At 50.0% G+C, this 72,089-nt stretch overlaps 2 long non-coding RNA genes and 2 pseudogenes across 2 annotated transcripts; 3 read left to right on the forward strand and 1 right to left on the reverse strand.

The window, feature by feature from the left end:
• Positions 1 to 8,370: 8,370 nt before the first annotated feature.
• On the forward strand, positions 8,371 to 9,854 carry LOC125100402 (cytochrome b-like; annotated as a pseudogene).
• A 5,757-nt stretch (positions 9,855 to 15,611) lies between these two features.
• On the reverse strand, positions 15,612 to 22,229 carry LOC125100413 (uncharacterized). Its single transcript, XR_007127541.1, has 3 exons — positions 22,198 to 22,229; positions 21,993 to 21,998; positions 15,612 to 15,759 (listed from the first exon to the last, which is right to left on the reverse strand). It is a non-coding gene; the product is annotated as an uncharacterized LOC125100413 (long non-coding RNA).
• LOC125100416 (uncharacterized) lies at positions 15,665 to 33,926 on the forward strand. Its single transcript, XR_007127544.1, has 3 exons — positions 15,665 to 15,773; positions 30,989 to 30,993; positions 33,916 to 33,926. It is a non-coding gene; the product is annotated as an uncharacterized LOC125100416 (long non-coding RNA).
• On the forward strand, positions 16,389 to 17,183 carry LOC125100407 (cytochrome c oxidase subunit 1-like; annotated as a pseudogene).
• Positions 33,927 to 72,089: the final 38,163 nt, after the last annotated feature.

Consider the following 72,089-nt stretch of genomic DNA (forward strand, 5'->3'; position numbering starts at 1 on the left):
ATGACGGCCAAAGGCCAATGCAGTTCCGATCTGCTGGATATGCGGCCAGCTATCTGGGTGTCTGAGCACAGGTCTGGGCTCAAGCTGTGTCATACAAAACATTAGTGCTCAGGGCTGCCTATGAAATTCTGGTGTGGTAGGCTATGTAAGGTTCATCCTCATTTGGGATTTCTGGGCAGACCCAAAGGGCACTTTTTTATTCTGGTGCAGAGGCAGAGTGCTGCGTTCTGTCTCCAGAATTCCCAGTCTGGAGAGCTTGTGTTCCAGGATTCTGGTGACGGAAGTCTGACCCAAGCAACATTTATGGTTCAGTCCAATGCGTGAATCACTGATCTGCAGATGCTGAGGTGAGGTCCTGGATTTGAAGTTAGGTCTAATGTTAGGGATTTGCTCAGACAACCATTTGGTTCCCCTAGGGCCTTCCTGTGCGTGCTTCGCCTCCTGGGGCCAGGAGAACTGCTTGGGGATTTAACAAAGCTCCAAATAATTTGTTTTCAATTTGGGGGAGTTGAGTACTGTATATGGCTCTAGGGTACTCCATGGATGGATTCTACAGCAGGCGCCTTGGTATGTATACCTGAAACTCAACCTGGGGTTTGTGGTAGGGCCTGGGTGCATGAAAAGTCTGAAATATTCCCACTGGCACCAGCTACTAGTTGGCTGACTGGAGGTCAGTGCTATCGTTGAGGGTAGAATGTGTATTATTGTCCAAGGCAGGCTGCTGTCATTGGGATAGCTTTGGTGATTCATGCAGCTCTCTTGTAATATTTGTATGGGGGTTGCATGCTGCTCAATAAGGCACATTTTCCTTCTGGAGGGCAGGCACAGTCCAGTGATGTGGCTCATCTTTCCCTATCAGGAGGGCTTGTGGAGCAGGACTTCGAGGATGGAAGTCTGAGAACCACAGCTAGGCCTAGGGTTAGGGGCTAGGGCATGGTAGGCCCAATCTATAGATGCTGAGGCAAGTTCCATGGGATCTGAGGTGAAGGCAAGTGTTAGAATGTTGCACAGGCTCAGTTTGTGTCCATGAGTCCCGCTGAACTCATTAGTTGCCTCATGGTGACATGGAGTTTCCTCCCACTCTGGGGATTTTGCTGTTCCAAATAACTTGGTTTATTCCTGGCTGTTGGTGGTGTCTTGTTTTATGTCTCAGGGTTCACCCATATTGAAGCACTTAAGAGCAGCAATCTGGGTATTGATACATGAAAACCAAACTAAGGGTTATGATTAGGTCCTAGTGGCGCCACAAGCCTTATACCCTAGGTCTGGGCCATGGTACCCATGGGGCTATGTTAAAAAATGGGGCTCAGGATTAGGGTCACAATGGGTTATTGTATCCATGGCGGCATGTAAATGTGGACGTGGCCTCAGGGGCAAAGCACATTTTTTTCATCCTAGGATTTTGCATAGCTCCAAAAAGCAAGGTTTCCCTCTCGGGGTCAGGGGAGATTTATTTTATAGATCAGGGGCCCCCCATGTAGAGGGATTCCCGAGAAGGGCTCTGTGTATAGATGTCTGAAAACCCAAACTAGGGTTAGGATTTCAGCCTAGCGTCATCGAAGGTCCGATCAGCTGCCTCTGTGTCGAGCTGCATTGATGGCTGATCGGTGTTTGGGAGTCAGGTTGTACCCTTCTGTGCATTAGGATCCAGGGTAGTATTCAAGTGAGCAGGTGGTATTCAAAAGAGCGGTGGTATTGGGGCACTGCATGTTTGCCCTAATCTAGGGGTTTTGTGTAGCTCCATAGGGCACGGTTTAATCTGGAGTGCAGGGATCATCCAGTGGTTAGGCTCTTGAGTCCCCAATCTGGAGGACTTGTGTTCCAGGAATCTGGGGACCGATATCTGAAAACCCAAGCTAGGTTAATGTGTATGGTCTAGGCCGTGGATCTCTGATCTATAGATGCTGAGGCAAGGTCACTGGATTCTGAATTGAAGGAGAGTGTCAGGCATTCCCTCACACTAGAATTGGTGTCCTAGGGATGCCGGAGTTGTGGGTTTCCTGTAGGGACATGGAGGTTTCTCCTGCTCAGGGGACTTTGCACAGTTCCAAATACTATGGTTTCAATCTGGAGGACAGATGGAGTCCTGTTGTATGGCTCTAGAGTCCTCCAAATGAAGGGATTCCAGAACAGCGCTCTGGTTATGGATTCCTGAAAACTGAATCTAGGGTTTGGCTTAAGGCATGGGTATTGGAAGTCCGATCTGTTGACTGGTGCCAGCTACTAGGGTGGCTGACTGGAAGTCGGTGCTCAGCTTGAGGGACAGAATGTGTATTAGTGTCGAAGGTCAGCTTCTGCAAATGTGGGTGGCTTAGGGGTATCATGAAGCTTTCTCCTAATCTGGGGTTTGCATGCAGCTCCATAGGACAGGTTTTGCATCCAGAGGGCAGGAAGAGTCTTATGGTGTGGCTCCGGGGTTCCCTAGCTGGAGGGATTATAGACCACGACTCTGAGGACGGAAGTCTGTAAAGCCAATCTAGGAGTATGTTTAGGGCCTAAGGCATGACAGGACGAATCTGCAGTCACTGAGGCAAGCTCCCCAGGATCTGAGTTTAAGGCAAGTGTGAAGAGTTCGCTCAGGTTGGAGTTTGTGTCCATGAGATCCTTCGAAAATGGGAGGGGCATCATGGGGACATGGAGTTTTCTCCCACTCTGGAAATTTTGCATAGTTAAAAAATAGCTTGGTCTATTCTGGGGAAAAGAATCTGTCCTGCTTTATGGCTCAGGGGTCCCCATATGGAGGGATTCAGTGCAGGGCTTCTGGGTATGGATGCCTGAAAACCCAAACTAGGTTTAGGATTAGGTCCTAGTGGCATCATAGGCCTTAGGTTCTGGCTCTGGACAAAGCTACCCATGGGGTTGTATTGAAAATGGGGCTCAGGTTAAGCGGCCAGCATTAATGGGTGTGTCCTCAAGGGCAATGCAGATTTCGCCCACCTCTGGGGGATATACATATCTCCAGAAAGCTTCTGGGGGACAAAAGGAGTTCTGTTTTGTGACTCAGGTGTCCCACATGTGGACGGATTTGAGAGGAGGGGACGGGGGATCGATGCCTGAAAACCCAACTTACTGTTATGATTCCTGCCTAGGGGAATGGCCACTTTGATTTGCTGACTCTAATGCCAGCTATGTAGGTCGCTGTCTGGAGGTGGGCTCAAGTGAGGGATAGAATGTGTTTAGTGTCCAGGGCCAGCTTCCATAAATGAAGGTGGCTTTGTGGGTTCGTGCAGCTTTCTACAAATCAGTGGGTTGCGTGCAGCTCCATAAGGCATGTTTTCCTTCTGGAGTGTCATAACTCTAGGCTCTAATCTGAACCCTAGCTTAGGTTTTCAGGCATCATTCCCCAGTGGCCTGATTTCCAATACCAGCATATGGTGCATCCCTAAGGCACACAACAGAACACACACTGTCCCCAGAAGGGAACCTTGCTATTTGTAGCTATGTAAAACCTTCAGGTCAGTAGAATCCTGAATGGCCCCTGAGCCACCACCACATTCCAAGGTCTCCCTGGACACAAACTGGCATTGTGATGCATCAGCATGAGACTCCATTTCAACACGTTCCCATGGTTTTGCACAGCTCCAAATAGCATGGTGTCATTGTGGGGGAAAGTAGGAATCCTGTTTTCTGATTCAGAGGTCCCCATAAGGAGGGCTTTGAAAGCAGGGCTCTGGGTATTAAGGACTGGAAACCCAACCTTGGGTTAGGATTTTGGCCTAGGGATGCCACAGGTCTCATATGGTCCTGCCAGACACCCAGGTACATGGTGCCAGAGAGAGAAGATTGAAGTTGACATACCTCTAGGCTCTAATCTGAACCCTAGCTTAGATTTTCAGTCATCGTTCCCCAGAGGCCTGATTTCCAATACCAGCATATGGTGCATTTCTGAGGCACACAGCAGAACACACACTGTCCCCAGAACCTTGCTATTTGTGACTATGTAAAACCTTCAGGGGAGTAGAATCTTGCATGGCACCTGAGCCACCACCACATTCCAAGTTCTCCCTGGACATGAACTGGCATTGTGATGCATCAGCATGAGACTCCATTTCAATATGTTCCCTTGGATAGATCGCCCCAGAGCCTGTAGATTGTACCTGCCTTGTTCCTAGGGGCAAAAGGTAACAGGAAGTAGGGTTTCCAAGCATCCATACATAGAGCCCTCCTCTTGAATCTTTCCCTATGAGAGAGCCATGAGCCATCAAACAAGCCTAGCCCTGTCCCAAAGATGGAAACATTGGTGTTTCGAGCAGCTCACAACACCCAGAGTGGGAAAACTTCCATGGCCTCATGAGGCCACACCTCAATTTGACAGCCAACATGGACACAAACTCCAGCCTGGGCGAATATCTGACACTTGCCCATACTTCAGATGCTGGAGATCTCGATTCAGCCTTGGCATATTGGCCTCCCATGGCCTAGGACCTAAACCTAACCGTAGCTCTGTTTTCAGACTTCTGTCCTCACACTCCTGGCCCACAAGCCCTCCGGATTGGGAATTCTGGAGCCACAATCCAGAATTCTGCCTCCCCACCAGAAGGAAAACGTGCTCTATGGGGCTTCCCAAAGACCACAAATGAGGGTCAAACTGCGGCCTTCGATGGCACCCCAATTTCATAGGCTGTCCTGTGCTCTAAGGCTCTGTCTAACACAGCCTAAGCCCAGACCTCCTATCAGATACCCAGACAGCTGGCTGCAAATCCAGCGATCGGATATGCCATGGACATAGGCCATCATCCCTACCCAACCTGGGTCCTCGGGCATCTGTCCCCAGAAGTTATCTGAAATCCCTGCACATGGGGGAACCTGATGCACAAACAGAACTCTGTCCCCATGGCAGGAAACCTTGTTTTTGGATTGGGTGTCACTCAGTGTAGGAGAAACTTGCATTGCCCATGAAACCACACCTACTTGAGTGACACCTTGGACACAAACATGCATTGTTCCCCTCAGCCTGAGCCGCATTTTTAAATAAGGCCCCTCGGTAGCTGCACCATGAGCATCCCAATTACATAGGCCACCCTGTGCAATACTGCTCTGTCTGGCAAAGCCTGAGCCCAGACCTCCCATTAGCCACCCAGACAGCTGGCCGCATATCCAGTAGTTGGGACCTACCATGGATCTAGTAATCATCTCTACCCAACCTGGGTTTTAGCCATCTATCCCCAGACCTTATCTCAAATTCCTGCATATGGGAGACCTGATGCACAAAACAAGACTCCTTATTCCCCATGGCAGGAAACCTTGCTGTTGAAATGGGTTTCAAACCCTCAGAGTAGGAGAAAAGGGTTGTCCCATTAGGCCGAACCCACTCTTGAGGACCAACTTGGTCAGAAACATGCATTGTGACCCACAGCCTGAGTCCGTTTTCAAATAAGCCCCCTTGGTAGCTGAACCAGGTGCCCGCATGTCAGGCCTGCCATCCCCCTAGGCCCAAATCCCAAACTACAGGGGGTTTTCCAGGTGCCCTACCCAAAGCCTGTCTCTGGAATCCCTGTTTTGGGGGGACCCCTGACTCAGAGAACAGGACTCTTCCCTTCCCCCAGAATGACACCATATTATTGGGAGTCGGGCAGATTCCCCAGAGAGGGAGTACTTCCATGGCCACCTGGGCCAACCCTGCCCACCAGAAGGACAAAATGCCCTATGTGGCTGCCCAAAAGCCCCAAATGAGGATAAACCTGCACAGCCCTTCATAGCACCTCAATTTCATAGGCCATCCTGTGCACTAATGCTGTCTGACATAGCCTGAGCCTAGACATCCTGTCAGCTCAGGGAGCTAGCTAGACATCCTGTCATACCCAGGGAGCTAGCTGCATATCCAGCCATGGCCATGGACCTGCATCTCTACCCAACCTTGGTTTTCTGGCATCCGTCCCCAGACCTTATCTCAAATTCCTGCATATGCGGGAACCTGATGCACAAAAGAGAACCCTTTTTCTCCATGGCAGGAAACCTTGTTGTTTGGAAGGGTGTCAAAACCTCAGAGTTGGAGAAACCTGCAGGGCCTATGAGGCCATGCACACTCTTGAGGACCTGGGCACAAACATGCATTTTGACCCTCAGCCTTAGCCCTTTTCAAATAAGGCCCCTCGGTAGCTGGACAAGGAGCACGCATATCAGGCTTGCTATGCCACTAGCACAAATCCCAAGGTGATGTTTTGCAGTTGCCCATACCTAGAGCCCTGCTCTGGAATTCCTCTTTTTGGGGGACCCCTGAGACAGAAAACATGACTCCTCCCTTCCCCCAGTATTACACCAAACTATTTGGACCTGGGCAAAATCCCCGGACAGGGAGAATCTTCCATGGCCCCATGGGGTCCCCATACATTCTGCAGCCAACTTAAACTCACAATCCATAGACAAAAGCCTGAGCTACCGCCTCACAGTCACCCTAATTTCAGATTCTGAGGAGCTCCTTTCACGGTGTGCAGATCAGGCATGCCAAATCCTCGGCCCTAAGTCTAACCCAAGTTTGTGTTTTTAGATTTCTGTCCCCAGAGCCCTGTCCCACACACCCTCCAGGCTCTACCCTCCAGAGCCACACTGCAAGACTGTGCCTGCCCTCCTACTGGAAACTGTGCCCTTCAAATTTTCCCAAACCCTCCAGATTAGGAGAAACCTGCAAGGCCTCCGAGGCCACTCCAATTTAATAGGCCACCCTGTACAAAAATGTGCAGTCTGACACACCCTGACAAATGACCTCCAGTCAGACACCCAGGTAGATGGCCCCAGAGACAGAAGATTGAACCTGACGTACACCTATGCCATAATCTGAACCCTAGCTGAGGTTTACAGGCATCTGTCCCCACACCTTATATCAAATACCTGCATATGGGGGAACCTGATGCATAAAACAGAACTCTTCCTTCTCCATGGCTGGATATCTTACTGTTGGGATGGGTGTCAAACCCTCTGAATTGGTGAATCCTACAGGTTCCATGAGGCCACACCCACAATTGAGGGCCGCCTTGGGCACAAAAAACGTATTGTGAGCCTCAGCCTGAACCCCATTTTCAAATAAGGCCCCTTGGTTCCTAGACCAAGAGCCTGAAAATTGGGTTTGCCATGCCCATAAGCTCAAATATGAACCCAAGGAAGGGTTTTCCAGGCGCCTGTTCACAGAGACATGATCTGGAATCCCTCTTTTTGGGGGACCCCTGAGACAGAAACAGGACTCCTCCCTTCCCCCATGATGACACCAAACTATTGGAGGCACGCAAAATCCCCAGAGAGGGAGAACCTTCCATGCCGGTTGAGTTCACCCTTACATTCCATGGCCATCCTAGACACAAAATCCAGAGGCAAAAGCCTGAGCTACCGCCTCCCAATCACCCTAATTTCAGATCCCAAGGAGCTCCCTCGGGGTCTGCAGACCAGGAAAGCCATACCCTCAGCCCTAACCGTAACCCATTTTATCATTTCAGACTTCTGTTCCCAGAGCCCTGACCCGCACACCCTCAAGGCTGGAGCATGTGGAGACAAACTGTAGGACTGTGCCTGCCCTCCCAATGTAAACTGTGCTCTTTAAAGTTGCCAAATACCTCCATATTAGGAGAAACGTGCAAGGCCCCCAAGCCACCCATTTTCTAGGCCGCCCTGGATAATAATAAGCAGTCAGACACACCCTATGCATGGACCTGCAGTCAGCACCCAGGTAGATGGCCCCATAGACAGAAGATTGAACCTGACATGCCCCTGGGCCCTAATCTGAACACTAGCTGTGGTTTTCAGGCATCTGTACCCAGAGCCCTGGTCTCAAATACCAACATGTGGGCGGGGATCCTGAGGCCCAAAACAGAAAACCTCCTGTCCCATAAGGAAACCTTGCTATTTGGAGCTGTGTCTAAGCCTAAAGGCAATAGAATCCTGCATGGCCCCTGAGCCACCACCACATTCCAACGTCTACCCGGATGCAAAACCAGATTGTGACCCATCAGTGTGAGACTCCATTTCCACTCAGTCCCCTGTGTACCTATCACCAGAGCCAGCAGATCGAGCCTCCCATGTCCATAGGATCCAAAGGTAACCCTAGGTGGGGTTCCCAGGCATCCATACTAGAGCCCTGCTCTTGAATCTTCTATATTCAAGACCTATGAGCCATCAAGCAGATGCCTCTTGTCCTGCAGAAGGAAACTTTGATGTTTGGAGCTGTGCTCAACCCCCAGCTTGGGAAAACCTCCATGGCATTATGATACCACCGCTGCACTAGGCAGCCATAAAGGACACACACTTGAGCCTGAGCAAACATCTGACCCTTGCCCTAACTTCAGATGATGGGACTCTCACCTCAGCCTCTGCATTTTGGGCCTGCCATGCCCTAGGCCCTAAAAATTACACGAGCTTTTGTTTTCAGACTTCTGTCCTCACACTAACTACAAAAATAACACTTAGAATGAATACAATGTATGTCATCATTATTCCTACATGGAATCTAACCATGACTAGTGACATGAAAAATCACCGTTGTATTTCAACTACAGAACATTAATGACCAACATTCGCAAAAACTCACCCATTAGCCAAAATCATCAACAACTCGCTCATCGATCTGCCCGCGCCATCGAATATTTCAGCATGATGAAATTTTGGATCCCTGCTAGGAACCTGCTTAATCCTTCAGATTCTTACAGGTTTATTTTTAGCCATACACTACACATCAGACACAACCACAGCCTTCTCATCAGTCGCACACATTTGCCGAGACGTCAACTACGGCTGGATTATCCGATACATACACGCAAACGGAGCCTCCATATTCTTCATCTGCCTGTTCCTACATGTAGGACGCGGCCTATACTACGGATCTTATATATTCCCTGAAACATGAAACACTGGTATTATTCTACTATTCGCAACCATAGCAACAGCATTCATAGGTTACGTATTACCATGAGGACAAATATCCTTTTGAGGCGCAACCGTAATCACCAACTTACTATCAGCCATCCCATACATCGGAACTAGTCTTGTAGAATGAATCTGAGGAGGATTCTCAGTAGACAAAGCCACCCTGACACGATTCTTCGCTTTCCACTTTATCCTGCCATTCATCATCTTAGCACTAGCAACAATCCACCTGCTGTTTCTCCACGAAACAGGATCCAACAACCCCTCCGGAATTCCATCCAACTCTGACAAAATCCCATTTCACCCCTACTACACCATCAAAGACATCCTAGGAGCCCTACTCCTAGCCCTAATACTTATAATACTAGTACTATTCTCCCCAGACCTGTTAGGAGACCCAGACAACTACACTCCTGCCAACCCGCTCAATACACCACCCCATATCAAACCTGAATGATACTTTCTATTCGCGTACGCAATCCTACGATCCATCCCTAACAAACTTGGAGGAGTATTGGCCCTAGTCCTATCCCTCCTAATCCTAGCTATCGTCCCACTATTACACACCTCAAAACAACGGAGCATAATATTCCGACCACTAAGCCAATGCCTATTCTGACTATTAGTAGCTGACCTTCTTACCCTAACCTGAATCGGCGGTCAACCAGTAGAACATCCATTCATCACCATTGGCCAACTAGCCTCAATCCTTTACTTCACACTCCTCTTAATTCTCATACCAATCGCGAGCATTATCGAGAACAACCTATTAAAATGAAGAGTCTTTGTAGTATATTAATTACCTTGGTCTTGTAAACCAAAAATGGAGAATCCCATCTCCCCAAGACTCAAGGAAGAGGCAAAAAGCCCCACCATCAGCACCCAAAGCTGACATTCTAACTAAACTATTCCCTGATTCTCTCACCCCACATTTCAATTCATATATTCAACAACATTTACTGTGCCTGCCCAGTATGTATTCCGCGCACCGCCCCCTATGTATATCGTGCATTAATGGTTTGCCCCATGCATATAAGCATGTACATACTATGGTTGATTTTACATGTATCCACCTCACCTAGATCACGAGCTTGATCACCATGCCTCGAGAAACCATCAATCCTTGCGCGACGTGTACCTCTTCTCGCTCCGGGCCCATCACATGTGGGGGTTTCTACCGTGAAACTATACCTGGCATCTGGTTCTTACCTCAGGGCCATAACAATCCTCAATCCAATCCTACTAACCTCTCAAATGGGACATCTCGATGGACTAGTGACTAATCAGCCCATGATCACACATAACTGTGGTGTCATGCATTTGGTATCTTTAATTTTTGGGGGGGGAGAAATTGGTATCACTCAACTATGGCCAGGTGTGGCCTCGTAGCAGTCAAATAACTTGTAGCTGGACTTATCCTTCATCATTATCCCCGCCGCGTAGACTCTAAGGTGCTATTCAGTCAATGGTCACAGGACATACACACATAGATCCACCCCCGTGCACGTACGTATACACGCACACTCACGTACGTATACACGCACACCCACGTACGTATACACGCACACCCCGTACGTATACACGCACACCCACGTACGTATACACGCACACCCACGTACTATACACGCACACCCACGTACGTATACACGCACACCCACGTACGCATACACGCACACGCACGTACGCATACACGCACACGCACGTACGCATACACGCACACGCACGTATTCAACAGATATGAAACTAGCTTAATCAAACCCCCCTTACCCCCGTAACTTCAAAAGTATACAAATACCTATATTGTCCTGCCAAACCCCAAAAACAGAACTAGGCACATGCAACGTATAGGAGAAGTCACTTACACTAGCGCCACGCATGCTAATCTCATTCACTGATTCATTAAAATAATTCATTAGAAATTCCTATCCAAAGAAGCTATCTATAGATGTGATTTTATATCTCCTACTACCCCCCGTCAAAAACGCTTCTCTCTCCCACCACTTGTTAATGTAGCTTATTAAATAAAGCAAGGCACTGAAAATGCCTAGAAGAGTCACAAGACTCCATAAACACAAAGGTTGGTCCCGGCCTTCCTATTAGTTATTAACAGGATTACACATGCAAGTCTCCACATCCCGGTGAAAATGCCCCTCTAAATCATCATGTGATTAAAAGGAGCTGGTATCAAGCACACTTATAAGTGGCTCATAACGCCTTGCTCAACCACACCCCCACGGGATACAGCAGTGATAAAAATTAAGCTATGAACGAAAGTTCGACTAAGCCATGTTAGCACCAAGAGTTGGTAAATTTCGTGCCAGCCACCGCGGTCATACGATTAACCCAAATTAATAGGCCCACGGCGTAAAACGTGTTAAGAACTACAACAATACTAAAGTTAAAATTTAACAAGGCCGTAAAAGCTACTGTTAATACAAAATATGCTACGAAAGTGACTTTACTATATCCGACAACACGATAGCTGAGGCCCAAACTGGGATTAGATACCCCACTATGCTCAGCCCTAAACATAGATAGCTTACATAACAAAACTATCTGCCAGAGAACTACTAGCAACAGCTTAAAACTCAAAGGACTGGCGGTGCTTTACATCCCTCTAGAGGAGCCTGTTCTATAATCGATAAACCCCGATATACCTCAACCACTTCTAGCTGAATCAGTCTATATACCGCCATCTTCAGCAAACCCTCAAAAAAGGAAGAAAAGTAAGCACAATAATAATACATAAAAAAGTTAGGTCAAGGTGTAACCCATGAAGTGGGAAGAAATGGGCTACATTTTCTAACCAAGAATATATTCACGAAAGTTTTATGAAAACTAAAAACTAAAGGTGGATTTAGTAGTAAATTAAGAATAGAGAGCTTAATTGAATGGGGCCATGAAGCACGCACACACCGCCCGTCACCCTCCTCAAGCAATATACCTAAACACTACATAATTTATTAGACGAACTAAAGCAAGAGGAGATAAGTCGTAACAAGGTAAGCATACTGGAAAGTGTGCTTGGATAAATCAAAGTGTAGCTTAACCAAAGCACCTGGCTTACACCCAGGAGATTTCACACATTGATGACCACTTTGAACCAAACCTAGCCCAACCAATTACCAATTTAATTATCACGACAATACCAATCAAAACATTTAATCACACCATTACAGTATAGGAGATAGAAATCTTATTTGGAGCTATAGAGAAAGTACCGCAAGGGAACGATGAAAGAAATATTTAAAGTAATGAACAGCAAAGATTACCCCTTATACCTTTTGCATAATGAGCTAGCTAGAACAATTTAGCAAAGAGACCTTAAGCTAAATCCCCCGAAACCAGACGAGCTACTTATGAACAACCCACAGGGGTAAACTCATCTGTGTCGCAAAACCGTGAGAAGATTTATAAGTAGAGGTGAAAAGCCTAACGAGTCTGGTGATAGCTGGTTGCCCCGGGACAGAATCTTAGTTCAACTTTAAATTTACCTAATAACCCTAAAATTGCAATGTAAATTTAAATTATAGTCTAAAAAGGTACAGCTTTTTAGAACAAGGGTACAACCTTACTTAGAGAGTAAAATTAAGCGAAAACCATAGTAGGCTTAAGAGCAGCCCCAATTAAGAAAAGCGTTCAAGCTCAACAATACAAACCACTTAATCCCAAAAACCACAAACAAACTCCTAATATACTACCGGGCTAATCTATTCAACAATAGAAGCAATAATGCTAGTATGAGTAACAAGAAATATTTCTCCTTGCACAAGCTTATAACAGTCAACGAATACTCACTGATAGTTAACAACATGATAAAAATAGACCACTAATAAAACGCATATCAAACCACTTGTTAACCCAACAAGGCGTGCAATAAGGAAGATAAAAGAAGTAAAAGGAACTCGGCAAACACAAACCCCGCCTGTTTACCAAAAACATCACCTCCAGCATATCTAGTATTGGAGGCACTGCCTGCCAGTGACGCTAGTTCAACGGCCGCGGTATCCTGACCGTGCAAAGGTAGCATAATCATTTGTTCTCTAAATAGGGACTTGTATGAATGGCCACACGAGGTTTAACTGTCTCTTACTTCCAATCAGTGAAATTGACCTTCCCGTGAAGAGGCGGGAATACACCAATAAGACGAGAAGACCCTATGGAGCTTTAATTAACTAACCCATAATAACTTACTAAACCACCGATCAGGCCTAACACAATCCTATTAATGGGTTAGCAATTTAGGTTGGGGCGACCTCGGAGAACAAAACAACCTCCGAGTGATTTAATCACAGACAAACCAGTCGAAGCATTCTATCATTCATTGATCCAATAACTTGATCAACGGAACAAGTTACCCTAGGGATAACAGCGCAATCCTATTTGAGAGTCCATATCAACAATAGGGTTTACGACCTCGATGTTGGATCAGGACATCCTAATGGTGCAGCAGCTATTAAGGGTTCGTTGTTCAACGATTAAAGTCCTACGTGATCTGAGTTCAGACCGGAGTAATCCAGGTCGGTTTCTATCTATTAAAACAACCTCTCCCAGTACGAAAGGACAAGAGAAGTAAGGCCCATTGCCACTGGAACGCCTTGGGATTAATAGATGATATAATCTTAATCTAGCCAATCCACTACTCAACTACCTAGACATAGGGTTTGTTAGGGTGGCAGAGCCCAGTAATTGCGTAAAACTTAAACTTTTATCCTCATTTCACTAATCGTACCAATCCTACTCGCCGTGGCTTTTCTGACATTAGTAGAACGAAAAATCCTAGGATACATGCAACTCCGCAAGGGCCCAAACATCGTAGGGCCCTACGGCCTCCTACAACCAATCGCAGACGCCGTAAAAACTATTCACCAAAGAACCTCTACGACCCCTAACGTCATCCATCACTATATTCGTAATAGCCCCAGTTCTAGCCTTAACACTGGCTCTAACCCTATGAATTCCATTACCAATAACTTACCTCTCATCAATATAAACCTAGGAATCCTATTCATACTAGCAATATCAAGCCTAGCTGTTTACTCTATTTTATGGTCTGGATGAGCCTCAAACTCAAAATATGCCCTAATTGGGGCCCTTCGAGCTGTAGCCCAAACAATTTCCTACAAAGTCACACTAGCCATTATCCTCCTATCAGTACTATTAATAAATGGCTCTTTTACCCGATCTACACTTATTACTACACAAGAACACTTATGACTAATCCTCCCCACATGACCCCTAGCTATAATACGATTTATCTCAACCCTAGCAGAAACCAACCACGCCCCATTTGACTTAACAGAAGGAGAATCAGAATTAGTTTCCGGATTCAACATCAAATAGGCAGCTGGACCATTTTTCCTATTTATTCCACCTTATTATTTCCACCCTATTTTTGCTAGCTGAATATGCCAATATATTATAATGAATATCTTCACAACTATCCTGTTTTTTTGGTGCATTCCTCACCCCATACTTACCGGAACTATTCTCCATCAATTTTACCATAAGAACTTCTAATAACAACTTCCTTCTTTTGAGTTAGAGCATCCTATTCACGATTCCGTTATGATCAACTCATACATTTATTATGAAAAAACTTTCTCCCCCTGACACTAGCCCTACGCATATGACATGTATCCTTACCCATTATAAGAGCAAGTATTCCTCCCCAAAAATAAGAAATACATCTGACAAAAGAGTTACTTTGATTATAGAGGTCCAAGCCCTCTTATTTATAGAATTATAGGAATTGAACTTCATCCTAAGAACTCAAAAATCTTTGTGCTACCCAACTTGCATCAAATTCTACAGTAAGGTCAGCTAAATAAGCTATCGGGCCCATATTAAAAAATGTTGGTTTATCCCCTTCCTGTACTAATTAAACTCCCCATCCTTACTATCATGATATCAACTGTCATTTCAGGAAACATTATAGTACTCATAAGCTCTCAGTGACTGACAATCTGAATTGGATTTGAAATAAATATACTAGCTATTATCCCTATTTTAATAAAAAAATTCAATCCATGAGCCAAAGAAGCATCAATAAAATATTTTCTTACCCAAGCCACTGCATCTATACTCTTAATATTAGGAATTATTATTAACCTACTACTGACAGGACAATGAACAATACTAAATACTCCTAACCCAATCTCATCAAACATAATGACAGTAGCTCTGGCAATAAAATTGGGACTATCACCCTTCCACTTCTGAGTACCTGAAGTAACCCAAGGAATCCCACTATGATCCGGAATAATTCTACTAACCTGACAAAAAATCGCCCACTTATCCGTTCTATACCAAATCTCTCCATCTATAAATCCAAACTTATTAGTAGCCATAGCTATTATATCCATTCTAGCAGGAGGCTGAGGAGGTCTTAACCAAACACAACTACGAAAAATCCTAGCATACTCATCAATCGCCCATATAGGACGAATGATTGCTGTAACAACATATAACCCTACCCTAATAATATTAAAATTCATAATCTAGGGACGCCTGGGTGGCTCAGTTGGTTAAGCAGCTGCCTTCGGCTCAGGTCATGATCCCAGCGTCCTGGGATCGAGTCCCACATCGGGCTCCTTGCTCAGTGGGAGCCTGCTTCTCCCTCTGCCTCTGCCTGCCATTCTGTCTGCCTGTGCTCGCTCTCTCTCCCTCTCTCTCTCTGACAAATAAATAAAATCTTAAAAAAAATTTAAAAAAAACATAATCTAAATTAAAATAGCACTTGGAATATTCATACTGTTCACACTCAATTCATCTACAACCACACTATTGCTATCTCATATATGAAACAAACTCCCACTAATTACCTCACTAATCCTAACAATCATACTATCACTAGGAGGCCTACCTCCCCTCTCAGGATTCATCTGTAAATGAATAATCATCCATGAACTCATAAAAAAACAGTGTAATTGTTATATCAACATTTATAGTAATTACAGCCCTACTAAACGTATACTTTTATATGCGGTTATCACACACAACAGCACTAACTATATTCCCCTCAATAAACACCATAAAAATAAAATGGCAATTCGAAAACAGAAAAAAATGTAATTCTTTTATCCCTACTAATTGTAACTTTGACCATATTACTCCCATTAACCCCAATAATACTAACACTGTTCTAAAGTTTAGGTTAAAAGACCAAGGACCTTCAAAGCCCTAAGTAAGTGCCGTTCACTTAACTCCTGAATCTCACCCTAAGGACTACAAGAGTGTATCTCACATCTACTGTTTGATTGATTGAACACAAATCAATCACTTTAATTAAGTTAAGCCCTTTCTAGACTGGTGGGCTATCATCCCACAAAACTTTAGTTAACAGCTAAATACCCTAGTCAACTGGCTTCAATCTACTTCTCCTGCTGTGATGAAAAAAAAAAAAAAAAGGTGGGAGAAGACCCGGCAGGGCTAAAGCTACTTCTTTGAATGTGCAATTCAACGTGATATTTCACCACAGAGCTTGGCAAAAAGAGGACTCAAACCCCCATTCTTCAATTTACAGTCTAATGCCTTTATCGGCGATTTTACCTATGCTCATAAAGCGAAGATTATTCTCCACAAATCATAAAGACCCTTTACCTTTTATTTGGTGCATAAGCTGGAATGGTAGGCACTGCTCTTAACCTATTAATCTGTGCTGAATTGGGCCAACCAAGTGCTCTACTAGGAGATGACCAAATCTATAACGTAATTGTAACTGCCTATGCATTTGTAATTATTTTCTTTATAGTAATGCCAAGTATGATTGGAGGATTCAGAAACTGATTAGTACCCTTAATAATTGGCACACCCTACATAGCATTTCCACAAATAAATAATATAAGCTTTTGACTTCTGTCCCCCTCTTTTCTTCTCCTTCTAGCTTCTTCCATGGTAGAAGCAGGTGCAGGAACAGGATGAACTGTGTACCCTCCTCTAGCTGGAAATTTAACACATGCAGGAGCATCCATAGACATAATAATCTTCTCCCTACACCTGGCAGGTGTCTCATCCATCCTAGGAACCATTAACTTTATTACTATCATTATCAACGTAAACCCCTCTGCAATATCACAATATCAAACTCCTCTATTCATATGATCTGTCCTGATCACGGCTGTACTTCTCCTCTTATGATTACCAGTTCTAGCAGCCGGTATTACCGTAGTACTCACAGACCGAAATCTAAATACTATCTTCTCTGACCCAGCTGGAGGAGGAGACCCTATTCTGTATCAACACCTATTCTGATTTTTCGGACATCCTAAAGTATATAATCTAATTCTACCAGGATTTGGAATTATCTCACATGTTGTAACCTATTACTCAGGAAAAGAAAAAAAAAATAAAAGAAACATTCGGCTACATAGGAATAGCATGAGCACTGATATCTATTGGTTTCTTGGGATTTATTGTATGAGCCCACCACATGTTTATCATAGGACTGGATGTCGGCACATGAGCATACTTCACCTCAGCTACTATAATCATTGCAAGTCCAATGGGAGTAAAAGTATTTAGCTGACTGGCCACTCTACACGGGGGGAATATTAAATGATCGCCAGCTATATTATGAGCACTAGAGTTTATTTTTCTATTCACAGTGTGTGGTTTAACAGGTATTGTATTATCAAACTGGTCATTAGATATTGTTCTTCATGACACATACTACGTGGTCGCACACTTCCATTATGTCCTTTCAATGGGGGCAGTGTTTGCAATCATAGGAGGGTTTGTCCTTTGATTCCCACTATTCACAGGTTACACACTAAGTGATATTTGAGCAAAAATTTACTTTACAATTATATTCGTGGAAGTAAATATAACATTCTTTTCTCAACATTTCCTAGGCCTATCAGGCATACCTCGACGATACTCCAATTATCCAGATGCTTATACAACATGAAATATGGTGTCTTCTATGGGTTCATTTATCTCATTAACGATAGTAATATTTATAATCCTCATAATCCGAGAAGCCTTCACATCCAAACAAGAGATGATAATAGGAGAACTTACTTCAACAAACATTGAATGATTACATGGATACCCTCCTCCATATCACACATTCGAAGAGGCAACCTATGTACTACCAAAACAAGAAAGGAAGGAATCAAATCCCCTAGAATTGGTTTCAAGCCAATATCATAACCAGTATGTCTTTCTTGATAAAGTGATATTAGTAAAAATTACATGACATTGTCAAAGTCACATTATAGGTGGAAGTCCTATATATCTCTATGGCATACCCTTTCCAAATAGGCCTTCAAGATGCAACCTCCCCTATTATAGAAGAATTTTTACATGTCCATGACCATACATCAATAATCATATTCTTAATCAGCTCTCTTGTTCTCTACATCAGTTCATTAATACTAACTACTAAACTAACACATATCAGCACTATAGATGCTCAAGAAGTTGAAATGGTATGAACTATCCTACCTGCTATCATTTTAATTTTAATTGCTTTACCTTCACAATGAATCCTCTAGACAATAGAGGAGATCAATAATCCTTCCTTGACCGCAAAAAACTATGGTCACCAATGATACTGAAGTTACGAGTACACAGATTATGAAGACCTAAACCTTGACTCCTATATAACCCCAACTCAAAAGCTAAAACCTGGAGAACTATGACAATTAGAAGTAGACAATCGAGTAGTCCTCCCAATAGAAATAACAGTCTGTGTACTAATTTTGGAGCCACAACACAGCATGCCTGCTCAGAAGAACAAAAAAATGCCCTATGGGGTTGCCCAAATACCCCAAATGAGGTATTTGCACGGCCTTCAATGACATGCCAATACCATAGGCCACCCTGTGTACTACTGCTGTCTGACACAGACTGAGCCAAGGCCTCCCATCAGCAACCCACAAAGCTGGCCACATATCCAGCAGAACAGACTTGCCATGGCCATAGGCCATCATCTCTACCCAACCTTAGTATTCAGGCATCTGTCCCTAGACCTTATCTCAGATGCCTGCATAGGTAGGAACCTAATGCAGAAAACAGAACTCCTCCTTCCCCATGGCAGGGAACCTTCCTGTTGGGAAGGGTGTAAAACACTCAGAGAGAGGAAACCTGCATGACCCATCAGGCCACGCCCACTCTTGAGGGCCGCCTTGGCACAAACACACATTGTTACCCTCAGGCTGAGCCTCCATTTCAAATAAGGCCCTCAGGAGCCAGAACATGTGCCCGCATATAGGGCTTGCCATTCTCCTAGGCCCAAATCCTAACCCAAGGTGGAGTTTTCCAGGCGCCCATACCCAGAGCCTTGTTTTGGAATCCCTTTTCTTAGGGGACCACCGAGACAGAAAAAAAGGAGACTAACATCCCCCAGAATGACGCCAAACTATTGGGAGCTGGGAGGTGTCTAACCCCAGAGCCAGGAGATCCAACCTGTCTTGTTCCTAGGTGCAAATGGAAATTCAAGGTGGGGTTTCCAGGCATCCAAAAATAGAGTCCTGCTTTCAAATCTTTCCATAAGGGGACACTTGAGCCATCAAACAGGACTCCACCTGTCCCGCAGGAGGAAACCTGTTAGCAACAACAACACCAGATTGGGAAAACCTCCATGACCTCATGAGGCCACCCATGCATTAAGGGGCCATCATGGACACAAACTCCAGCCTGAGCAAACGTCCGGCTCTCACTTCAGATGCTGGAGATCTCACCTCAGCCTCTGCAGATTGGGGCTGCTGAGCCATCTACCCTAAAATAACCCTAGCTGGTGTTTTCAGACTTTGGTCCTCACATCCTGGACCACAAGCCCTCCAGATTGGGAATTCTGGAGCCACAATGCAGCACTCTGCTTGACCACCAGAAGGAAAAGAGTGCCCTATGGGGTTCCACAAAAACCTCAAATGATGATAGGCCACCCTGTGCACTAGTGTTCTGTTTGCCACAGCCTGAGTAACAACCTCCTATCAGCCACCCAGGTAGCTGACCGCCTATCCACCAGATTGGACCTGCCATGCCCCTAGGTCTTTGTGACCCTAGGCCCAAATCCTAACCCAATTTTGGGTTTCCAGACAGACATACATAGAGCCCATCTCCCGAATCCCTCCTTATGGGGACCGCTGAAACAGATACCAGGATTCCTTCTTTCTTCCACAATGACTCCATGCAATTTGGAGTTGTGCAAAACCCCAAAAGAGGGAGGATCTTCCATGGTCCCATGAAGCCACCTCTACATTTCACAGCCATCCTAGACACCAAAACTAGAGGAAAATTGAGCTTCCGCTTCATATTTGCCCTAATGTAACATCCATAAGAACTCGCTGCAGGGTCAGCAGATCGGGTCTGCCATACCTTAGCACTAATCCTAACCTCAGTTGGTGCTTTCATATCTTTCTCCAGACTCCTTTCCCATAAACCCTCCAGGCTGGGTATACCATAGCCACACCACAGAACTGTGCCTGGACTCCAGAGGGAAGCTGGGCCCTATAGAGCTTCAAGAAACCTCACGTTTAGGAGAAAACTGCAGGTCCCTAAGGCCACCCCAATTTTGGAGGATGCTCTGGACAAAAATGCGCAGTCTGACACACCCTGAGCAATAACCTCCTGTCAGACACCCATGCAGATGTCCCAGAGACAGAACATTGAAGTTGATATGCCCCTAACTCTAATCTGAACCCTTGCTTAGGTTTTCAGACACCTGTTCCCAGAGGCCTGGTCTTGAATACCAACATTTGGGAATCCCTGAGCCATAGAACACAACACCTCCAATTCCCAGAAGGAAACATTGCTATTTGGAACTCTATCAAAACCTCAGGGGAGTAGAATCCTGCATGAGGCCAGAGACTACCGCCACATTCGAAGGTCGCCCTGAACACAAACCCGCATTGTACCCTCAGCATCAGACTCCTTTTCAACTGAGTCCCTTGGATAGATCGCTCCAGAGCCAGCAGATAGGACCTGCCATGTCCCTAGGCACCAATGGGAAACCTAGGTGGGATTTTCAGGGATCCATACATAGACTGTGCTCTTGAATCTTTCCACACGGGGGACCCTTGAGCCATCAAACAGCACTCCCCCTGTCCCGAAGAAGGCGACCTTGCTGTTTGGAGCTGTGCCCAACTTCCAGATTGGGAAAACCTCCATGTCTTCATGAGGCACCCTTACATCAGGTGGCCCTCATGGACACAAACTCCAGCCTGAGCAGCTGCCTGACACTCGCCCTTATTTCAGATGTCTGTGATCTCACCTCAGCCTCTGCAGATCGGTCCTGCCGTGCCCTAGGCCCCAACCCTAACCCTAGCTTGTGTTTTCAGTCTGTCTCCAGAGGCCTGGTGCACAAGCCCTCCACACTGGGAATTCTGGAGCCCAACATAGCACACTCCTGATTTCAGAAGGCAAAATTGGTCTATGGATGGCACAAAAAACCCAAATGAGGATCAACCTTCATGGCCCTCAATGGCCTGCAATTTCATCAGCCACCCTGTGCACTAATGATCTGTCTGCCACAGCCTGAGCCCCGACCCCTGTCAGCCACCCAGGTAGCTGGCCATCTATCCACCAGATCAGATAGCCATGCCCCTAGGCCATCATCTCTAGAACCTGGGTTCATAGGCATGTCCACAGAGGCCTAGTCTAAATTCCCTGCATGGGAGGAACATGATCCAGGAAATGAAGTTCTCCCCAGTAGGAAACCTTACTATTGGGATGTGTGTAAAACCCTCAGAGTAAGAAACCTGCATGGCCCATCAGGGCCCCCATGGTTGAGGCCACCCTTGGCAAAACCTGCATTGTGACCCTCAGCCTGAGCCATGTTTTCAACTAAGCCACCTTTGGTAGCTCGAACTAGAGCCAACATCTGAGGCCTTCGTGACCCTAGGCCCAAATCCTAACCCAAGTTTGGTTTCCAGACACCCATACACCCTGCTCTCAAAGCCCTCTAATGGGACGCCTGAGTCAGAAAACAGGATTCCTCCTTCCCCCACAATGACACAATGCTATTTGTAGCTGTGCAAAACCCTCAAAGAGGGAGAATCTCCATGGCCCCATAGGGCACCATACATTACTCGCCATGCTAGACAAAAAAGCAGAGGAAAGCCTAAGTTTCCACTCACGCTCACCCTAATTTCAGATCCTGAGGGGCTCACCTCAGGGTGTGCAGATCAGGTCCATACCTCACCCTAATCCTAAACCAAGTTTGTGTTTTCAGACTTCTGTCCCCAGAGTCCTGCCCCACAAACCCTCCAGCCTGAGTATTCCATAGCCACAGGACTCTGCCTACCCTCCAGAAGAAGCTGGGCCATTTAGAGCTTCAGAAACCTCAAGAATAGGAGAAACTGCAAGCCCTGAGGCCACCCAATTTCATAGGATGCTCTGGACAAAAATGACATCTGACATCCTGAGCAACTACCTCCCATCACACACCCAGATGGATGGCCCCAGAGAGAGAGAAGATTGAACCTGACAGACCCTAGGCTCTAATCTGTACCCTCTCTTAGGTTGTCAGGCACGTGTCCAGAGGCCTTCTCTCGAATACCAACAGTTGGGGCATCCTGAGACACAGAACAAACACTCCTGTCTCCAGAAGGAAATCTTGCTATTTGGAGCTGTGTCACAACCTCAGGGTAGTAGAATCCTGAATGGCCCCTGAGGCCAATGCCACATTCGAAGGTCGCCCTGAACACAAACTGCATTGTGACCCTCAACATGAGACACCTTTTCAACTCAGCCCCCTGGGTAGCACCCCAGAGCCAGCAGATATGACCTACCATGTCTCTCATCTCCAAGGGAACCCTAGGTGGGTTTTTCAGGCATCCATATGTAGACCTGCTCTTGAATCTTTCCATATGGGGGAGCATTGAGCCATCAAACAGCACTCCCCCTGTGAGGAAGGAATCTTGCTGTTTGGAGATCTCCAACCCCGAGACTGGGAAAATTCCATGGCCTCATGAGGCCACCGGTACATTAGCAGCCCGCATGGACAAAAACTCAGCCTAGCATATGACTGACACTCGGCCTTATATTAGATGCCAGTGACTTCACCTCAGCCTCCCCAGGATGGGCCTGCAATGCCCCAGAGTCCTGCTGCATGCCCTCCAGATTGGGAATTCTGGAGCCCCAACACAGCACTCTGCCTGCCTTTCAGAAGGCAGAAGTGGCCTATTGACTGCATAAAATCCGCAAATGAGGATCAACCTGCATGGCCCTCGAGGGCACCTCAATTTCATAGACCGCCCTGTGCTCTAATGTGCTGTTGCACAGCTGAGCCCAGACCCGTCAGACACCCAGAAAGCTGGCACATATCCAGGAGCTAGGACCTGCCATGGCCTAGGCATCATCTCTACCCAATATGGGTTTATAGGCATCTATCCCCCGAGGCCTGGTATCAAATCCTACATACGGGGGACCCTGATCCACAAAACAGAAGTCCTGTTGCCTCTGCAGCAAGAAACCTTGCTATTGGGATGGGTTAAAACCCTCAGAGTATGGGAACACTTCCTGGCTCCTGAGGCCCCACCCACTGTTGAGGGTCGCTCTGGGAACAAACCACATTGTGACCCCCAGCCTGAGCCACGTTTTCAACTAAGCCCCCTCTGTTAGTTGACTTAGAGCCAGCATATGAGGCCTGCTGTGACCCTAGGCCCAAATCCTAACCCAAGGTTGGGTTGCAGGCACCCACACACAGAGTCCTGCTCTCGAATCCCTCCTTATGGCACCCTGAATCAGAAAACAGATTCCTCTTTCCCCCACAATGACACCATGCTTTTTGAGTTAGGATAAATCCCAAAGAGGTAGAATCTTCCATGGACCCATGAGGCCACCCCTACATTCCGTGGCCATCCTAGACACAAAACCAGAGGCAAAAGCCTGAGCTTACACTTCACACTGCCCTAATTTCAGATCTGTGGCTCGCCTCAGTGTCTGCACATCGGGCCTGCCATACGCTCGGCCCTAATCCTAACCCTAGTTGCCATTTTCAGACTTCTGTTCCCAGAGTCCTACCCACAACCCTCCGCCTGGGTATTTCATAGCCACACACAGAACTGTGCGTGCCTTCCAGAAGGAAGCTGGATGCTTTAAAGCTTCAAGAAACCTCAAGAATAGGAGAAACATGCAAGGTCCCTGAGCCACCCTAATTCGTAGGACACCCTGGACAAAAATGCACTGACACACCATGAGCAACTCCTTCCCATCAGACACTGAGGTAGATGGCCCCAGAGAGAAGATTGAACCTGATATGCTCCTAGGTTCTCATCTGTACCCTAGTTTAGGTTTTCAGGTATCTGTCCCCAGAGTCTGGATACAAATACCACAATTGGGGGATCCCTGAGCCAAAGAACCCAACACCTCCTGGCCTCATCAGAACCTTGCTATTTGGAGCTGTGTCAAACCCTCAGGGTAGTAGAATCCTGCATGGGCCCTGAGGCCACCACCACATTCGAAGGTGCTGGACACAAACCCGCATTGTGACCTCAGCATGAGACCTTTCCAAAACAGACCCCTGGGTCGCTTCCCAGAGCCAGCAGGTAGGACCTGCCATGTCCCTCGGCACCAATGGGAACCCTAGTGGGGTTTTCAGGCATCCGTACGTAGACTCTGTTCACGAATCTTTCCATCAAACAGCACTCCCACTGTCCTGGAGAAGGAAACTGCTGTTTAAACCTGCGCCTAACTCCAGATTGGGAAAAATTCCATGTCCTAATGAGGCCACCCCTACATCATGCAGCCCTCATGGACACAAACTCCAGCCTGAGCAAATGTCTGACACCCCCTTATTTCAGATGCTTGTGATCTCGCCTCAGCTTCTACAGATCGGGACTGCCATGCCCTAGGCCCTAACCTAATCCTAGCTTGTGTTTCCAGTCTTCCACCCCCAGAGTCCTGGGGCATAAGCCTCCACACTGGGAATTCTGGAGCCCCAACACAGCACTCTGCTGCTTTCAGAAGGCAAAATTGGCATATGGACTGCACAGAAACCTCAAATGAGGATCAACCTCACTGCCCTCAACGGCACTGAAATTCATAGGTCGCCCTGTGCACTAATGTTCTATCTACCACAGCCTGAGCCCCGACGTCTGTCAGCCACCCAGATAGTTGGCACATATCCAGAAGATGGGACCTGCCATGGCCCAAGGCCGTCATGTCTACCAACCTTAGTATTCAGGCATCTGTCCCCAGACCTTAGTTCAAATCCCTGCCTATGGGGAAACACATGCACAAAAGAGTACTCCTCCTCCTTCCCAATGGCAGGAAACTTTCTGTTGGGATTGGTGTCCAACCCTCTGAGTGGGACCCCTGCATGGCCCATGAGGCCATGACCCTCATGAGGGCCACGCTGGCACAAACACACATTGTAACCCTCAGCCTGAGCCCTTTTCAAACAAGCCCACTCAGTAGCTGGACCAGGAGCCCAAATACTGGGCCATGGTGCCAAACCTCAAGGACCAAAACCTAACCCTCAGTGGGGTTTTCCCAGCTCCGGGCCCAGAGGCTGTCTCTGGAATCCCTGTTTTGGGGGGACCCCTGAGACAGAAAACAGGACTCTTCCCTTCTCCCAGAATGACACCAATCTATTGGGAGACAGGCATAATCCAAAGAGGAGAATCATCCATGGCCCCACGAGGCCACCACACATTACCCAGCCATTATACACACAGTCCAAAGACAAAATCCTGAGCTACCTCCCACTCGGCCTAATTTCTGATCCTATGGAGCTCCCCTCAGGGGCTGCAGATCGGGCCTGCCATCACTCGGCCCTAACCCTAAACCAAATTTGTGTTTGCAGACTTCTGTCCCCAAAGTACTGGCCCACATTCCCTCCAGGATGGGACTCCAGAGTCACACCACAGGACTGTGCCTGCCCTCCTGAAGGAAACTCTGCCCATCTCCATTGTCCAAACCTAAGGATTAGGAGAAACCTGCAAGGCCCCGAGCCAACGCCAATTTCATAGGCCACTCTGGACAAAAATGTGCACTCTGACTCAACATGAGCACCTACCCAGGCAGACACGCAGGTAAATGGCCCAGAGTCAGAGATCGAACTGATATACCCCAGGACCTCATCGGAAACCTAGCTTAGGTTTGCAGCATCTGTCCCCAGAGGCCTGTTCTCAAAACCAACATATGGTCTAACATGTGGTCCCTGAACCACAAAACAGCACACCTCCTTTCCCCAGAAGGAAACCTTGCTCATGGGGCTGTGTCAAACCCTCGGGTAGGAGAATCTGCATGGCCCCTGAGCCACCTCCACATTCTAAGGTCTCCAGGACACAAACCACCATTGTGACCCATCAGCATGAGACTTCATGTAACTCAGCCCCTTGGAACTTCACCCAGAGCCACCAGATCGAACTGCCATGTTCCTCGGCTGCAGTAATAATGTGAGGAGGGCTTGCCAGGCATGATGCAGAGAACTGTGCTATCAAATCTTTCCACATGGGGACCCTGGAGCCATCAAAAAGGACTCCCCCTGTCCCACAGAAGGAAACATTGCCGTTTGGAGCAACACACAGGACCATGGCCTCTTGAGGCCACCCCTCCATTAATCGGCCATCCTGGACACAAACTCTAGCATGAGGAATGGCTGGCACTGCCCTTACCCAGATGCTGGAGATCTCGAATCAGATGCATGTTAGGGCGATTTAATGTTAAAACCTGTTTAAGTATTAGGGCCTGCTTAAGCATATTGCCTAGGTACCGTATTGTTGTTTACATCCACGACTTCATTCACAGAATAAATGCCCCAGTAGTTCCTGGTATTGGTTCTGGGTATCAATTCCGGGGGTAAAAGCCTAACAATAGAAGCCACCTACCTTGAGGTCTGGTAATGCTTTATAAAACCAGCCTGTGAGATCGGGATGGGGTCGCTCTCTTGGGGGGTGGCCCCAGCCGGTCACGTCTGACTAGAAGTATGCTTGGCATAGAATAAAGCTTTGCGTAACTTTCCCATTGTCACAGGATCTACCGATGCTGTTCAGTCTAACTTCTAATGCTTGGCACGAATAAGGCTTTGCTAACTTCAACTTTGTCTCAGTCTTGTTCCTTTGATAATGGACCCATCACTTCACATTGGAACTGCTATGGCCTCAGCGCTGAACCCTAACCCTAGCTTCTGTTTTCAACTTCAGTCCTCACACTCCTGGCCCACAAGCCCTCCATACTGGGAATTCTGGAGCCACACACAGCCTTCTGCCTGCCCACCAGAAAGAAGTATTGCCCTATGGGTCTGCCCAGAAACCCACATGAGGATCAACCTGCATGGCCCTCAGTGGTACTCCAATATCATAGGCCGCCCTGTGCACTAATGCTCTGTCTGACACAGACTGAAACACGACCTTCTGTCAGCCACCCAAATGGCAAGGCCCCATATCCTGCAGGTGGGAACTGCCTTGGCGGAGGCCTTCATCTTAACCCAACCTGCGTATTCAGGCATCTGTCCCCAGACCTTAGCTCAAATCCCTGCCTGTCAGAGAACCTGAAGCACAAAAGAGTACTACCCTTTGCCCATGGAAGGAAACCTGGCTGTTGGGATGGGTGTCCAACCCTCAGAGTGGGAGCCAGCTGCATAGCCCATGAGACCACGCCCACTCATGTGGGCCGACCTGGGCACAAACGGCATTGTGACCCTCAGCCTGAGGACTTTTCCAAACAAGTCCCCTCAGGAGCTGGACCAGGAGCCCGATACTGGGCCTGCAATACACCTAGGTGTAAATCCTATCCCTCCAGGGTGTTTTCCAAGCACCTGGATCCAGAGCCCATCTCTGGAATCCCTGTTTTGGGGGGAACACTGAGAGGGAAAACAGGACTCTTCTTTTCCCACAGAATGACACCAAAATCTTGGGAGCCAGGCATAATCCCAGGAGAGGAAGAATCTTCCATGGCCCCATGAGGCCACACCTACATTCCGAGACCATCTTAGACACACAATCCAGAGACAAAAGCCTTAGCAATCACCTCCCACTCGCCTTATTTCAGATCCGAGCACCTCCCCTCAGGGTCTACAGATCGGCCTGCCATCACTTCGCCCCTAAATGTACCCGAGTTTGTATCTGAACTTTGTTCCCAAAGCCCTGGCCCACATGACCTCTACCATGGACCTGCAGCCACACCGCAGGACTGTGCCTGCCCTCCCAAAGGAAAGTCTGCCTGTCACAGTTGCCCAAACCCTCCAGATTAGGAGAAACCTGCAAGGCCCCTGAGTTCACCCCAATTTCCTAGGCCGCTCTGGACAAAAATACACACTGTGACACAACCTGAGCACCCACCTCCAGGCATACACCCATGTAATTGGGCCTACAGATTTACACTGACATGCCCCTAGGACCTAATCAGAACCGTAGCTTAGGTTTAGACAGGATTAGGCTTAGTCAGACCCTCATCTGTCCCCAGAGGCCTGTTCTCAAATACGAACATATGGTCCAATATGTGCTCCCTGAGCCACAAAAGAGAATACCTGCTCTCCTCAGAAGGAAACCTTGCTCTCAGCAACTGTGTCAAACCTTCAGTGTAGGAGAAGCCTACATGGCCCCTGAGTCACCACCCACACTCCAAGGTCACCCTGGACACAAACCAGCATTGTGACCCATCAGCATGAGACTCCATGTCAAATCAGCCCCCTTGGTACTTCACGCCAGAGCCACCAGATTGAACCTGTCATGTTCCTAGGCTGCAATCATAACGTCAGGTGGGCTTTCCAGGCATTCATGAGGAGAGCTCTGCTCTCCAATCTTTCTATATGGGGGACCCTGGAACCATCAAACATGACTCGGCCTATCCCACAGAAGGAAACCTTGCTGTTTGGAGCAGCTCACAAGCCCTAGCGTGGGAAAACCTCCATGGCATCATGAGGCCACCCCTCCATTAGTGGGCCATCATGGACACAAAGCCTAGCATGAGCGAATGACTGGCACTTGCCCTTACCCAGATGCTGGAGATATCCAATCAGCTGCTGCAAATTGGAACTGCCATGCCCTCAGCCCTGAACCTAACCCTAGCTTGTGTTTTCAGACTTCTGTCATCACACTCCTGGCCCAGAAGGCCTCCAGATTGGGAATTATAGAACCACAAAACAGGATTCCATGTGCTCATCAGAAAGAAGTGGTGCCATATGGGGCTGCCCAGAAACCCCACATGAGGATAAACCTGCAAGGACCTCGACCGCACACCAATTTCTTAGGCTTCCCTGTGCACTAATCCTCAGTCTGACAAAGCCTGAGCCCTTACTTCTGTCAGCCACCCAAATAGCTGGCCGCATATCCAGTAGATGGGACCTGCCATGAACCGAGGATGTCACCTCTACCCGACCTGGATATTCAGGCATCTGTCCCCAGACCTTATCTCAAAACCTGCCTATGGGGGAACGTGATACACAAAAGAGTACTCCTCCTTCCCCATGGCAGGAAACCTTGCTGTTGGGATGGGTGTCAAACTTGCAGAGTAGGAGAATCCTGCATGGCCCCTGAGTCACCGCCACATTCCAAGGACTCCATGGACACAAACCTGCATTATGACCTATTAGCATGGGTGTCTATTTCAAATCAACCAACTGGGGATCTCACCCCAGAGCCAGCAGGTCTAATATGCCTTGTCCCTAGGAGCCAATGGGAATGGGAGGTGGGGTTTCCAGACATCCATCCTTAGAGCCGTGCTCTGGAATCTTTCTGTATGGGGCAGCCTTGAGCCATCCAACAGGAATCGCCTACAGAAGGAAACATTGCTGTTTGGAGCAGCTTACAACCCCCAGAGTGAGAAAAACTCCATGGACTCATGAGGCCACTCCTCCATTCAGGGGCCATAATGGTCACAAACTCCAGCCTGAGCCAACGTCTGATACTCGCCCCTACTTCAGATGCTGAAGATCTCGAGGTAGCCTCTTCAGAGTGGGCCTGTCGTGTCCTCAGCCCAAAACCTTACCCTAGTTTGTATTTTCAGACCTCTGTCCTCACACTCGTGGCCCACAAGCCCTCCAGATTGGGAATTCTGGAGCTACAATGTAGCACTCTGTCTGTGCACCAGAAGAACAAATGTGCTCTATGGAACTGCCTAGAAACCCCATATGAGGATCAATCTGCAGGGCCCTCGACCGCACCCCAATTTCCTTGGCCACCTTGTGCACTAATGCTTTGGCTGACATACCCTGAGCCCAGACCCATCAGACACCCAGACAGCTGGCCTCATATGCAGCAGAACGAACCCGCCGTGGCCCTCGGCTGTTATATCTTCCCAACCTGGGTTTTCAGGCATCTGTCCTTAGACCTTATCTCAAATCCCTGCACATGGGGGAACCTGATGGACAAAACAGATCTCCTCCTCCCCCATGGCAAGAAACCTTGCTCTTGGGATGGGTGTCAAAATCAAACCCTCTGAGTAGGAGAAAACTGCAGTGGCCCATTAGGCCACACACATATGTGAGGGCCGCCTTGGGCACAAACACTCCTTGTGACCTTCAGGATGAGCTGCGACTTCCAATGAGGCCTCTTAGTAGTGGACCAAGTACACGCATATTGGGCTTGCCATGCCACTAGGCCCCAATCCTAACCAAAGTTGGGGTTTACGGTCGCCCGTACCTGTGGTTCTGCTCTGGAATCCCACATTTGGAGGGATCCCTGAGGCAGAAAACAGGACTCATTCCTTCCCACAGAATGACACCAAACTAACGGGAGCCCAGCCAAATCCCCAGATAGGGAGAATCATCCATGGCTCATGAGGCCACCCCTCCATTCCATGGCCATCCTTGATACCAAATCCAGAGACCAAAGCCTGAGCTGCACCTCACACTAGCCCTTATGTCATATCCCGAGGAGCTCCCCTCATGGTCTGTAGAAGGGACTTGCCATACCCTCTGCCCAAAACCTTCCATGAGTTTCTGTTTTCAGAATTCTGTCCCCGCAGCCCTGGCCTACACACCCTCCAGGCTGGGGCCTCTGGAGCCACACTGCAGGGTGATGCCTGCCCTCTTGAAGGAAATTGTGCCCATTACATTGGCCACAACCTTACAGTTTAGGAGAAACCTACAAGGCCCTGAGGACATCCCAATTGTTTAGTGTTCCCTGGACCAAAAGGCACTTTCTGACACAACTTGAGCAACCACCTCCCCTCAGACATGCAGGCAGATGTCCCCAGAGACAGAAGATTGAACAGGACAGGCCCCAGGCCCTAAGCTGAATCCTAGCATAGGTTTGCAGGCATTTCTCCTCAGAGGCCTGGTTTTGAATACCAGCATATGGGGGTTTCCTGAGGCACCAAACAGAAAACCTCTCATCTCCAGATGGGAACCTTACTATGTGGAGCTGTGTCAAACCCTCTGGGTAGGAGAGTCCTGATGGGCCCATGAGCACCACTAAAGGTCTCCATGGACACAAACCCACATTATGGCTTATCGGCATGAGAGTCCATTTCAAATCAGGCCCCAGGGAAGCTCGCACAAGAGCCAGCAGATCGAATCTACCTTGTGCCTAGGAGCTAATTGGAATTCGAGGTGGGTTTTCCAGGCACCCATCCTTAGAGACTTGCTCTCGAATCTTTCTGTATTGGGCAGCCTTGAGCTGTCCTACAAGACTCGCCTGTACTACAGAAGGAAACCTTGCGGTTTGGAGTGGCTTACAACCCAAACAGTGGGAAAACTTCCATGGCCTCATGAGGCCACACCTTCATTCAGGGCCCTTGATAGTCTCAAACTCCAGCGTGAGCCAATGTATGATACTCTGTCCCCAGAGACAGAATATTGATCCAGACTTGCCCCAAGTCACTAATCAGAACCCTAGCTTTGGTTTCCAGTATCACTCCTCAGAGGCATGTTTTTGAATACAAGAATTTGGGGAATACTTCAGACACAAAACAGACCACCTCTCATCTCCACATGGGAAGCTTGCTATTTGGAGCTGTGTAAAACCCTCTGGGTACGAGAATCCTGCAAAGTCCCTGAGCCAAGGCCACTATCTCAGGTCTCTCTGGACACAAACCAGCATTGTAATGCGTCAGAATGAGTCTCCCTCTAAACTCAGTCCCCTTAGCACTTCGCCCCAGAGCCAGGAGATCTAAACAGTCATGTACCTCAGCTTCAATGGTAACACAAGGTGGGCATTCCATGTGGAGAGTTCTGCTATCCAATCCTTGAATATAGGAGACCCTGGAGCCATCTAAGTGGACTCCCTCTGTCCTGCAGAAGGAAACCTTGCTATTTGCACCAGCTCAAAATCCCCAGCGTGGGTAAACCTCCACAGCCTCAAGAGGCCACAAATCCATTCAGTGGTCATCATGGACACAAACTCCAGCGTGAGCGGACATCTGCCCTTCGCCTTCACTCAAGTCCTGGAGATATCGAATCTGTCGCTGCAAATTGGAACAGCTGTGTGCTCAGCACTGAACTTAACCACAGCTTGTGTTTTCAGACTTCCATCCTCACATTCCTGGACAACAAGCCCTCCATATTGGGAATTCTGGAGCCACACACAGCCTTCTGCCTGCCCACCAGAAAGAAGAAGTGCCCTATGGGTCAGCCCAGAAACCCCACATGAGGATCCACCTGCACGGCCCTTGATGGAACCCTAATATCTTAGGCCGCCCTGTGCACTAATGGTCTCTCTGACACAACCTGAGCCCCAACTTCCTGTCAGCCACTCAGATAACGGGTCTCATATCCTGCAATTGGGACCTGCAGTGGCCCGAGGCCGTTATCTGCACCCAAACTGGGTATTCGGGCATCTGTCCCCAGAACTGAGCTCAAATCCCTGCCTATGGGGGAACCTGAAGCACAAAAGAGTACTCGTCCTTCCCAAGGGCAGCAAATATGGCTGTTGGGATGGGTGTCCAAACCTCAGAGTGGGAGCCATTTGCATTTCCCATGAGACCACACCCACTCAGGAGGGCCAAACTGGGCACAAACAGGCATTGTGACCCTCATCCTAGCCCACTTTCAAACAAGCCCCCTCCATAGTTAGCTGGAGCAAGAATTGGCAGAACAGGCCTGCCATGCCCCTAGCCCCAATTCCTAACCCTCGGTGGGGTTCTCCAGGCGCTCGGCCCCAGAACCCGTCTCCGGAATCCCTCTTTGAACGGGACCCCTGAGACAGAAAACAGCACTCTTCCCTTCCCCCAGAAAGAAGCCAAACTCTTCGGAAATGGGCAGAATCCCCAGATAGGAAGAATCTCCTATGGCCCCATGAGGCATCCCTCCATTCCATGGCCATTCTAGACACATAATCCAGACAGAAAAGCCTGCGCTACCGTCTCCAAGCAGCCCCAATTTCAAATCCTGAGGAGCTGCCCTCAGGGTCTATAGAACGGACCTGCCATCACCTCCCCTCTAACCCTAACCCGAATTGGTGTCTGCAGATTTCTGTCCCCAAAGCCCTGACCCACATGCCTTCCAGGATGGGATCTTCAGAGTTACACTGCAGCACTGGACCTACCTACCTGAAGGAAACTCTGCCCAAAACAGTTGCCCAAACCCTCCAAATGAGGAGAAACCTGCAAGTCCCCTGAGCCCACCCCAATTTCGTAGGCCACTCTGGACAAAAATGCGCAGTCAGACACACCCTAAGCATCTACCTCCAGGCAGACACCCAGGTCAATGGCCCTGAGTCATAAGATTGAATGTGACATGCCCCTAGGACCTCATTGGAAACCTAGCTTAGGTTTTCAGGAATCTAGCCCCAGAGGCCTGATTTGGAATACCAATAAATGGTCCAACATGTGTTCCTGGAGCCACACAACAGAACCCCTCCTGTTCCAAGAAGGAAACCTTGCTTTTGGGAGCTGGGTCCAACCCTCAGTGTAGGAGAATACTGCATGGCCTCTGAGCCACTGCCAGCGCACATTCTAAGGTCTCGGACACCAACCAGCATTGTGATGGTCAGCCTGAGAACCCCTGTCAACTTAGCCCCCTTGGAACTATGCCCAAGAGGCAGCAGCTAGAAACTGCTCTGTTTCTCAGCTGCAAAGGTAATGTGAGGTGGGCTTCCCAGCCATCCATGTGGAGAGATAAGCTATTCAATCTTTCCATATGGGGAAACCTCGAGCCCTCTAACCAGACTTCCCCTATCCCACAGAAGGACAGCTTGCTATTTGGAGCATCTCACAAGACCCAGTAAGGGAAAGCCTCCATAGCATCTTGAGGCGACCTCACCATTAGTCTGCCATCATGGACACAAACTTCAGCATGAGCAGACATCAGACACTCGCCCTTACTCAGGTGCTGCAGATCTCGAATCAGCCAGAGCACATTGGAACTGCCTTGTGCTCCACACTAAATTGAATGGCAGCTTGTGTTTTCAATTCTGTCCTCACCCTCCTGGACCCAAACCCTCTTAATTGGGAATTCTGGAGTCACACGCAGCCTTCTGCTTATTCGCCAGGAAGAAGAAGTGCCCTATGGTTCTGTCCAGACCCCACATGAGGATCAAACTGCATGGCCCTCGATGGCACCCCAATATCAGAGGGCACCCTGTGCACTAATGCTTTGTCTGACAGAGCCAGAGCCCGGACCTCCTATCAGCCACCCAGATAGCGAGACCCATACCCTGCAGGTGGGATCTGCCTTGGCCCGAGGCCATCATCTCGAAACAACCTGGGTATTCAGGTATTTGTAACCAGAACTTAGCTCAAATGCCTGCCCATGGGCGAAACTGAAACACAAAATAGTACTCCCCCTGCCCCATGGCAGGAAAACTGGATGTTGAGATGGTTGTCCAATCCTCAGAATGGGAGCCAGCTGCATGGCCCATGAGACCACGCCCACTCAGGAGGGGCAGGTGAGCACAAACAAGCTTTGTGACCCTCATCCTGAGACCCCTATCAAACAAGCCCCCTCAGGAGCTGGACGGAGCCCACAGAGTGGGCCTATCATGGCCCTAGGCACAAATCATAACCCTTGCTGGGGTTATCAAGGCACCCGGGCCCAGAACCTGTCTCAAAATCCCTGTTTGGGCGGGACTCCTGAGCCAGAAAACAGCACTCTTCCCTTCCCACAGAATGACACCAAACTCTTGGGAGCCAGGGAGAATCCCCAGATAGGAAGAATCTCCAAAGGACCCATGAGGCCATCCCTCCATTCCGTGGCCATCCTACACACACCATCCCAACAGAAAAACTTGTGCTACTACCTCCCAGCCACTCAAATTTCAAATCCCGAGGAGCGCCCTCAGGGTCTGCAGATCGGGCCTGCCATCACCTCACCCATAAACCTTTCCTGAGTTTGTGTTTGAAGACTTTGTTCCCAAAGCCCTGACCCACATGCCCTCCAGGATGGGGCCTGCAGAACCACACCCCATCACTGGGCCTGATCTTTCAGGGATACTCTGCCCATCTCAATTGCCCAAACCCTCCTGATTAGGAGAAAACTGCAAGGCCCTGAGACCAGCCCAATTTCATAGGCCAACCTGGAAAAAATGCAGTCTGACACACCCTCAGCACCCACCTCCAGGAGACATGAAGGTCAATGGCCCTGAGTCCGAAGATTGAAACTTACATGCCCCTAGGAACTCATCGGAACCTTGCTTAGGTTTTCAGGCCTCTGTCCCCAAAGGCCTGTTCTAGAAAATCAACATATGGTCCAACATGTGGTCTCTGAGACATACAACAGTACACATCCTGTTGCTAAGAGGAAACCTGGATCTCAGGAACTGTGTCCAACCCTCAGGCTAGGAGAATCCTGCATGGCCCCACAGGCACTGCCACATTCTAAGGTCTCCCTGGACACCAAGAAGCATTGTGACCTGTCAGACTGAGAACCTCCATCAACTGAGATCTCTTGGAACTTTGAACCAGAGCCAGCAGCTCAAGCCTGCCCTGTTCCTTGGCTACAGTGGCAATGCGAGGTGGGCTTTCCAGGCATCCATTCAGAGAGCTCTGCTGTTGAATCTTTCCATATGGGGGACCCAGGAGCCCTCGAACTGGACTTCCCCTGTCTTGCAGAAGGACACCTTGTTGTTTGGAGCAGCTCACAAGCACCAGATTGGGAAAGCCTGCATACCTTTTTCAGGCCACCTAACCATTCGTTGGCCATCATGGATACAAACTCCAACGGGAGCCAAAATCTGACACTCGCCCTTATTCAGGTGCTGGAGTTCTCAAAACAGCTGCTGCCTATTGGAACTGCCATGCATTCGGCACTGAACTTAACCGTAGCTTGTGTTTTTAGAATTATGTCCTCACACTCCTTGCCTGCAAGCCCTCCATATTGGGAATTCTGGTGCCACAATGCAGCCTTCTGCCTGCCCACCAGAAGAAGAAGTGCCCGATGGGTCTGCCAAGAAACCTCACATGAGGATCCACCTGAACGCCCTCAATGGCACCCAAATATCATAGGCTGCCCTGTGAACTAATGCTCTGTCTGACACAACCCGAGCTTGACATCCTGTCAGTCACCCAGAGAACGGGCCCCATATCCTGCAGGTGGGACCTGCCTTGGCCTGAGGCCGTCATCTTGAACAAACCTGGTTATTCAGGTATCTCTCCCCAGAACTCAGCTCATATGCCTGCCCATTGGGGAACCTGAAACACAGAAGAGTAGGAAAACTGGAAAAACTGGAAAACTGGATGTTGAGATGGCTGTCCAACCCTCAGAGTTGGAGTAGCTGCATGGCCCGAGACCATGCCAACTCAGGAGGGGCAGCTGGACACAAACAGGCTTTGTGACCCTCAGCCCAAGAGCCCTTCCAAACAAGCCCCCTGGGGAGCTGGACCAGAAGCCACCAGAGCGGGCCTGTCATGGGCTTTGGCCCAAATCCTAACCCTTGTTGGGGTTATCCAGGCACCCAGATCCAGAACCTGTCTCTGGAACCCTTGTTTGTGTGGGACCCCTGAGACAGAAAACTGCACTCTTCCCTTCCGCCAGATAGGCACCAAACTCTTGGGACCCGGACAGAATCCTTAGATAGGAAGAATCTCCCATGGACCCATGAGGCAACCCGTCCATTCTGTGGCCATCCTAGACAAACAGTTCAGACAGAAAAGCCTGAGCTACTGCCTCCCAGCCGCCCGAATTTCAAATCCCAAAGAGCTGCCCTCAGGGTCTCCATATCGGGCCTGCCATCACATCGCCCTTAAACATTACCCTAGTTTGTGCCTGAAAAATTCGGTCCCAGAGCCCTGACCCACATGCCCTCCAGGATGTGACCTCCAGAACCACGCCCTGTCACTCGGTCTGCTCTCTCGAGGAAACTCTGACCAACTCAGTTGCCCAAACCCTCCAGATGAGGAGAAACCTGCAAGGCCCATGAGACCAGGCCAATTTCATAGGCCGATCTGGAAAAAATTCACAGTCTGACACACACTCAGCACCTACCTCCAGGAAGACATGCAGGTCAATGGCCCTAAGTCCGAAGAATGAACCTGACATGACTCTAGGGCCTCATCGGAACCCTAGCTTATGTTTTCAGGCCCCTGTCCCCAGAGGCCTGTTCTGGAAAACCAACCTATGGTCCAACATGTGTTCCCTGAGCCATACAACAGAACCCCTCCTGTCCGGAGAAGGAAACCTGGCTCTTAGGAACTGGGTCCATCCCTCAGCGTAGGAGAATTCTGAGTGTACCCAGAGCCACCGCCACATTCTAAGATGTCCCTGGACACCAAGAAGCATCATGACCCGTCAGACTGAGAACCTCTTTCAACTGAGATCACTTGGAACTTTGAACCAGAGCCAGCGGAGCAAGCCTGTCCTGTTCCTCAACTATAATAGTAATGTGAGGTGGGCTTTCCAGGCATCCATTCAGAGAGCTCTGCTGTCGAATATTTCCATATGGGGGACCTGGGAGCCCTCGAACTAGACTTCCCCTGTCCTGCAGAAGGACACCTTGTTGTTTGGAGCAGCTCACAAGCACCAGATTGGGAAAGCCTGCATACCTTCTTCAGGCCACCCCACCATTCATTGGCCATCATGGATACAAACTCCAATGGGAGCCAAAATCTGACACTCGCCCTTACTCAGGTGCTGGAGTTCTCAAAACAGGCACTGCCTATTGGAACTGCCATGCGCTCAGCACTGAACTTAACCACAGCTTGTGTTTTTAGAATTACGTCCTCACACCCCTCACCTGCAAGCCCTCCATATTGGGAATTCTGGAGCCACAATGCAGCCTTCTCCCTGCCCACCAGAAGAAGAAGTGCCCGATGGGTCTGCCAAGAAACCTCACATGAGGATCCACCTGAACGCCCTCAATGGCACCCCAATATCATAGGCCGCCCTGTGAACTAATGCTCTGTCTGACACAGTCCGAGCCTCGACCTCCTGCCAGCCACCCAGATAGTGGGCCCCATATCCTGCAGGTGGGACCTGTCTTGGCCCGAGGCCATCATCTCGAACCAACCTGTGTATTCAGGTATCTGTCCTCAGAACTTAGCTCAAATGCCTGCCCTTAGGAGAAGGAGATGCACAAAAGAGTACTCCCTCTTCCCCATGGGGGGAAAACTGGATGTTTAGATGGTTGTCCAACCCTCAGAGTTGTAGTAATTGCATGGCCCGAGACCATGTCAACTCAGGAGGGGCAGCTGGGCACAAACAGGCTTAGTGACCCTCAGCCCAAGAGCCCTTCCAAAAAGGCCCTTATGGGTGCTGGATCAGGAGCCCACAGAGCGGGCCTGTCATGGGCCTTGGCCCAAATCCTAACCTTTGGTGGATTTATCCAGGTGCCCACACCCAGAACCTGTCTCTGGAATCCTTGTTTGTGTGGGACCCCTGAGACGGAAAACAGCACTCTTCCCTTCCCCCAGAAAGGCACCAAACTCTTGGGACCCAGACAGAATCCTCAGATAGGAAGAATCTCCCCTGGACCCATGAGGCAACCCTTCCATTCTGTGGCCATCCTAGACAAACAATTCAGACAGAAAAGCCTGAGCTACTGCCTCCCAGATGCCTGAATTTCAAATCCCAAGGAACTGCCCTCAGGGTATCCATATCAGGCTTGCCATCACATCGCCCCTAACCCTTACCCTACTTTGTGCCTGAAGATTTTGGTCCCAGAGCCCTGACCCACATGCCCTCCAGGATGGGCCCTCCAGAACCACACCGATTCACTGGGTGTCCTCTCCCAGGGAAACTCTGCCCATCTCAGTTGCCCAAACACTCCAGATTATGAGAAACCTGCAGGGCCCCTGAGCCCACCCCAATATCATAGGCCGATGTGGAAAAAATGCACAGTCTGACAAACCCTCAGCACCTACATCCGGGAATACAAGCAGGACAATGGCCCTGAGTCCAAAGATTGAAACTGACATGCCCCTAGGACTTCATCCGAACCATAGCTTATGTTTCTGGCCTCTGTCCACACAGCCCTGTTCTGAAAAACCAACATATAGTCCAACATGAGGTCCTTGAGCCATACAACAGAACACCTCCTGTCCCAAGAAGGAAACCTGGCTCTGGGGAACTGTGTCCAACCCTCAGGGTAGGTGAATCTTGCATGTCCCTAGAGCCACCACCACATTCTAACATCTCCCTGCCCACCAAGCAACGTTGTGACCCGTCAGACTGAGGAACTACATCAACTCACATCACTTGTAACTTCGAAACAGAGCCAGCTTATTAAGCCTGCCTTGTTCCTTGGCTGCAATGGTAACATGAGGTGGGTTTTCTAGGAATCCATTGGGAGAGCTCTGCTATTGAATCATTCCATATGGGGGACCCTGGTGCCCTCAAACAGGACTTCTCTTGACACAAAGAAGGAAAGCTTGCTGTTTGGAGCAGCTCACAAACTCCAGCTTGGGAAAGCCTCCAAGGCTTCTTCAGGCCACCCTACCATTCGTTGGCCATCATGGATACAAACTCCAGTGCGAGCCGACATCTGACACTTGCCCTTACTCAGGTGCTGGAGATCTCGCAAAAGCCGCTGCACATTGGAACTGCCATGCGCTCATCATTGAACTTAACCATAGCTTGTGTTTTCAGGCTACCGTCCTCACACTCCTCGCCTGCACGACCTCCATACTGGAATTCTGGAGGCATAATGCAGCCTTCTGCCTGCCCACGAGAAAGAAGAAATGCCCTTTGGGTCTGCCCAGAAACCCCATATGAGGATTCACCTACACAGCCCTCAACGGCACCCCAATATGATAGGACACCTGTGAACTAATGCTCTGTCTGACACAGCCTGAGCCACGACCTGTTGTCATCCACCCAGATAACGGGCCCCATATCCTGCACGTGGGACCTGCCTTGACCTGAGGCCGTCATCTCAAACCAACCTGTGTATTCAGGTATCTGTCCCCATAACTTAGCTCAAATGCCTGCTCTTGGGGGAATGAGAAGCACAAAAGAGTACCCCTCCTTCCCCATGGCAGGAAAACTGGATGTTGAGAAGGTTGTCCAACCCTCAGAGTACAAGCCAACTGCATGGCACATGAGACCATGCCCACTCAGAAGGGGAAGCTGGGCATAAACAGGCTTTGTGACCCTCAGCCTGACACACCTTTCAAACAAGCCCCCTCGGGAGCTCGACCAGAAGCCCACAAAGCGGGCCTGTAATGACACTTGGCCCAAATCCTAAACCTTGGTGGGGTTATCAAGGCGCCCGGATCCAGACCAGTCTCAAAATCCCTGTTTGGGCGGGACCCCTGAGCCAGAAAACAGCACTCTTCCCTTCCCACAGAATGACACCAAACTCTTGGGAGCCAGGGAGAATCCCCAGATAGGAAGAATCTCCCAAGGACCCATGAGGCCATCCCTCCATTCCGTGGCCAACCTAGACACACCGTCCAGGCAGAAAAGCCTGTGCTACTGCCTCCCAGCCACTCAAATTTCAAATCCCGAGGAGCGCCCTCAGGGTCTGCAGATTGGGCCTGCCACCACCTCGCCCTAACACTTTCCTGAGTTTGTGTTTGAAGACTTTGTTCCCAAAGCCCTGACCCACATGCTCTCCAGGATGGGGCCTCCAGAACCACACCCCATCACTGGGCCTGCTCTAACGAGGAAAACTCAGCCCATCTCAGTTGCCCAAACTCTCCAGATTAGGAGAAACCTGCAAGGCCCCTGAGACCAGCCCAATTCCATAGGCCGATCTGGAAAAAATGCACAGTCTGACACATACTCAGCACCTACCTCGAGGAAGACATGCAGGTCAATGGTCCTCCATCCGAAGATTGAACCTGAAATGCCTTGAGGACCTCATCGGAACCCTAGCTTAGGTTTTCAGGCCTCTGTCCCCAAAGGACTGTTCTGGAAATCTAACATATGTTCCAACATGTGATCCCTGAGCCATACAACAGAACACCTCCTGTCCCAAGAAGGAAACCTGGCTCTCGGGAACTGGGTCCAACCCTTAGGATAGGTGAATCCTGCATAGCCCCAGAGCTGTGGCCACATGTAAGGTATCCCTGGACACCAAGCAGCATTGTGACCCATCAGACTGAGAACCTCTGTCAACTCAGATCACTTGAAACATTGAACCAGAGCCAGCAGATTAAGCTTGCCCTGTTCCTCTGCTGCAATTGTTAGATGGGCTTTCCAGGCATCCATCGGAGAGCGCTGCTATCAAATATTTCCATATGGGGGACCCTGGTGCCCTCAAACCAGACTTCCCTTGACCCACAGAAGGACACCTTGCTGTTTGGAGCAGCTCACATGCTCCAGCTTGGGAAAGCCTCCAAGGCTTCTTCAGGGCCACCCCACCATTTCTTGGCCATCATGGATACAAACTGCAGTGGGAGCCGACATCTGAAACTCACCCTTACTCAGGTGCTGGAGATCTCAAAACAGCCACTGCACATTGGAACTGCCATGCCCTCGGCACTGAACTTAACCACAGCTTGTGTTTTTAGAATTATGTCCTCACACTCCTCACCTGCAAGACCTCCATACTGGGAATTCTGGAGCCACAATGCAACCTTCTGCCTGCCCACCAGAAGAAGAAGTGCCCTATGGGTCTTCCCAGAAACCTCATATGAGGATCCACCTGAACGGCCTGCAATGGCAACCCAATATCATTGGCCACCCTGTGAACTAATGCATTGTCTGACATAGCCCGAGCCCTGACCTCATGTCAGCAACCCAGATAGTGGGCCACCTATCCTAGAGGTGGAACCTGCCTTGGCCCAACCCCTCATCTCGAACCAACCTGAGTATTCAGATATCTGTCCCTAGAACTTAGCTCAAATTCCTGCCCATGGATGAACCTGAAATGCAAAAGAGTAATCCTTCTTCCCCATGGCAAAAAACTGGATGTTTAGATGGTTGTCCAACCCTCAGAGTGGGAGTCAACTGCATGCCCCGAGACCATGTCCACTCTGGAGGGGCAGCTGGGCACAAACAGGCTTTGTGAGCCTCAGCCCAAGACCCCTTTCAAACAAGCCCTCTCTGGAGCTGGACCAGGAGCCCACAGAGTGGGCCTGTCATGCCCCTAGGCCCAAATCCTAACCCTTGGTGGGATTATCCAGGCGCCCGAACCCAAACCTGTCTCTGGAATCCCTGTTTGGGCAGGACCTCTGAGACGGAAAACAGCACTCTTCCCTTCCCCCAGAAAGACAACAAACTCTTGGGACCCAGATAGAATCCCCAGATAGGAAGACTCTCCCATGGACACATGAGACCACCCCTCCATTCCATTGCCAATCTAGACACAAAATCCAGACAGGAATGCCTGTGCTACTGCCTCCCAGCCACCCGAATTTCAAATTCCGAGGAGTTTCCCTCAGGGTCTGCAGATCAGGCCTGCCATCACCTCGCCCCTAACCGTTACCTGAGTTTGTGTCTGAAGACTTCGGTCCCAGAGCCATGACCCATATTCCCTCCAGGATGGGGCCTCTGGAACCATGCCGCTTCACTGGGCCTCCTCTCCCGAGGAAACTCTGCCCGTCTCAGTTGCCCAAACCCTTCAAATTACGAGAAACCTTCAGGGCCCCTGAGCCCACCCCAATTTCATAGGCCTATCTGCAAAAAATGTGCAGTTTGACATACTCGCAGCACCTACACCCAGGAATACACGTAGGTCAATGGCCCTGAGTCCAAAGATTGAAACTGATATGCTCCTAGGACCTCATTGGATCCCTAGCTTTCATTTTCAGGCCTCTGTCCCCACAGCCCTGTTCTGGAAAACCAAAATGTTCCAACATGTGGTCCCTGAGCCATACAACAGAACATCTCCTGTCCCGAGAAGGAAACCTGGCTCTCGGGAACTGGTTCCAACCCTCAGGGTAGGTGAATCCTGCATGACCCCAGAAGAACTGCCACATTCTAAGGTCTCCCTGGACACCAAGCAGCATTGTGACCCGTGAGAATGAGAACCTCCATCAACTCAGATCACTTGGAACTTCGAAACAGAGCCAGCAGATTCAGCCTGCCCTGTTCCTTGGCTGCAATTGTAACGTGAGGTGGGCCTTCCAGGCATCCTTTCTGAGAGCTCTACTATCGAAACTTTCCGAATGGGGGATCCTGTTGCCTTGTAACCGGACTTCCCCTTTCCCACAGAAGGACACCTTGCTGTTTGGAGCAGCTCACAAGCTCCAGCTTGGGAAAGCCTCCAAGGCTTCTTCAGGACACCCCACCATTCGTTGGCCATCATGGATACAAACTCCAGTGTGAGAAGACACCTGACACTCGCCCTTACTAAGGTGCTGGAGATCTCAAAACAGCTGTTGCACATTGGAACTGCCATGCGCTCGGCATTGAACTTACCCGTAGCTTCTGTTTTCAGACTTCCGTCCTCACACACCTCACCTGCAAGCCCTCTATATTGGGAATTCATGAGCCACAATGTAGCCTTCTGCCTGCTCACCAGAAAGAAGAAGTGCCCTTTGGGTCTGCCTAGAAACATCACATGAGGATCCACCTACATGGCCCTCAGCGGCACCCCAATATCATAGGCCGCCCTGTAAACAAATGTTCTGTCTGTCACAGGCAAGCCCCGACCTCCAGTCAGCCACCCAGATAGCAGGCCACCTATCCTAGAGGTGGAACCTGCCTTGGCCCGACCCCTCATCTCGAACCAACCTGAGTATTCAGGTATCTGTCCCTAGAACTTAGCTCAAATTCCTGCCCATGGATGAACCTGAAATGCAAAAGAGTACTCCTCCTTGTCCATGGCAGGAAAACCGGATGTTGAGATGGTTGTCCAACCTTCAGAGTGGGAGCCAGCTGGATGACCCATGAGACCATGTCCACTCTGGAGGGGGAGCTGGGCACAAACTAGCATTGTGACCCTCAGCCTGAGACCCCTTTCAAACAAGCCCCCTCTGGAGCTGGACCAGGAGCCCATAGAACATGCCTATCATGCCCCTAGGCCCAAATCCTAACCCTTGGTGGGGTTATCCAGGCGCCCAGACCCAGAACCCATCGCAGAATCCCTGTTTGGGCAGGAACCCTGAGATGGAAAACAGCACTCTTCCCTTCCTACAGGAAGACAACAAACTCGTTGGAGCCAGGCAGAATCCCCAGGTAGGAAGAATCTCCCATGGACCATGAGGCCACCACTCCATTCCGAGGCCATTCTAGACACAATCCAGACAGAAAACCCTGGGCTACTGCATCCCAATCACCCGAATTTCAAATCGCAAAAGCTGCCCTCAGGGTCTGCAGATCGGGGCTGCCATCACCTCTTCTGTAACCCTTACCCGAGTTTGTGTCTGAAGACTTCTGTCCCAGATCCCTGACCCACATGCCCTCCAGGATGGGGCTTCCAGAACCACACCGCAGCACTGGGCCTATTGTACTGAGGAAACTCTGCCTGTCTCAGTTTCCCAAAACCTCCAGATTAGGAGAAACCAACAAGGCACCTGAGCCCACCCCAATTTTAAAGGCTGCTGTGGAAAAATGCGCAGTCTGACAGACCCTCAGCACCTACCTCCAGGAAGACACACAGTCAATGACCCTGAGTCCAAAGACAGAACTTGACATACCTCTAGGACCTCATCAGAACCATAGCTTATGTTTTCAGGCCTCTGTCCCCAGAGCCCTGTTCTTGAAAACCAACATATGGTCCAATATGTGGTCCCAGAGCCATACAACAGAACACCTCCTGTCCCGAGAAGGAAACCTGGCTCTCGGGAACTGGTTCCAACCCTCAGGATAGGTGAATCCTAAATGGCCCCAGAACCACCAACACAGTCTAAGGTCTCCCTGGACACCAAGCAGCATTGTGACCCGTGAGAATGAGAACCTCCATCAACTCAGATCACTTGGAACTTCGAAACAGAGCCAGCAGATTCAGCCTGCCCTGTTCCTTGGCTGCAATTGTAACGTGAGGTGGGCCTTCCAGGCATCCTTTCTGAGAGCTCTACTATCGAAACTTTCCGAATGGGGGATCCTGTTGCCTTGTAACCGGACTTCCCCTTTCCCACAGAAGGACACCTTGCTGTTTGGAGCAGCTCACAAGCTCCAGCTTGGGAAAGTCACCAAGGCTTCTTCAGGACACCCCACCATTCGTTGGCCATCATGGATACAAACTCCAGTGTGAGAAGACACCTGACACTCGCCCTTACTAAGGTGCTGGAGATCTCGAAACAGCTGCTGCACATTGGAACTCCCATCTGCTTGGCACTGAACTTAACCGTTGCTTGTATTTTCAAACTTCAGTCCTCACACTCCTCGCCTGCAAGCCCTCCATATTGGGAATTCGAAAGAGACAATGCAGCCTTCTGCCTGCTCACCAGAAAGAAGAAGTGCCCTATGGGTCTGCCCAGAAACCCCTCATGAAGATCTACCTGTACGGTCCTGAAAGGCACCCAAATATCTTAGGCTACCTTGTGAACTAATGCTCTGTCTGACACAGCCCAAGCCCTGAGCTCCTGTCAGCCACCCAGATAGCGGACCCCATATCCTGCTGGTGGGACCTGCCTTGGGCCGAGTCCGTCATATCGAACATACATGGGTATTCAGGTATCTGTCCCCGAAACTTAGATCAAATGCCTACCCTTGGAGGAACTTGAAACATAATAGATTACTCCACCTACGTCATGGCAGGAAAACTGGATGTTGAGATGGTTGTTCAACCCTCAGAGTGGGAGCCAGCTGCATGGCCCATGAGACCACGCCCACTCAGCAGGGGCATCTGGAGACAGACAGGCATTGTGACCCTCAGCCAGAGACCCCTTTCAAACAAGCCCCCACAGGAGCTGGACCAGGAGCGCACAGATCAGACCTGTCATGGCCCTAGGCCCAAATCCTAAACCTTGGTGGGGTTATCCAGGTGCCTGGACCCAGAAACTGTCTCAAAATCTCTGTTTGGGCGTGACCCCTGAGACAGAAAACAGCAGTCTTCCCTTCCCCCAGAATGACACCAAACTCTTGGGAGCCAGATAGACTCCCCCGATAGGAAGAATCTCCCATGGATCCATGAAGCCACCCCTCCATTCCGTGGCTATCCTAGACACACAATCCAGACAGAAAAGCTTGTGTTACTGCCTCCCAGACACTCGAATTTCAAACACCGAGGCACGCCCTTGTAAGGGCCTGGTTGGCCAGAGGGAGCCATTTTGTTGCTTTGACCTTAGATTGACCCTGCCCCTCCCAGAGGAACTTACTTGCAAAGCCTAGGTACAAGCACAAGTCAGGCCAGGTGAAGACATCCAATCAGTGAGGCGTGCATATATTTACTGAGGTGAGATCACATTGGCCACCTGTGTGTGGGTGTGGCTCAACCACCCCTATAAAGGTTAGTCTGCGAGGTTGAGGCGAGGGGAGGAGTAGAAGAGTCCTCGGAGGAGTAGAAGAGGCGCTGGAGGAGTAGGAGAGTCATCAGAGCTGGGAGAGCTGTCAGAACTCCTGTAAGAGCTGTAAGAGCCGTCAGAGCTCTTGTAAGAGCTGTAACAGCCGTCAGAGCTCTTGTAAGAGCTGTAAGAGCTGTCAGAGCTCTTGTAAGAGCCATCAGAGCCGTGAGAGCTGTAAAAGCTGTCAGAGCTGTCAGAGCTCCTGTAGGAGCTGTCAGAGTTGACAGAGCTCTTGTCAGAGCTGTCAGAGTCGTCAGACCTGGGAGACCTGTCAGAGCTCTTGTAAGAGCCATCAGAGCTGTCAGAGCCGTCAGAGCTTTTGTAAGAGCTGTAAGAGCCATCAGAGCTCTTGTAAGATCTGTCAGCGCTCTTGTAAGACCCGTCAGAGCCGTGAGAGCTGTAAGATCTGTCAGAGCTGTCAGAGCTCTTGTAAGAGCTGTCAGAGCTGACAGAGCTGTCAGAGCTGTGAGAGCCGCCAGATGCCCCCCTGCCAGCGGTCCCGCTACCCTGATCCGCAGCCTCAGGGAGTGGCCTCGGCGGAGCAGCCCGTCTGGGGAGTGGCCCTGTCTGAGTAGCAGCCTCGTCCAGAGCGGCCACGTTGGGAGTGGCCTTGCCGGGGTCGTTGTCGTCACCTTTTCGTAAGAGACATCCCTGACCCGTCAGTTTTATTCTTGATGCTTGGCACGAAATAAAGCTTTGCTTGACCTTCGCTTTTTATCAGTCTCATTCTTTTGATCATGGACCCTAACATTTGGGGGCTCGTCCGGGATCAAAGGACTAGATCTGAGCCAGCATTGGAATTTTTGGGAAAAGCCTCTGGAGGTATTGGGATCTTGGGTATTGGTATCTTGGGTATTGGGATCCTATCTAACTGTCTGGTTGGAGCACCAGGGTATAGCCCACCGGGGAGAAGCTGGATGCAGCCATACTCCCCAGGGCTGGAGTGGATGCGGGGACACCCCATCCCTCTGCTGGTATCTCGACAGGGGGTTCGAATCCCCCTGGGTGATCACGGGGCTCGAGTCTCCCTGGGAGGTCGGGGGTTTGAGTCCCCCTGGGTGGACGGGGGGTTCGAGTCCTCCTAGGCAGTTGGGGGGTTCGTGTCCCCCTAGAGAGTTGAGGGGTATGAGTCCCCCTAGGCGGTTGGGGGATAAAGAAAGCCACATCAGTGGCAGGTTTTGGGTAAGAATCGTTGGGTCTGCAGTTGTCTTTGCCTGGTTCTTTTGTTGTTTGTTGTGTGGTTTGTTGTGTTTGCAGGGGACCAAGAAAGTTCCCACCAGCAGCAGGCTCTGGATGGGGATCACTGGGTCTGCAGTTGTCTTTGCCTTATTTTTGTTGTTGTTGTTGTTGTCTGTTGTGCTGTTTGTTGTATTTGGTGAAATGGGACAAATGGGCAGTAAGAGGCCTGCGACACCCCTAGGTTTTCTCTTGAACATTTCAAGGATTTTCAAGGTAAAACCACTCAGTCAGGTGACAAGGTTTACCCGGGAAAACTAAAAACACTCTGCCAATTAGAGTGGCCCACTTTCTCCACAGGGTGGCCACCGGAAGGAACGTTTGCCTTGACTCAGATCTATTCTACCCTGAGTGAGGTCTTTGATTTACATCGAGACCAAATACCATACATTGTGGCCTGGAGATATCTGATAGAAAAGCCACCGTCATGGCTCAAGTCCCACCTTCTCCCTGCTAATGAAACCATTTCTCTCCCTATAAGGCAGGTCAGAGCACCAAAACCAGAACAGACAGATGAGGGGGAACCAGGGAAGAAGACCATTCTACCTCCATCAGATATGGAGGATGTGGAATTTCACCTCCCTTATTTGTCCTCTAAATCGGACTCTCGGTCCCGAAATGTCTTTATCAGTCCACCTAATACACGGTCGGGGTCCATTTATGGGACCACCAAGCAGAGAGACTGCTGTGATCCTTCCTCTTTCCTCTATACCCCTCAACCTCCCTTTTCCACACTGGTACTGTCTGTGCCAATGCTGCCACTTCGTGAGGTTTCTCTACCAGACAGGAGAGGGCAGCCCTACCTAAGCTATATCCCTTTCTCCTCTTCTGACTTCTATAATTGGAAGACCCAACACAAATCCTTTTCTGACCACCCTCAGGATTTAATTAGCCTCTTGGAGACTGTCTTTCTTACTCATCAACCTACCTGGGTGGATGTTCAACAGCTCCTTATGGCTCTCTTTAATGGGGAAGAGCGGGATTGCATCATGTGAGAAACCCATAAGGTGATAAGCGAGAGACTTGGCAGAGACCTCGATCCCCGCCGAATGGAGGACTACTGCCTGAGGGAACCCCCCGACTGGGATCCAAACTCTGAAGAAGGTAATGAGAGCTTACGTTCCTACTGCCAGGATCTCTTGGGAGGCCTCCGTGCAACTGCAAGGAGACCCATAAATTTATCTAAAATTAGTACGGTGACTAAAGGTAAGAATGAATCTCCAGGAGCTTTCCTAGAAAGGCTAATTGAAGCCTATAAAATGTATAGCCCGATCGATCCTGAGGCACCCCAAAATCAGAGGGCAATGAATCTTGCTTTTGCAAGTCAGTCAGCCCCAGATATAAGGAGGAAACTTCAGAAAATCGAAGGATTTGAAAGGAAGAATCTGACTGAGTTAGTGGGAATAGCAGAAAAGTTGTTTAACAACAGGGATGCACAAGAGGATGAAAAACAGACAAAAAAACTGGTTAAGGTTTTGACATTACATGAGGCGGGGAGGAAACGGGTAGGGATAGTAAATGGAAGGAAAAGCCTAAACACAGAGAAGGCAGGTGGGAAGACTTAGATTCAGATCAGTGAGCTTATTTTAAGGAAAAAGGACATTGGGCCAGGAAGTGCCCTAAAAGGAAGACAGCAATGCTTGCCACCAGAGACTGAAGGGGCCATGGTTCAGAGCCCCTCCCCGTACCTCGGGTAAAAACTGAAGTGGAAGGGAAATCAATTGATTTTTTGGTGGACACAGGAACCCAATTTTCATCATTACTTAAACCTATGGGAAAACTATCTGGAGAGGAAGTTTGGGTACATGGAGCAAATGGCACAGAGACACATAAATGGACAGCAGAAAGCACTTTAAATTTGGACTCAGGAGTAGTTAAACATCAATTTTTGGTCTTCCCTAATGCCCCATATAACTTGATGGGAAGAGATCTCCTCCACAAGATAAGAGCTGGCATTCAGTTCTCAGAAGGAGACATGACTGTAACCTTGAGACAACCCACTATACAAGTGTTTATGTCAGCAGTAGATGAATACCTCCTTTACAAGCCAATCTCAAAACCAGAGGAAACAAAGGGGGGGGGGGAACCTTCTCCAAATCCTACAGGACGAGTTTCCCGAGGTCTGGGCAGAAGGGAAGCCCCCTGGTTTGGCCAGGGGACAACCTCCAGTGGTGGTACAATTAAAGGCGACAGCTACGGAAATTGACGTTCAGCCCTACCCCCTTCCCCGGGAAGCAAAGGAAGGGATCAGAAAACACATTAACCACCTCCGAGGAGATGGGATCCTAGTTCCTTGCAAATCTCCATGGAACTCACCTTTGCTGCCCATCAAAAGGCCGAGACTGGGGAGTACCAACCCATCCAGGTCTTGCAGGAAGTTAATAAATGGGTTGTAGAAACCACCCGACGGTGCCTAACACCTATACCTTACTCTCCCTCCTGGGCCCCAAAACAACTGCGTATACCATCTTAGATCTCAGGGATGCATTTTTCTGTATATCTTTAGCAAGGGAATCTCAGCCCCATTTTGCTTTTGAGTGGTCCGACCCACAGAAAGGGATTCAAGGCCAGCTCACCTGGACAAGACTTCCCCAAGAATTCAAGAATTCACCCCCCATTTTTGACGAGGCCCTACATGAGGATTTGCGTGAGTACAAAACCTCCAACCCAGGAGTCACTCTGTTACATTCTGTTGATGACTTGCTAGTAGCTACTGAGGACTATGAGTCATGTTTGCTGGGGACGAGAGCTCTCTTACAGACTCTGCACGAAAAAGGGTATCAGGTGTCAGTGAAGAAAGCACAGCTCTGTCAGAGCCATGCCACTTATCTAGGCTTTGATCTCCATGAGGGAGTGTGTTCACTGTCTGAGTCCAGGAAGCAGGTGATCACCCGATACCCCCACCCCACCACATCCCAACAAGTAAGGGAGTTTCTTGGGAAGGTGGGCTACTGTAGGCTGTGGATACCACAGTTTGCAGAGATTGCCCGACCTCTCTATGAATTGGAAAAGGAGCGGTCACTATGATACAGTGGACAGCTGAGGAAGAAGGAAGATTTTGGGAATTACAAACAGCCTTACTGAGTGCCCCAGCATTGGCCATCCCAGATGTTACCAAGCCCTTCCAATTGTATGTGGATGGAAAAGCAGGGGTGGCCAAAGGACTCAGACTCTGGGACCTTGGTGAAGGCCAGTAGCCTATCTTAGCAAGAAACTAGATCCAGTAGCAGCTGGGTTTCTCCCTTGACCCCGCATAATTGCTGCAACGGCCCTCCTGGTCAAGGATGCAAGTAAATTGACTTCGGGTCAAAATCTTATCGTAACAACCACACACGCTTGAGGGACTTCTACAGACTCCACCAGACCGAAGGATGACGAATGCCCCAGTGACGGTATCAGGCCCTTCTCCTCAATGAACCAAGAGTGACCTTCCGGCCCCTGGCAGTGCTAAATCCAGCCACACTGCTGCCAGAGGAGCTAGCTGACCATCCACACGACTGTGGGGAGGTCCTAACACAAGTCACAGGAATAAGGCCAGATCTCAGAGACATTCCCCTCCTCGATGCCAAGATGACACTGTTCACAGATGGGAGTAGCTACATGGTCAATGGAAAGAGGTATGCAGGGACTGCGGTGGTTTCTCCTGAGCAGAAACTCTGGACAGCAGCCCTGCCACATGGAACTTCGGCACAAAAAGCGGAACTGATTGCACTCATTAAGGCACTGCAGATGGCCAAAGTTAAAACCGCCAACATCTATACGGACAGCAGGTGTGCCTTTACTACTCTCCATATACATGGGGCTACTTATAAAAAAAGGGGCCTATTAACAGCAGAAGGAAAAGGAATTAAAAACAGAGGAGAAATATTGGCTCTCCTCCAGGCTATTTGGGACCCAAAAGAGGTAGCTGTTACACATTGCCCGGGACACCAAAAGGGGACTGATCTAATTTCAAAAGGAAACCACTTAGCAGATCAAGCCGCAAAGCAAGCAGCCCGAGAAATAGTGCAAGAACTGGTTACACTCCCGGATCCAGCCCTACCAGAAAAACCGTACTATTCAGAAAAAGATTTCAACTATTTACAGAAATGGGTTAAATTGGACTATGAAGGAGACTGGGCTAAGACTAAAGCAGGAAAAATAATTCTTCCTCGAAAACTAGGTAAGATCTGGTAGACCAGATACATCAGGGTACTGTTTTGGGGATACACAAACTCAAGGACCTTATAGGCAAGCAATTCCAGGTTTCTAAATTAGGGCATATGGTTCAGGATGTAGTTGATAGATGTGCTCAATGCCAGGCAGTTAATGTGGGAAGAATTAAAATGGGAAGAGGGAAAAGAGAAGGAGGTAAGGAATCAGGAATTTATTGGGAAATAGATTTTATGGAAATGAAACCCAGAAAATATGTGCACAAGTATATGTTAGATTTTGTGGATACCTTTTGAGGCTGGGTGGAGGCTTTTTCCGCCAAACATGAGACAGCAGGAGTGGTGGCCAAAAAAGCTACTAGAAGAAATAATTCCTAGGTTTGGGCTGCCTCTTGTGATTGGGTCAGACAGTGGCCCTGCATTTGTGAGTTCAGTCTCACAGGCATTGGCCAAGGCCATGGGCACTAATTGGAAACTACATTGTGCCTATTGGCCCCAGAGTTCTGGGCAAGTAGAGAGAATGAACCGGACGCTTAAAGAGACCTTGACAAAACTAATTCTGGAGACTGGCGGTGGATGGGTGGATCTCCTTCCTTTTGCCCTCCTCAGGGCACAATGTACACCCTATTTATACAAGGTGACCCCATTTGAAATATTATTTGGTATAACCCCCCGCTCTGTCCTAGGCTACAGCAGGTTGTCCTAGCAGACATGACTGATCGGTCTGTACTCCAGTCACTGCAGGCATTATAGTCTGTATAAAAAAAAGCCCATTCAGGGATCTGAACTGCCCATGCTGGACGGAGATGGTGTTGCAACCACATCCTTACCAACCAGGGACTTGGTTTGGATACGTCGCTATCAAGTGGGGAACTTGGAGCCTCACTGGAAGGGACAATTTATTGTTATCCTAACCACTTCCACAGCAGTAAATGTAGAAGGCACTAGGGCCTGGGTTCATGCGGGTCACGGCAAATGTGCCAAGAGTAAGGATACCCCCCAGAGATGGAAGCTTCAGCCGACAGACACCGCTGACCATGGACTAAGGCTAAGACTAAAAAACTGTGAGTTTATTGTTGCTCCTATTGTTACCTGTTTATGTAAAGCATAGGTGGGAAATTAGATGAACGGAATTAGGAAAAATGGAAAAGGTTATACAAAGTGTTGAATGGCTAACTTATCAGTCGACTGTGCACTACTGTTACATTTTGGTCCCTGTATTATAAATGCCCTAATGTCATTTGTACCAAAGAAAATTAGAACGAGGGGCGCCTGGGTGGATCAGTGGGTTAAGCCGCTGCCTTCGGCTCGGGTCATGATCTCAGGGTCCTGGGATCGAGCCCCGCGTCGGGCTCTCTGCTCGGCAGGGAGCCTGCTTCCTCCTCTCTCTCTGCCTGCCTCTCTGCCTGCTTGTGATCTCTCTCTGTCAAATAAATAAATAAAATCTTAAAAAAAAAGAAAATTAGAACGATAAAGTGTTAGTCTCACATGCTCAATATAACATAGAACTGGCTGAAAAGTCAAGGATTTAACTAATCTGCAAAGAAAAGGGGGGGAATGTAAGGGCCTGGTTGGCCAGAGGGAGCCATTTTGTTGCAGTGAACTTAGAATGCCCCTGCCCCTCCCAGAGGAACTTACTTGCAAAGCCTAGATAAAAGGGCGAGTCAGGCCAGGTGAAGACATCCAATCAGAGGGGCACACATATATTTACTGAGGTGAGATCCCATTGGACACCTGTGTGTGGGCGGGGCTCAACCACCCCTATAAAAGTTAGTCTGCGAGGCTGAGGCTGGGGGAGGAGTAGAAGAGTCCTCGGAGTAGTAGAAGAGTCGTCGGAGGAGTAGAAGAGTCCTCAGAGGAGTAGAAGAGTCCTCGGAGGAGTAGGAGAGTTGTCAGAGCTGGGAGAGCTGTCAGAGCTCTTGTAAGAGCTGTAAGAGCCATCATAGCTCTTGTATGAGCTGTAAGAGCTGACAGAGCTCTTGTCAGAGCTGTCAGAGCCGTCAGAGCTGTAAGAGCAGTCAGAGCTGTCAGAGCTCTTGTAAGAGCGGTCAGAGCTGACAGAGCTCTTGTCAGAGCTGTCATAGCCATCAGAGCCTTGAGAGCCGCCAGCCACCCCACCGCCAGCGGTCCCACCACCCTGAGCTGCGGCCTCAGGGAGTGGCCTCAATGGAGCAGCCCCTGTCTGGGGAGTGGCCCTGTCTGAGTAGCAGCCTCGTCCAGAGCGGCCACGTTGGGAGCGGCCTTGCCGAGGTCATCATCATCACCTTTTTGTAAGAGACAGCCCTCACCAGTCAGTTTGATTCTTGATACTTGGCGCGAAATAAAGCTTTGCTTGAACTTCACTTAGTATCAGTCTCGTTCCTTCGATCACAGACCCTAACAACACTCAGGGTCTGCATAGAGGGCCTGCCATCACCTCGCCACTAACCCTTACCTGAGTTTGTGTTTGAAGACATTGTTCCCAAAGCCCTTACCCAAATGCCCTCCAGGATGGGGCCTCCAGAACCACACCCCATCACTGGGCCTGCTCTCTTGAGGAAATTCTGCCCATCTCAGTTGCCCAAACCCTCCAGATTAGGAGAAACATGCAAGGCCCCTGAGACCACACTAATTTCATAGGCCGATCTGGAAAAGTGCACAGTCTGACACACCATCAGCACCTACCTCCAGGAAAACACACACGTCAATGTCCCTGTGTCAGAAGATTGAACCTGACATTGCCTTGAGGACCTCATCAGAAACCTAGCTTAGGTTTTCAGTCCTCTATCCCCAAAGGCCTGTTCTGGAAAACCAACATATGGTCCAACAGGTGGTCCCTGAGCCATACAACAGAACCCCTCCTGTCCTGAGAGGGAAACCAGTCTCTCGGGAACTGGGTCCATCCCTCAGTGTAGGAGAATCCTCCATGGGCCCAGAGCCACCGCCACATTCTAAGGTCTCTCTGGACACCAAGCAGCATTGTGACCCATCAGACTGAAAAAACTCTGTCAACAAGGATCACTTGGAACTTCGAACCAGAGCCAGCAGATCAAGCCTGCCCTGTTCCTCGGCTACAATGGTAACACGAGGTGGGCTTTCCATGCATTCATTCAGAGAGCTCTGCTATCAAATCTTTCCATAGGGGGACCCCGGTGCCCTGTAAGTGGATTTCCCCTGTCCTGCAGAATGACACCTTGCTGTTTGGAGTATCTGACAAGCTCCAGCTTGGGAAAGCCTCCAAGGCTTCTTCAGGCCACCCCACAATTCGTTGGCCATTATGGATACAATCTCCAGCGTGAGCAGACATCGGACATTCGCCCTTCCTCAGGTGCTGGAGCCCTGGAGACAGCCGCTGCACATTGGAACTGCCATGCGCTCGGCACTGAACTTAAGTGTAGCTTGTGTTTTCAGACTACCGCCCTCATACTTCTAGCCTGCACGCCCTCCATATTGGGAATTCTGGAGCCACAACGCAGTCTTCTGCCTGCCAACCAGAAAAAAGAAGTGCCCTGTGGGTCCTCCCAGAAACCCCACATGAGGATCCACCTGCACGGCCCTCAACGGCATCCCAATATCATAGGTCGCCCTGTGAACAAATGCTCTGACTGACACAGCCCGAACCCCTACCTCCTGTCAGCCACCCAGATAGCGGGCCCCATATCCTGCAGGTGGGACCTGCCTTAGCCTGAGGCCGTCATCTCCAACCAACCTGGGTATTCAGGTACCTGTCCTCAGAACTCAGCTCAAATTCCTGCACATGTGGTAACCAGAAGCACAGAGGAGTACTCCTCCTTTCCCATGACAGGAAAACTGGGTATTGAGATGGTTGTCCAACCCTCAGAGTGGGAGCCAGCTGCATAGCCCATGAGACAATGCCCACTCAGGAAGGGCAGCTAGGGACAAACGCATTGTGACCCTCAGCCTGAGTCCCCTGTCAAACAAACGCCCTCCGGAGCTCAACCGGTCACCCTCAGAGCGGGCCTCTCATGCCCCTAGACCCAAATCCGAACCCTTGGTGGGGATATCCAGGCCCCCGGACCCAGAACGCGTCTCTGGATTCCCAGTTTGGGCGAGACCACTGAGACAGAAAACAGCACTCTTCCCTTCCCCCAGAAAGACACCAAACTCTTGGGCCCCAGGCAGAATACCCAGATAGGAAGAATCTCCTATGGATCCATGAGGCCACCACTCCATTCCGTGGCCATCCTAGGCACACAATCCAGACAGAAAATCCTGTACTACTGCCTGCCAGCCACCCAAATTTCCAAGCCCGAAAGCTGCCCTCAGGGTCTGAAGATCGGGATGGCCATCACCTCGCCCCTAACCCTTAACCGGTGTTTGTGTCTGGAGACTTTGATCCCAAAGCCCTGACCCAAATGCCCTCCAGAATGGGGCCTCCAGAACCATACCGCATCACTGGGTCTGCTCTCCCGAGGAAACTCTACCCATCTGAGTTAGGCAAACCCGCCATATTAGGAGAAACTTGCAAGCCCCTGAGCCCACACCAATTTTATAAGCCACTCTGGAAAAAAATTCTTAGTCTGACACACCTTAAGCACCTACCACCAGGAAGTCACGCAGGTCAATGGCCCTTAGTCCAAATATTGAAACTTACAAGCCGCTAGGACCTCATCAGAACCCTAGCTTACATTTTCAGACCTCTGTCCCTAGAGGCCTGTTCTGGAAAACCAACATATGATCCAATGTGTGTTCCCTGAGCCCTGTCCACTCCAGTCCGAGGAGGAAACATTACTCGTGAGACCTGGGTTCAAACCTCGGTTAGGAGAATCCTGCTTGGCTCCAGAGCCACTGCCACATTCTAAGGTCTCACTGGACTCCAATCAGCATTGTGACCCATCAGACTGAGAACCTCCATCAACTCAGATCACTTGGAACTTTGAACCAGACCCATTGGATCAATGCTGCCCTGTTCTTCCACTGCAATGGTAACACAAGGTGTGCTTTCCAGGCATCCATTCAGAGAGCTCTGCTATCGAATCTTTCCATATGGGGGACTCTGGAGGCCTCTAACTGGTCTTCCACTGTCCACAGAAGGTCACCTTGCTGTTTAAAGCAGCTCACAAGCTCCAGCTTTGGAAAGCCTCCAAGGCTTCTTGAGGTCACCCCACCATTCGATGGCCATCATGGATACAAACTCCAGCATGAGCAGACATCTGACACTCGCCCTTTCTCAGGTGCTGGAGATCTAGAAACAGTCGCTGCACATTGGAACTGCCATGCGCTCGGCACTGAACTTAACCATAGCTTGTGTTTTTATAATTACATCCTCACACTCCTCGCCAGCAAGCCCTCCATATTGGGAATTTTGGAGCCACAACACAGCCTTCTCCTTGCCTACCAAAAAGAAGAATTGCCCTATGGGACTACCCAGAAACCTCACATGGGGATCCAGCTGATGGCCCTCAATGGCACTCCAATAGCATGGGGCGCCTTGTGCACTAATGCTCTGTTGACATAGCCCGAGCCCTGACCTTTTTTCAGCCACCCAGATAGTGGGCCCCATTTCCTGCAGGTGGGACCTGCCTTGACCGGAGGCCATCAAATTGAACCAACCTGGGTATTCAGGTATCTGTCCCCAGAATTTTGTTCAAATTCCTGCCCATGGGGGAACCTGAGGCACAAAAGAGTACTCCTGCTTCCCCATGGCAGGAAAACTGGATGTTTAGATGGTTGTCCAACACTCAGAGTGGGAGCTAGCTGCATGGCCCATGAGACCACACCCACTCAGGAGGGGCAGCTGGGCACAATGTGGCATTGTGACCCTCAGCCTGATACCCGTTTCAAACAGGCCTCCTTGGGAGGTGGACCAGGAGCCCATAGAGCGGGCCTGTCATGTCCCTAGGCCCAAATCTTAACCCTTGGTGTGGTTATCCAGGTGCAAGGATGCAGAATCGGTCTCTTGAAACCCTGCATGGGTGGGGCCCCTGAGACGGAAAGCAGCACTCTTTCTTTCCCCCAGAAAGACACCCAACTCTTGTGAGCTGGTCATAACCCCCAGATACGAAGAATCACCCATGGACCCATGAGGCCACCCCTCCATTCCGTGGCCCTCCTAGGCACACAATCCAGACAGAAAAGCGTGTGTCTGCCTCCCAGCCACCCTAATTTCAAATCCCCAGGAGCTGCCCTCAGGGTGTGCAAATCGGGCCTGTCATCACCTCGCCCCTAATCCTTACCTCAGTTTGTGTCTGAAGACTTCAGTCCCAGCGCCCTGACCCACATGCCCTCCAGTATGGGGCCTCCAAAACCACACTGCATCACGTGATACTCTGCCCGTCTCAGTTGCCCAAATCCTGCAGTTTAGGAGAAACCTTCAAGGCCCCTGAGCCCAACCCAATTTCATAGGCCGCTCTGGAAAAAATGTGTAGTCTGACACACCCTCAGCACCTACCTCCAGGAAGACACGCAGGTCAAAGGCTCAGAGTTCGATGATTGAACCTGACATGCCCCTAGGACCTCATCATAACCCTAGCTTAGGTTTTTAGGTCTCTGTTCCCCGAGATCTGTTTTGGAAAACAAAATACGGTCCAACGTGTGGTCCCTTAGCCATTCAACAGAACCCCTCATGTTCTGATAAAGGAAACCTTGCTCTTTGTAACTGGATCCAACACTCAGGCTAGGAGAATTCTGCATGGCCCCAGAGCAACCACCACATTTTAAGGTATCCCTGGACACAAAGCAGCACTGTGACCCATCAGACTGAGAACCTCCATAAACTCAGATCACTTGGATCTTTGAACTAGAGCCAGCGGATCAAAGCTGTCAACTTCCTCGGCTGCAATGGTAACACGAGGTGGGCTTTCCAGGCATCCACTCCGAGAGATCTGCTATCGAATCTTTCCATATGGGGGATCCTGGAGCCCTCTAACCGGACTTCCCCTGTCACGTAATGGGACACCTTTCTGTTTGGAGCATCTCACAAGCTCCAGCTTGGGAAAGCCGCCAAAGCTTCTTGAGGCCACCCCACCATTTGTTGGACATCATGGATACAAACTCCAGCGTGAGCAGACATTGGACACTCGCCCTTCCTCAGGTGCTAGAGATCTCGAAACAGCCACTCACATTAGAACTGCCATGCACTCGGCACTGAACTTAACCATAGCTTGTGTTTTCAGACTTCCGTCCTCACACTCTTTGCCTGCAAGCCCTCCTTATTAGGAATTCTGGAGCCACAGTGCAGCCTTCTGCCTGCCCAACAGAAAGAAGTCCCCTATGGGTCTGCCCAGAACCCCAACATGTGGATCCACCTACATGGCCCTCAAGAGCACCCCAATATCATATGCTGCCCTGTGGACTAATGCTCTTTCTGACACAACCCGAGCCCCGACATCCTGTTAGCCATCCAGATAGCGGGTCCCATATCCTGCAGGTGGGACCTGCCTTGGCCCGAGGCCTTCATCTCAAACCAACCTGGGTATTCAGGTATCTGTCCCCAGAATTTTGTTCAAATTCCTGCCCATGGGGGAACCTGAGGCACAAAAGACTATTCCTCCTTCCCCATGGCAAGAAAACTGGATGTTGAGATGGTTGTCCAACCTTCAGAGTTGGAGCCAGCTGCATGGCCCATGAGACCACGCCCACTCAGGAGGGGCAGCTGGGCACAAACAGGCATGGTGACCCTCAGCCTGAGACCGATTTCAAACAAGCCCCCTCGTGAGTGGGACCAGGAACCCACAGCGTGGGCCTGTCATGCCCTAAGCCCAAGTCTTAACCCTTGGTGGGGTTATCCAGGTGTTGGGACCCAGAATCCATCTCTGGAATCCCTAGTTGGGCGGGACCCCTGACACAGAAAACAGCACTCTTCCCTTCCCCCAGAAAGACACCACATTCTTGGGAGCCGGGCAGAATCCCCAGATAGGAAGAATCTCCCATGGACCCATGAGGCCCCCCTCAATTCCGTGGCCATCCAAGACACACAATCCAGACAGAAAAGTCTGTACTTCAGCCCCCAAGCCACCTGAATTTCAAATCACCAGGAGGTGCCCTCAGGGCCTACAGATTGGGCCTGTCATCACCTTGACGCTAACCCTTACCCAAGTTTGTATCTGACGACTTCGGTCCCAAAGACCTTACCCACATTCCCTCCAGGATGGTGCTTCCAGAAACGCACTGAATCACTGGGCCTGCTCTCCTGAGGAAACTCTGCCCGTCTCAGTTGCCCAAACCCTCCACATTAAGAGAAACCTCGAAGGCCCCTGAGCCCACCCCAATTTCATAGGCTGCCCTGGAAAAAAAGTGCAGTCTGACACAGCCTCAGCACCTACCTCCAGGAAGACACACATGTCAATGGACCTGAGTCCAAAGAATGAACCTGACATACCCCTAGGTCCTCATCGGAACCACAGCTTACATTCTCAGGCCTCTGTCCCAGAGCCCTGTTCTGGAAAACCAACAAATGATCCAATGTGTGGTCCCTCAGCCATACAACAGAACCCCTCCCATCCCAAGAAGGAAACCTGGCTCTTGGGAACTGGGTCCAACCCTCAGGCTAGGAAAATCCTGCATGTCCCCAGAGCCACTGCCACATTCTAATGTTTAACTGGACACCAAGCAGCATTGTGACCCATCAGACTGAGTACCTCTGTCAACTCAGATCACTTGGAACTTCGAACCAGAGCCAGCGGATAAAAGCTGTCCAGTTCCTCGCCTGCAATGGTAACGCGAGGTGGGCTTTCCAGGCATCCATTTGGAGAGCTCTTCTATTGAATCTTTCCATATGAGGGACCCTCTAGTCCTCTAACCAGACTCCCTCTGTCCCGCAGAAAGACACCTAGCTCTTTTGAGCAGACCACAAGCTCCAGCTTGGGAAAGCCTCCAAGTCTTCTTGAGGCCACCCCAGCATTCATTGGCTTTCATGGATACAAACTCCAGCATGAGCAGACATCTGACACTCGCCCTTACTCAGGTCCTGGAGATCACGAAACAGCTGCTGCACATAGGAACTGCCGTGCGCTCAGCACTGAACTTTACTGTAGCTTTTGTTTTTAGACTTCCATCCTCACACTCCTCACTTGCAAGGCCTCCATATTGGGAATTCTGGAGCTACAACGCAGCTACAATGCACTCCAGTAAGGAGACATGCCCTATGGGTCTGCCCAGAAACCTTACATAATGATCCACTTGCATGGCACTCAATGGCACCCCAATAACATAGGCCGCTCTGTGCACTAATGCTCGATCTGACACAGCCCAAGCCCTGATCTCCTGTTAGCCACCCAGATAGCAGGCCCCATATCCTGCAGTTGGGACCTGACGTGGCCTGAGGCCATCATCTCTACCCAACCTGGGGATTCAGGCATCTGTCCCCATACCTGAGCTCAAATCCCTGCCTATGGGGGAACCTGAAGCACAAAAGAGTACTCCTTCTTCCCCATGGCAGTAAACCTGGCTGTTGGGATGGGTGTCCAACACTCAGAGTGGGAGCCAGCTGCTTGGCGCATGAGACCACGCCCACTCATGAGGGCCTCCCTGGGCACAGTCATGGCAGGCCCCCTCTGAAGAGGCTAAATCGAGATCTCCTGCATCTGATGTCAGGGCTACTATGAGACGTTGGCTCATGATGGAGTTTATGTCCACGTTGGCCCCTTAATGAAGGGAGGGACTTTTGATTCCATGGAGGTTTTCCCACACTACGGGTTGTGAGCTGCTCCAATCTGCAAGGTTTCCTTCTTCGGGACAGACGAGTCCTGTTGGATGCTTCAAGGATGCCCCATATGGAAAGATTCGATAGCAGGGCTCTAAGGATGGATGCCTGGAAACCCCACCTTGCATTCCCATTGGCTTCTAGGGACAAAGCGGGCTATATCTGCTGGCTCTGGGGCGAGCTACCCAGGGGGTTGTATTGAAATGGACTCTCATGAGGATGGGTCTTAATGTGGGATTGTGTCCATCGATGTTTTGGAATGTGGCGGTCGCCCAGTTACCCAGCAGGATGCTCCTACCTGGAGTGTTTTTACACAGCTCCCAATAGCATGGTTTCCATGTGGAGACGAGAGATGCTCTGTTTTGTGCCTCAGGAAACCCCCATATGCTGTTATTCAAAACCAGAACTCAGGGCGAGATGCATGCAAACCTAAGCTAGTTTCAGATTAGGGTCTAGGGGGATGTTCAGTTCAATCTTCTGTCTCTGGGGACATCTGCCTGTGTGTCTGAGTGGAGGTGGTTGCTCAGGTTGAGTAAAAAATGCCTTTTTGTGCAGGGAGGACTACGTAATAGGATGGGCTCAGGGGCATTGTTGGTTTCTCCTAACCTGTAGGTTTGTGGTCAATGGACTGGGCACAGTTTCTTTCAGGGGGGCAGGAACAGTATTGCAGTGTTGTTCCAGAGGCCACAGCCTCGAAGATGTGTGGGCCAGGGCTGTAGGGAAAAAAATCTGGAAGCACAAACTCAGCTTAGGGTTCGGGCAGAGGGTATGATAGGCCTGATCTACAGGCCATGACGGGAGGTTCTCGGGATATGAAAGAAGTTCGAGTGTGAGGCAGTCGCTCAGGCTTTAGTCTCTGGATTTTGTGTCAAGGATGGCTGAGGAATGCAGAGTTGGCCTCTTGGGCCATGGATGATTCTCCCTCTCTGGGGATTTGGCCCAGATCCCAGTCATTTGGGGTCATTGTACGGGAAGGCAGGAGTCCTTTTTCTGCCTCAGGTCTCCCTCCAAAAGAGGGATTCCAAAGCAATGCCCCAGGTACGGGCAATCGGAAAATCCCAACTTTGGTAAGAATTGGGTCCTAGGGGCATGGCAAGCCCTACATGCAGGCTCTTGGTCCAGCTACCAAGAGGCCTCATTTGAAAATAGGGCTGAGGCTGAGGGTCAAAATGGGTGTTTGTGCACAAGCGGCCCTCAAACATGGGCATGGCCTCCTGGGCCATGCAGGTTTCTGGACTCTGAGTTTGATTTGACCCCATTGTAAAAGCAACATTTCTTTCCATGGGGAAGTTGCAGTCCGGTTTTGTGCATCAGGCCCACCCATATGCAGGGATTTGAGAGAAAATCTAAGGACAGATGCCTGAAAACCCAGGTTGGGAAGAGATGATGGCAGAGGGTCATGGCGGGTTCAATCTGCTATATATGCAGCCAGCTGTCTCGGTGTGAGACGGGAGGTCTGGGCTCAGGCTGTTTCAGACAGAGCATTAGTGCACAGGGTGGCCTAGGATATTGGGGTGCAGTCAAGGACCGTGCAGATGGATCCTCATTTGGGGTTTCTGGGAAGCCCATTGGACACTTTTTTTCATCTGGTGCACAGGCAGACTGTTGTGTTGTGGCTCTATAATTCCCCATGTGAAGGGCTTCTGGGACAGGAGTGGGAGGATGGAAGACTGACAACAAAAGCTAGGGTTAGGTTTTGGGTGGAGGGGACGGCAGGCCCACTCTGCAGAGTCTGAATCGAGATCTCTAGCATCTGAAGTAAGGGCGAGTATCAGACGTTGGCACAGGCTGGAGTTTGCGACCATGATGGCTCCTGAATGGAAGGGTGGCCTCATGAGGCCGTGGAGGTTTTCCCACTCTGGGGGTTGTGAGCTCCTCCAAACAGCAAGTTTTCCTTCTGTAAGATACGCGAGCCTTGCTGGATGGATCAAGGCTGCCCATTATGGAAAGATTCGAGAGCAGGGCTCTAACGAGAGATGCCTGAAAATGCCACCTCACATTCCCATTGGCTGCTAGGAAGAAGGCAGGTTCAATCTGCTGGCTCTGGGACGAGCTACCCAGGGGGCTGAGTTGACATGGACTCTCATGCTGAAGGGTCATAATGCAAGTTTGTGTCCATGGAGACCCTGGAATGTGGTGGTGGCTTATTGGCCCTGCAGGATTCTCCTACCAGGAGAGTTTTATACAGCTCCCTTTAGGTAGGTTCCCATGTGGAGACAAGAGGTGTTTTGGTTTGTGCCTCAGGAAAGCCCCATATGCTGGTATTCGAAACCAGGCCTCTGGGCAGATATGCCTGCAAACCTAAACTAGGGTACATATTAGGGCCTAGAGGCAAGTCTGGTTCAATCTTCTGCCTCTGGGGACATCTGTCTGCATGTCTGAGTGGAGGTAATTGCTCAGGTTGCGTCAGAATTGCCTTTTTGTCCAGGGTGGACTACCCAATTGGGATGGGCTCGGGGGCCTTGTAGGTTTCTCCTAATCTGTAGTTTTGTGGCCAATGGTTTGGGCACAGTTTCTTTCTGGATGGCAGGTACAGTCCTGTGGTGTGGCTCCAGAGGCACCAGCCTGGAGGGTGTGTGGGGCAGGGCTGTGGGGACTGAAATCTGTAAACACAAACTCAGGATAGGTTTCAGACTGCGGTTATGGCAGGCCTGAGTTACAGACTGAGAGGAGCTCCAGTGGATATGAAAGAAGGGCGATTGTGTGGCGGTCACTCAGGATTTTGTTTCTGGATTTTGTGTCAAGGATGGCCGAGAAATGTAGAGGTGGCCTCAAGGGCCATGGATGATTCTCCCTCTCTCGGGATTTGACCCAGCTCCCCATCTTTTGGGGTCATTGTTTGGGTAGGCAAAAGTCCTGTTTTTTGTTTCAGGGGTCCCTCCAAAAGAGAGATTCCAGAGCAGAGCCCCAGGTACGGCAACCAGAAAACCACGCCTTTGTTTAGGATTGGGCCTAGGGGCATGGCAAGCCCGATATGTGGGCTCTTAATCCAGCTACCCAGTAGCCTCATTTGTAAACGGGTCTGAGGCTGAGAGTCCCAATGATTGTTTGTGCCCTAGGTGATCCTCAAGCATGGGCATGGCCTCATGGGCCATCAGGTTTCTCCACCTCTGTGCGTTTCACTTTGACCTCCATCCCAACAGCAAGATTTCTTGCCATGGAGAAGGAGGAGTTCTGATTTGTGCATCAGGTTCCCTCATATGCAGGGATTTGAGAGAAGGTGTAGGGACAGATGCCTAAAACCCCAGGTTGGGAAGAGATGATGGCCGAGGGCCTGGTGTGTTCGATCTGCTGGATATGCGGCCAGCCGTCTGGGTGTCTGACTGGAGGTCTGGGCTCAGCCTGTGTCAGACAGAGCATTAGTGTGCAGGATGGCCTAGGAAATTGGGGTGTGTTTGAGGACCTAGCAGGTTGATTCTCATTTGGGGTTTCTGGGCAGGCCCATAGTGCACTTTTTTTTTTTTTTTTTTTTTTTTCTGGTGCACAGGCAGAGTGCTGTGTTGTGGCTCCAGAATTCACAATCTGGAGGGCTTGTGGGCCAGGAGTGTGAGGATGGAATTCCAAAAACACAAACTAGGGTTATGTATCGTGTCGAGGGCACAGCAGGCCTACTCTGCAAGGTCTGAATTGAGATCTCCAGCCTCTGATGTAAGGACGAGGATCAGACATTGGCTCAGGCTGGAGTTTGTGTCCAAGATGGCCCCTTAATGAAGAGGGGGCCTCATGAGGCCATGGAGTTTTTCCCACTTTGGGGGAAGTGATCTGTGCCAAACCGTGTTTCCTTCAGTGAGACAGGCGAGTCCCGTTGTATGGCTCAAGGATGCCCTATACAGAAAGATTCGAAAACAGGGCTCTAAGGATGAATGCCTGTAAACCCCACCTCACATTTCCATTGGCTCCTAAGGACAAGAGAGTTTCAATCTGCTCGCTCTGGGCAGAGATACCCAGGGTGCTGAGTTGAAATGGACTCTCATGAGGTTGGGTCAAAATGCAGGTTTGTGTCCATGGAGAACCTGGAATGTGGCGGTGGCTCAAGGTCCCTGCAGGATTCTCCTACCCAGAGGGTTTCACACAGCTCCCCATAGCAAGCTTCCCATGTGGAGACGAGAGGTGTTCTGTTTTGTGCCTCAGGAAACCCCATATGCTAGTATTGGAGACCAGTCCTCTGAGGAGAGATGCCTGCAAACCTAAGCTAGCATACAGATTAGGGCCTAGGGGCCTGTCCAGTTCAATCTTCTGTTTGTGGGACATCTGTCTGCGTGTCTGAGTGGAGGTAGTTGCTCAGGTTGTGTGAGAAAACACCTTTTTGTCCATGGCAGACTAAGCAACTGGGATGGACTCAGGGGAATTGTAGCTTTCTCCTAATCTGTAGGGTTGTGGCCAATGGAACAGCCCAAGTTTCCCTTGAGAGGGAAGGCACAGTACTGTGTTGTCACTCCATAGGCCCCAGCCTGAAGGCTGTGTGGACCAGGGCTGTGGGGACAGAAATGTGAATACACAAACTCAGCTTAGGTATTTGGCCGAGGGCATGGCAGGCCGGATCTATAGACTGAGGGGAGGTCCTCTGAATAGGAAATAAGGGCGGGTGTGAAGCCGTAGCTCAGGCTTTTGTCTCTGGATTTTGTGTCAAGGATGGCCGTGGAATGTAGGGGTGGCCTCATGGGCCATGAACGATTCTCCCTCTCTGGGGATTTCACCCGGCTCCCAATCATTTGGGGGCATTCTGTGGGAAGGGAGGAGTCCTGTTTTCTGTCTCAGGGGTCCCTCCAAAAGAGGGAATCCAGAGCAGAGCCCCCGGTATGGACAACCGGAAAACCCCACCTTTGGTTAGGATTGGGGCCTAGGGTCATAGCCAGCCCAATATGCGAGCTCGTGGACGAGCCTCTGAGAGGCCATTTTGGAAAACAGGTTCACACTGAAGGTCACAGGGCATGTTTGTGCCCAAGGTGACTCCCAAGCATGGGCGTGGCCACATGGGACATGCAGGTTTATCCTACTCTGAGTATTTGACTTTGACCCCCATCATCATCCCAATAGTGAGGTTTCTTGAAATGGGAAAGGAGGAGTTCTGTTCTGTGTATCAGGTTTTCCCAGGTGCAGGGATTTGAGATAAGGTCTGTGGAGAGATGTCTGAAAACCCAGGTTCTGTAGAGATGACCGCAGAGGGCCCTGGCAGTTCTGATCTGCTGGATATGCGTTCAGCTAACTGGGTGGCTGACGGGAGATCTGGACTCAGGCTGTGTCAGAGAGAGCATCAGTGCACAAGGCGGCCTATGAAATTGCGGTTCCATCGAAGTCTGTGTACGTTGATCCTCATTCGTGTGTTTGTGCAACCCCATAGGCAACTTTTTCCTTCTGTTGGGCATGCAGAGTGCTGTGTTGTGCCTCCAGAATTTCCAATCTGGAGATCTTGTGGGGCAGAAGTGTGAGGATGGAAGTCTGAAAACACAAGCTAGTTTTAGGTTTAGGGCCTAGGGCATGGCAGACAAATCTGCAGAGGCTGAATTGAGATCTCTAGCATCTGAAGTAATGGTGAGTGGCAGAAGTTCCCTCAGGCTGGAATTTGTGTCCATGATGGCTGCCTAATGGAGCAGTAGCGTCATGAGGCCATGGAGCTTTACCGATTCTGGGGCTTGTGAGCTGCTCCAAAGTGCAAGGTTTCCTTCTACAGGACATGGGGAGTTCTGTTTGTTGGCTCAATGCTTCCCCATATTGAAAGATTTGAGAGCAGGGCTCTATGTTGGATGCTTGGAAACCCCTCCTAGCATTCCCATTGGTGCCTAGGAATAGTGCAGATTCCATCTGCTGCCTCTGGGGCGAGCAACCAAGAAGGATGAGTCTCATGCTTTTGGGTCACAATGCGGGCTTGTGTCCATGGAGACCTTGGAATGTGGTGGTGGTCAGTGACCATGCAGGATTCTCATGCCCTGAGGCTCTCCATATGGAAACCTGGGAAACCCACCTAGGGTTAATATTGGAGCCTAGGGACATGGTATGCTAGATGTGGTGCTTTTGGTGCCAGCAACATGGGGCCTAAGTTGAAATACTATTGGTATGGGTGTAAAACCCTCAGACTAGGAGTAACCTGAATGGCCTATGAGTCCACGACCACATTTGAGGGCTGCTCTGGGCAGGACTCTCTCCTCAGAGGCCTGGTTTCGAATACCAGCACATGGGGGGTATCCTGAGACACCAAACAGAATACCTCTCATCCCCACATGGGAAGCTTGCTCTTTGGTGCTGTGTCAAACCGACCATGTGGAGAATCCTGCAAGGCCCCTGAGCCACCGCCACATTCCAAGGTCTCCGTGGAAAAAAACCCACACTATGACCCATCCTCGTCAGAATCCATTTCAACATAGCCCCCTGGGTATCTCGCCCCAGAGCTAGAAGATCGAAACGGCCTTGTTGCTAGGAGCCAATGGGAATGCGAGATGGGGTGTCCAGGTATCTATCATTAGAACCCTGCACTGGAGTCTTTCCATATGGGGCATCCTGGAGCCAACTAACAGGACGAAACTGTCCCGCACAAGGAAATCTTACAACCAGCACATCGGACCCGCCATGGCCTTGGGTCGTTATCTCTTCCCAACCTGGGTTTTTCAGGCTTCAGAACCTAGACCTTATCTCCAATCCCTGTACAGGGGTGAACCTAATGCAGAAATCAGAACTCCTCCATCCCCCTGGGAGGAAACCTTGCTGTTGGCATGGTGTCCCACATTCAGGGTAGGAGAAACCAGCATGGCCCATGAGGCCACGCCAATGCTTAAGGGCCGCCATGGGCACAAACATGCACTTTAACCCTCAGCATGAGCCCCATGCTCAAGGAAGGCCTCTCAGTGGCTGGTCCAAGAGCCCGCATATGGGGCTTGCTGCGCCCCTAGGCCCCCAATCCAAACCAGAGTTCAGGTTTTCCAGTCACCCGTACCCAGGGCTCTGCTCTGGAATCCCTCTTTTGAAGGGACACCTGAGGCAGAATAGGGACTCTGCCCTTCCCACAAAATGACCACTCACTTGTGGGACCCGGGCCCAATCCCCAGAGAGGGAGACTCGTCCATGGCCCATGAGGCCACACCTCCATTCCACGCCATCCTTGACACAAAATCCAGAGACACAAGCCTGAGCAACAGCCACCCACTCGGTCTTCATTTATATTCTGAAGAGGTCCCCTCCAAGTCTCTAGATCGGCCCGGCCATACCCTGGCCCACAAACCTAAGCTGAGTTTGTGTTTTCAGACTTCTGTCCCCACAACCCAGGCACACACACCCTTCAGGCCTAGGTGCCTGGAGCCACACTGCAGGACTGTGACTGCCCTCTCCAAGGAAACTCTGCCCATTCCATTGGCCACAACGTTACAGATTAGGGAAACGTCCCCAGTCCGCAAAACCATCCCAATCTTGTAGGCCACCCTGGACAAACAGGGTGATCTGACACTAGCTGAGCAACTACATCCACTCGGACAAGCAGATGAATGTCCCCAGAGAGAAGATGGAACAGGACAGGCCCTTAGGCTCTAATCTGAACCCTTCCTTTGGTTTCCAGGCGTCTCTCCTCAGAGCCCTGATTTCCAATTCCAGCATATGCCGGTTTCCTAAGGCACCATTCAAAACACCTCTCGTCTTCACATGGGAATCTTGCTCTTTGGAGCTGTGTCAAACCCTCCAATAAGGAGACTGCTTCAGGGCCCCCAAGCCCCTGCGTCATTCCAAGGTCTCCATGGACACAAACCCACATTATGACCCATCCTCAGGAGAGTCCATTTCAACTCAGCCCCCTGGGTTGCTCCCCCAGAGCCAGCAGATCGAACCTGCCTTGTCACTAGGAGACAATGGGAATGCGAGGTGGGGTGGCCAGGCATCCATCCTTAGAAGCCTGTTCTGCAGTCTTTCTGGATGGGGCATCCTGGAGCCATCCAATAGGACTCGAATGTCCCACGGAAGGAATCCTTGTGGTTTGGAGCATCTCACAACTCCCAGCTTGGGAAAACCTCCATGGCCTCATGAGCCCTCCTCCCCTTCATGAAGGGGCCATCATGGACACAAACTCCAACCTGAGCCAAGGTCTGATCCTCGCCCTGACTTCAGATATAGGAGATCTCTCTTCAGCTTCTGGAGCGTGGGCATGCCGTGCCCTCGTCCCAAAACCTAACCCTAGCTTATATACTCAGACTGCTGTCCTCACACCTGGCCCATAAACCCTCCAGATTGAGAATTCTGGAGCCACAAGGCAGCACTCTGCAGGCCCACCAGAAGAAAAACATAGCCCTGTGGGGCTTCCCAGAATCCCCAAATGAGGATCAACCTGCACACCACTCGACTGCATCCCAAATATATAGGCTTCCCTGGGCACTAATGCTCTGTCTGAGACTGCCTGAGCCTAGACCCTCCCGACTGAAAACCAGACAGCTGGCTGCACACCCAGCACATTGGACCCACCATGGCCTTAGGCCGTCATCTCTTCCCAACCTATGATTTCAGACATAAGAAACTAGGCCTTATCTCCAATCACTACACAGGCGTGAACCTGATGCACAAATCAGATCTCCTCCTTCCCCATGGCTAGAATCCTTGCTGTTGGCATGGTTTCCAACCTTCAGGGTAGGAGAATCCAGCCTGGCCCAGAGGCCACGCCCTTGCTTGAGGGCCACCTTGGGCACACACCCGCATTGTGTTCCTCAGCAAGAGTGTAATGCTTAAGTAAATCCTCTCTGTGGCTGGACCAAGAGGCTGCATAAGGGGCTTGCCATGCCCCTAGGCCCCCAATCCTAACCAGAGGTCTGTTTTCAGTTGCCTGTACCCAGGGCTCTGCTCTGGAATCCATCTTTTGGAGGGACACCAGATGGAGAAAATGGGACTCCACCCTTCCCACAGAATGACCCCAAACTCCTGGGATCCAGGCCCAAGAGGGAGGGAGAGGGAGACTCGTCTATGGCCCATGAGTCCACCCCTACATTGCATGGCCATCCTTGACAAAATATCCAGAGACAGCAACCTGAGCAACCGCCTCACACTCACCCTTCTTTCACAACTGGAGAAGCTCCCATCACGATCTCTAGATCGGGACTGCCATACCCTCGGCCCAATACCTAAGCAGAGTTTGTGTTTTTATACTTCCATCCCAACAGCCCTGGACCACTCAACTTCCAGGTTGCTCCCCCTGGAGCCAAACTGTAGGACTGTTCCTGCCTTATCCAGGGAAACTCTGCCCATTCCATTGGCCGACAACCCTACAGATTAGGAGAAACCTCAAAGGCCACCCAGGCCCTCACAATACTGTAGGATGCCCTGGACAAACAGGCGATATGACACAAGCTGAACATCTACCTCCACTTACACATGCAGATAGAAGTCCGCATGACAGAAGATTGAACGGGACTGGCCCCTAGGCCCTCATGAGAACCATTGCTCTGGTTTCCAGGCATCTCTCCTCAGAGGCCTGGTTTCAAATACCAACATATGGGCGTTTCCTGAGGCACCAATCAGAACACCTCTCATCTCCACATGGGAAACTTGCTCTTTGGAGCTTTGTCAATCCCTCTGGTTAGGAGAATCCTTCAGGGCCCTGAGCCACTGCTAAATTCCAAGATCTCCATGGACACAAACACCCATTATGACCCATCCTCAGGAGATTGCATTTCAACTCAGCCCCCTGGGTAGCTGCCCCAGAGTCAACAGAGCGATCCTGCCTTGTTGCTAGGAGAGAAAGGGAATGCGAGGAGTGGTGCCCAGGCATCCATCCTTAGAACCCTGTTCTCTACTCTTTCCCAATGGGGCTTCCTGTAGCCATCCAACTGGACTCGACTGTTCTGTAGAAGTAATCCTTGCGGTTTGGAGCATCTCACATCTTCCAGCGAGGGACAACCTCCATGGCCTCAAGAGCACCACCCGCCGCTTCATTAAGGGGCCATCATGGAGACAAACTCAAACCTGAGCCAATGTCTGATCCTCGCCCTGTCCTCTGATGCAGATATCGAAGCAGCATCTACAGTGTAAGCCTGCCGGGCCCTCGCCCCGAAACCTAACCCTAGCTTGTGTTGTCAGAATTCCATCCTCACGCTGCTGGCCCACAAACCCTCCAGATTGGGAATTCTGGAGACACAATGCAACAATCTGCCTGCCAATCAGAAGAAAAGCGTTGCCTTCTGGGGCTGCCCAGAATCCCCAAATGAGGATCAACCTGCACACCACTGACTGCATCCCAATTATATAGGCCGCCCTGGGCACTAATGCTTTGTGTGAAATAGCATGAGCCCAGAACTCCTGAACGACACCCAGACAGCTGTCCACACAACAAGCACATCGGACCCGCCATGGCCTTGGGCCGTCATCTCTTCCAACCTGGGTTTTCAGGCTTCAGAACCTAGACCTTATCTCCAATCATTGCACAGGGGTTAACCTAATGCAGAAATCAGAACTTCTCCATCCCCCTGGCAGGAAACCTTGCTGTTGGCATGGTGTCCCACCTTCAGGGTAGGAGAAACCAGCATGGCCCATGAGGCCACGCCATGATTGAGGGCCACCATGGGCACGAACATGCATTGTGACCCTCAGCTTGAGCCCCGTGCTCAAGTAAGGCCTCTCAGTGGCTGGTCCTAGAGCCCGAATTTGGG

Source organism: Lutra lutra, chromosome 5 (assembly GCF_902655055.1).
Source record: "Lutra lutra chromosome 5, mLutLut1.2, whole genome shotgun sequence".
Classification (NCBI taxonomy): domain Eukaryota; kingdom Metazoa; phylum Chordata; class Mammalia; order Carnivora; family Mustelidae; genus Lutra; species Lutra lutra.